Consider the following 70844-nt stretch of genomic DNA (forward strand, 5'->3'; position numbering starts at 1 on the left):
ACATGGGGGCATGTTTACATGCGGGTTGTTTCTGTAGGGGTTGTTCATGTGGGGCTGGGTGTTTATGGGGGAGGTGTTTATGTCGGGGGTCTTTATGTGGTAGCTGTTTTTGTGGTCGGGTGTTTATGTGGGTGTGTGTTTATGTGGGGGTGTTTATGTGTGCGGTGTCTACGTCTGGGCATGTTTATGTGGGGATTGTTTATGTGGGGGTGGGTGATTATGTGGGGGGTGTTTACATGTGGGGTCTTTATGTGGTTGTTGTTGTTGTGGGCGGATGTTTATGTGGGGGTGTGTTTATGTGTTTGGTGTCTATTTGGGGCATGTTTATGTTTGAGAGTTTATGTGGGTGTTGTTTATGTGATAGGGTTTTTGTGGGGTTGTGTTATTGTGGGGTGCCTGGTTATGTGGGGGGGTGTTTATTTTCGAGGGGGTGTTTATGTAGAGGGTGTTTTTGTCGTGGTTTTAAATTTGCGGAGTGTTTATCTTTGGGGTTGATTTTGTGAGTGTTATTTATGTGGGATTGTTTATGTGCGGATGTGTTTATGTGTGCGGTGTCTACGTGGGGGCATGTTTATGTGCGTGTTGTTTCTGTACGGGTTGTTTATGTGGGGGTGGGTCTTTATGTGGTGGTTGTTGTTGTGGGCGGATGTTAATGTGCGGGTGTGTTTATGTGGGGTTATTAATGTGGGGGATATTTATGAGGGAGAGGGTAGTGTTTATGGTGAATTGTGGTGTTTATGCGGTGGGTGTTTATGTCCTGGGTATTTATGTGTGTGGGTGTTTATGTCGGGGTTGCTTATGTGGTAGTTGTTTATGCGAGGTGGTGTTTGTGTGGAGGGAATTTATTTAGGGGGTTGTTCATGTCTAAGGTGTTTATTATGGGTGGTGTTTTATGTGGGGATTTGTTTATGTGGGGTTATGTTTATGTGGTTGGGGTGTTTATGTGGGGGATTTAATATGGGTATGGCCCAAATGTTGGGGATGGTCTTCATGTTCGGGGTGTTTGTGTTGTGGGGTATTAATATGCAGAAGGAATGTTTCTCTGGGCGTTGGTTATGTGGGGGAGGGTGATTATGTGGTGGGGTTGTTTACGTGGGTTTGTGTTATTATGGGAGGCCTGTTTATATGGGGTGTGTATATTTTAGGGTGTTTTCGTGGGGTGGGATATATGTGTGTGTGGTGTTTATCTGGAGATGTGTGTGTGTGTGTGTGGGGGGGTGCTGTTTATTGAGTGGGGTCTTTATGTGGGGGTTGTTTATTTGGAGGGTGTGTTTATACGAAGTGTGTTTATGTGGGGGAGGGTAGCTTTTATGTTGGAGAGGGTTTTATGTGGAGGCTGTTTATGTTGTGTGTTGTAAATGTGGGAGACGTTTATGTTGGGGGTTGTTTACGCGGTGTGATTATGTGGGGGGATATTTATGTTCACTGGGGTTGTTTATGTGTGTGTGTGTCTGTGTGTTTATGTGGCAATGATTATATGGGGCCATTTATGTAGGGGGTGTTTATGTGGGGTTTTTATGTGGCTGGGTGTTTACATTGGTGGGTATTTATGTGGGTGGCAGTTATGATGAGACTGTTGATGTGGGGAATTGTTTATGTGGGGTGGGATGTTTATGTTGGTTGGTGTTTATATGTGGGATTGTTTATGTGGGGGTTGTTTAAGAATCGTGATGTTAATGTTGATGTTGTTTATGGGGAGTGGTTTTTATCTGCTGGGAATTAATGTGGGAGGAGGTGGTGTGTTTAGGTCGGTGGTGATAATGTTGTGGGTGTTTATGTTGGTGGTTTTTATGTGCGGTGTTGTGTGTTTATGTCGGGGAGTTGTTTCTGTGGTGGCTGTTTATTTTCGAGGGTTTTATGTGGGGTGTGTTTATGTTGGGATGCTTCTGCGAGGGGAGTTTATGTGGGTTTTTTTATGTGAGGTGTGTTTATGTGGGGGTGTGTTTATGTGAGGGGTGTTTATGTGGGGGATATTTATGTTGGGTGGTGTTTATGAGTGGTGTGTTTTTGTGTGTGGGGTGTTTATGTGGGGGTGATTATATGGGGGTGTTTATATATGGTGTGTTATTGTGGGGGTCCTGTTTATGTGCAGGGTTTTTATTTTAGGGTTACTTGTGTATGGAGGGTGTTTATTTGGGGTGTTACTTTACATCACCTTTGTTGACCTCACCAAAGCCTTCGACACCGTGAGCAGGAAAGGGCTTTGGCAAATACTAGAGTGCATCGGATGTCCCCCAAAGTTCCTCAACATGATTATCCAACTGCACGAAAACCAACAAGGTCGGGTCAGATACAGCAATGAGCTCTCTGAACCCTTCTCCATTAACAATGGCGTGAAGCAAGGCTGTGTTCTCGCACCAACCCTCTTTTCAATCTTCTTCAGCATGATGCTGAACCAAGCCATGAAAGACCCCAACAATGAAGACGCTGGTTACATCCGGTACCGCACGGATGGCAGTCTCTTCAATCTGAGGCGCCTGCAAGCTCACACCAAGACACAAGAGAAACTTGTCCGAGAATTACTCTTTGCAGACCATGCTGCTTTAGTTGCCCATTCAGAGCCAGCTCTTCAGCGCTTGACGTCCTGCTTTGCGGAAACTGCCAAAATGTTTGGCCTGGAAGTCAGCCTGAAGAAAACTGAGGTCCTCCATCAGCCAGCTCCCCACCATGACTACCAGCCCCCTCACATCTCCATCGGGCACACAAAACTCAAAACGGTCAACCAGTTTACCTATCTCGGCTGCACCATTTCATCAGATGCAAGGATCGACAATGAGATAGACAACAGACTCGCCAAGGCAAATAGTGCCTTTGGAAGACTACACAAAAGAGTCTGGAAAAACAACCAACTGAAAAACCTCACAAAGATAAGCGTATACAGAGCCGTTGTCATACCCACACTCCTGTTCGGCTCCGAATCATGGGTCCTCTACCGGCACCACCTACGGCTCCTAGAACGCTTCCACCAGCGTTGTCTCCGCTCCATCCTCAACATCCATTGGAGCGCTTACATCCCTAACGTCGAAGTACTCGAGATGGCAGAGGTCGACAGCATCGAGTCCACGCTGCTGAAGATCCAGCTGCGCTGGATGGGTCACGTCTCCAGAATGGAGGACCATCGCCTTCCCAAGATCGTGTTATATGGCGAGCTCTCCACTGGCCACCGTGACAGAGGTGCACCAAAGAAAAGGTACAAGGACTGCCTAAAGAAATCTCTTGGTGCCTGCCACATTGACCACCGCCAGTGGGCTGATAACGCCTCAAACCGTGCATCTTGGCGCCTCACAGTTTGGCGGGCAGCAACCTCCTTTGAAGAAGACTGCAGAGCCCACCTCACTGACAAAAGGCAAAGGAGGAAAAACCCAACACCCAACCCCAACCAACCAATTTTCCCCGCAACCGCTGCAATCGTGTCTGCCTGTCCCGCATCGGACTTGTCAGCCACAAACGAGCCTGCAGCTGACGTGGACTTTTTACCCCCTCCATAAATATTCGTCCGCGAAGCCAAGCCAAAGAAAGAAGATTTATGTGGGTTTTGTTTATGTGGGGGGTGTTTATAAGATGTGTGCTTATGTGAGGGAGGTTCTTTACGTGGGGAGTTTAGTGTTTCTGTTGGAGGGCGTGTTTATGTGGAGGGTGTTTACATCATATGTTGTAAATGTAGGGGGCATTTATCTGTGGGGTTGATTTTGTGAGTGGTGTATATGTGGGGGGTGTTTATGGTGGGATTCTATTTATGTGCAGTGTTGTTTATGTGGAGGGTGCTTATTGGAGTGGTTGTTTATATATGGGGGTGTTTATGTGGGGAGCCTGTTTATGTGAGGAGTGTTTATTTGGGGGTGTTTATGTGGGGTGTTGTTTATGTGTGGTTGGTGCTTATGTGGTGTGGTATTATGTGGTGTGGTTTTATGTGGGGGAAGTATTTATGTGGGGGGTGTTTATATGAGGGGTTTTTAAATGGGGGTGTTTATGTTGGGTGGAATTTATGTTGGGGATATTTACATGGGGGTGATTATTTGCGGGCAGTTTATGTGGGGGAGTTTATGTGGACGGTTGTTTATGTGTGGTGGGCGTGTTTAGGATGTTGGTTGTTTATGTGGGGTGGAGTTTATGTGAGCGGTGTTTATGTGGGGGAGTGTCTTATATTGAGGGGTATTTATTTGGATGGGGTTTATTTATGTGGCGGGTGAATGTTTATGTAGTTCTTTTTTGTGGAATGTGTGTTTATGTTGCTGGGGTTGTTTATGTGGGCAGTCTTTATGTGGGATTTTTGTGGGGTGTTTTTATGTGGGGGTGCATTTATGCAAGGGGTGTTTATATGGGGGATATTTATGTTGGGTGGTGTTTATGTGGGGTGTGGTTTTGTGTGTGGGGTGTTTATGTGGGGGTGATTATATGGGGGTGTTTATGTAGGGTGTATTATTGTGGGGGGGGGCTTGTTAACGTGCGGGGTTTTTATCTTGGGTTTACTTGTGTGTGGAGGGTGTTTATTTGGAGTGTTTGTTTATGTGGGGGAGTATTTATGTGGGTATTGATTATGTGGATGGTGTTTATAAGATGTGTGTTTATGTGAGGGAGGTTCTTTACGTGGGGGAATTCTGAGTTTATGTTCGCCGGACTGTTTATGTGGAGGGTGTTTACATCGTATGTTGTAATGTGGGGGGCATTTATCTGTGAGGTTGATTTTGTGAGTCGTATTTCTGTTGGGGGTGTTTATATGGGGAGTGTTTATGTGCGGTGTCATTTATGTGGAGGGTGTTTTTTGGAGGGGTTGTTTATATGTGGGAGTGTTAATGTGGGGACCTGTTTATATTTGAATTGTTTATTTTGGGGGTGTTTATGTGGGGTGTTGTTTATGTGTGCGTGGTGCTTAGGTGGTGGGTTATTATTTGGTTATTTGGTGTGGTTTTATGTGGGGATGTGTTTATGTGGGGGCAGTATTTATGTGGGGCTGTTTATGTGAGGTGGTGTATAAATGGGGGGTGTTAATGTTGGGGTGTTTATGTGGGGTGGAATTTATGTTGGGTATATTTATGTGCAGATGATTATTTGTGGGCTGTTTATGTGGACGATTGTTTATGTGGGGTGGGCATGTTTATGTGGTTGGGTGTTTATGTACGGTGGAGTTTATGTGAGGGGCATTTATGTGGGGGAGTGTCTTATATTGAGGGGTATTTATTTGGGCGGGGTTTATTATGTGGTGTGTGGGTGTATATGTAGTTGTTGTTTTTGTGGAATGGGAATTTATGTTGGAGAGGTGTTTATGTGGGGGCTGTTTATGTGGGTTTTTTTTATGTGGCGTGTGCTTATGTGGGGGTTGTGTTTATGCAAGGCGTTTTTATGTTGGGGATATTTATGTTGGGTGGTGTTTATGTGGAGTGTGTTTTTGTGTGTGGGATGTTTATGTGGGGCTGATTATATGGGGGTGTTTATGTAGGGTGTGTTATTGTGGGGGGCCTGTTAATGTGGGGGGGGTTATTTTGGGGGTACTTGTGTGTGGGGGGTCTTTGTTTGGTGTGTTTGTTTATGTGGGGGAGTATTATGTGGGTGTTGTTTATGGTGGGTGTTTATAAGATTTGTGTTTATGTGAGGGAGTTTCTTTATGTGAAGGAGTTTAGTGTTTATGTTGGAGGGGGTGTTTATGTGGAGGGTGTTTACGTCATGTGCTGTAAATTTTGGGGGCATTTATCTGGTTGTTTTTGTGAGTGGTTTATCTGGGGGATGTGCGGTGTTGGTTATGTGGAGGGTGTTTATTGGAGAGCTTGTTTATATGTGGGGTTGTTAATGTGGGGGACTTGTTTATGTGAAGTGTTTATTTTGGTAGTGTTTACGTGGTGCATTGTTTATGCGTGAGTGGTGGTTATGTGGTAGGGTATTATGTGGTGTGGTTTTATGTGGGGGGTGTTTATGTGGGGGCAGTATTTATGTGGAGGGTGTTTATGTGATGGGGTGTTTAAATGGGGATGTTTATGTTGGGGGTGTTTAAGTGGGGTGGAATTTATGTTGGGGATGTTTATGTCAGGGTGTTTACTTGCAGTCTGTTTATGTGGAGGTGTTTATGTTGGCAGATGTTTATGTTGGAGGGGGTGTTTATGAGGGGCTGTTTATGTGGGGTTTTTATGTGGGAGGGTTTCTGTGGGGGTGTGTTTATGCAAGGTGTGTTTATGTGGGGGATATTTATGTTGGGTGGTGTTTATGTGGGGTGTGCTTTTGTGTGTGGGGTGTTTATGTGTGGGTGATTATATGGGTGTGTTTATGTATGGTGTGTTATTGTGGGGTGCCTGTTTATGTAGGGGGTGTTCATGTGGGGGCAGTATTGATGTGGGGGGATGTTTTTGTGATGAGGTGCTTTAACTGGGGTGTTTATGTTGGAGGATTTATGTGGGGTGGAATTTATGTTGGGGATGTTTATATGGGGGTGTTTACTTGTGGGCTGTTTATCTGGGGGTGTTTATGTGGGCGTTTATTTATGTGGGATGGGCGTGTTTATGTGGTTGAGTTTTTATGTGGGGTGTATCCTGGGTAAACTTGTACCTCTCACTTTGTTCATTTTAGATTGGTCACAGTGTTTGAGCTACCGAAAGAAAATGAACACACGCCGAGAGCACTTCAGTTTATACAAATCTTTATTTTAAATTCTAAAGCTGATTTCAAACTACAATATGCAAGCCCTTCCCAATTATACTTATCAACCCTTGGACTTGTCCCAACTGCCGAAGCGAGGCAACGACCGCACACTTGTAGTAGGTTGTCGGGGTGCTGGTATCAGCTTCTCCACCTCCCCCGACTGGGACATTAGCTGGACTCTAGAAGTTCTTCTTCTTGCTGAGAGATGTTGCCACCTCTTGGAGAGTCTCAAACTTCAGCAGCGGGACCGTGGCTTATATTACCCAAAAACTGCTTATCCAAGCACCTATTACCACCACAGAAAGAAAGATAAGCAAGCAAGCTAGCATACTAGGTTTCTAATTAGTAACATAATTTTCAGCTTATCACTTTGAATACAATGGTTTATTATGCATCAAGGCTAGGCCTCTGACAGTCTGTGACCAAAACAAGCAGGAAGATTAAATGTTCTTGGTACACAGATATCCTTTTGTCAGATAATTGCATCTCTGGGCCCCTCGGTGGAACTTAGCTTATGTCTGCTTATCCTTAAACACAAGCAGGTTCTCAGCCTTGCAGAAGCAAAGGCTGCAAAAGTAAAAAAAAGAAACATAATTTAAAGCTGAAGCAAAAAGCATGATTTAAATCCTCCAATACATTCCACCCCTTTACAGTCACAGGCTGTCAGACATGAGACCTAACAAGCATAAGAGTATAGAAGTAGCGTAAAAGAGAAATCAAAACTACAATAAACATAAAAATAAGCAATAATGCGAGCAACCAACGGAGAATATTGTGGCCCAATCCCCCAAATGTACCAGTTAACCATGAAAAAGGATTCCAACCAAGGCTCAAACTATCCCTGTGGGTCACAATATCCAGACGCTGGAGCTCACAAACAGATTTTGAAACATGCTAAACAATGACAGAAATATTAGTAGATACATCAGGAACATACAAGTAACATTCAGAATCGACAATGCACATGTGCCACATTGTTTTGCTGACAGAAAATCCAGGACCATACAATTCTGTAAAGCCACTGGCCTGATTGACTGCAGAGTGTTCGTGATTAAGGTAATCAAGGACCTGACTGATAGACATAAGGGCAATGGATGTCTCATTGGCAATAGAGCTGATCAAATCATATAATTTGTATTAATATAAGCTGCACTTGAGGCAGGTGACCAAGGACTTCCTTGATGTAATGCATCAGACCGTGTCTCCCATGGGCAACTCCCTCAGAACGTCCTCAACATTACAAATCGAATTGCTGGCACCAAAGCAGCTGTTAAGCCAGATCACCAGGAACGTAAGATGGAGGACCTGGAACAAAGAAACCTGACACATGTCACTCATGATGCCATAAGAGTTCAGTGTTTAAACAAATTAAATCATCCTGTCCCTCAATAGCTACCCACCGATTGTTACCCTGGGCAGGTGTCACTATTTCCCCTTTTACAGGAGGGCCACTACCTGGTGATGTCACCCATACCTTTTTGTCTGGCATTCACTAGCTTAGGAATGGGGGGTAATGACTGTTTTTCCTCTGGAATAGGCTGTAGTTCAGAAGCGTGAAGAAGTCGGTGGAAAGGTGTACCTCCCTTTAAAGGACGATGATTCAAATTGTCGACTGCCTGCTGCAGCACATGGCATCACCTCTTCAGGGTCCCCAGTGGTGTTAATAAACAAATTTGTTCCTTCAATAAGCTGTTCATTCGTACAACTAACCCAGCAGCATGGGGGTACTAAGGAATATGGTGAATCCATAAGATACCGTAGTCAGTTGCCCAATTACAGATTGCCTTCCCAGAGAAGTGTGAGCCATTATCAGACTGAATCTCCTCTGGAACATCATAATGAGAAATTAAATGGTTTATTCCTTGGATAGTGCTAGCTTGATCAGCCGTCTTGGTGGGAAAAGCAAAAACCAGACCCAAAAAGGTGTCAACCATTACTAGGATGTAACATTTACCCATACAGTCTGGCATGGGGCCTATGTAATCAATTTACCAGACCGCAGCTGAGTGAGCACCCTGTCTTATTCAGCCATGCGGACCAGGAAGAATGGTGCGGGACTTCACAAGCTGACATGCTGGGCAGGTACGCACAACCATGCAGATATCATCCTGATGGACGGGTAAGGCATGTGTACGGGCCCACATATTTGAACCCTCTTCCCCCAAATGGCCACTCTGTTCATATGCCCATCGAGCCAGGGGTACAGTATCAGCACAGCTGATAGAGGCAAGCTGATCTGCTACTGCATTACGTTGTGCCATGTTAGTTGTCACATTGGTGTGGGCGTCAACGTGATATATGGTTATCTCACGATGGTGGGAAGCATCCCACAACAGCTGCCACAACTGTTTGCCCCATACTGGGCGGTCATGTATCAGCCAGTCATTCTTTTGCCAATTAGGCTTCCTTACCACGTCCATTAGGCACAGCCCAGGAATCAGTAAACAGACGAAAAGGGTGATCATGGGAGTCTAATGGTAAAGTGACCGCCTTTTGCCTAAATCGATCTCCAATGGCAGCCAGCTCTTTTATAGAGAAGTCACGTATCATTGACTGCTCTTGACCTCTGCCCCCACTTTGGCCCACAGGGTCCTTTGCCCAGTGGATGGGATGAGACCTAGGCCTTCCTGTAGATGGGGTGGGCCATTGAGCAGAAGCAGAGGTTTGGGTACCTTCCCCTGGGTCCTCTATTGAGATCAGTGGATCATCGTCCTCTTCAATCTCATCAGTTACATTCCACCCCTCTGCCTCTCCGGTTGGGTGGAGAGGGTAGTATGTTAGGCACATGCTGAGGAGTATCTGCATTATTACCATTGTCATCATTTCAGATATTCCCGTCCCAATCATCAATTACATCAGGATCATTGCCATTCCTTATCATGGCACGAATACGATGTGGATCGGGTTCTACTCCATGCCTTTCCTTATCTGCACAGAGCTGCTGCCGGAGTTTAATATTACAACAGATCGTTTGGACATGCTTATCCTCCCATTCTTTGGCTCAGTCCTGACTGGTGCGAACAATCTCGCTCATCATGGAACAGCGTTGTGGCATGGCTTTCTGCTCCTCCTCTAGTTGCTCTCTCTTGTGCTGAGATTCTACTTCTCTTTGAACAGATTTTGCATCATGCTGAATGGAGCAGCGTAAGGCTGTGGCCAGCAGCCAAAAACCGTCCGTCAGCGTCCCCTTTTTTATCAAGAAATTTACTTTCTCAAAGGAGAGTGGCAACCCGCTCTCCTAGAGGCACACTTTATGAATCTAACTTCTCATCCCAACTAATGGTTGGTCCCAACAAAGATAGGGTATTGGCCAACATGCCAAAACCATCATCCTTGGAAGTCCATCCCGGAATCAAGAACTGCTCAGGGCTCTCTTCTTTCTTTCGGCGAAACATCTCGAGACCAATCTTGCTGACTACACCAATTGTCCTGGGTAAACTTGTATTTCTCACTTTGTTCGTTTTAGTTGGTCACAGTGTTTGAACTACCGAAAGAAAATAGACACACGCCTTGAGCACTTCAGTTTATACAAATCTTTATTACAAATTCTAAAGCTGATATCAAACTACAATATGCAAGCCCTTCTGAATTATACTTATCAACGCCTGGACTGGTCCCAACTGCCGAAGCGAGGCAATGATCGCACACTTGTAGTAGGTTGTCAGGGCACTGGTAGTAGCTTCTCCACCTCCCCTGACCGGGATGTTGGCTGGACTCGAGAAGTTCTTCTTCATGCTGAGAGATGTTGCCACCTCTCGGAGAGTCTCAAACTTCAGCAGGGGGACCGTGGCTTATATTACCCAAAATCTGTTTACTCAAGCACCTATTCCCACCACAGAAAGAAAGATAAGCAAGCAAGCCAGCATGCCTAGGCTTCTAGCGAATGACACAATTTTCAGCTTATCACTTTGAATACAATGGTTTATTTTGCATTAAGACTAGGCCTCTGACAGTCTGTGACCAAAACATTGTGTCAAGGCAAGGCCTCTAACAGTCTGTGACCAAGAGAGGCAGGAAGATTAAATGTTCTTGGTAAACAGATGTCCTTTTGTCAGATAACTGCATCTCTGGGAACCATGGTTGAATTTAGCTTATGTCTGCTGATTCTTAAAAACAAGCAGGTTCTCAGCTTTGCTGCAAACGTTAAAAAAAAACATTGTTTAAAGCTGATGCAAAAAGCATGGTTTAAATCCTCCAATGGTGGAGTGTTTATGTTGGGGGAGTTAATGTGGGGTGGAATTGATGTTGGGAATGTTTGTCATGGTGTTTATTTGCGGGCTGTTTATGTGGGGTTGTTTACATGGGTGGTTGATTATGTAGAGTGGGCGTATTTATGTCGTTGTGTGTTTAAGTGGGGTGAAGTTTATGTGAGGGGTCTTTATGTGGGGGAATGTCTTTTATTGAGGGGTGTTTATTTGGATAGGGTTTATTTACGTGGCGGGTGGTGTTTATGTAGCAGTTGTTTTTGTGGAATGGGTGTTTATGTTGGAGGGCGTGTTTATATGGGGGGTGTTTATGTGATGTGTGTTTATGTGGTGTGTGTTTATGTGGGTGGGGTTAGGTGAGGAGTGTTTATGTGGGGGAGTGTCTTATATTGAGGGGTATTTATTTGGGCAGGGATTATTTATGCAGTGGTTGGATGTTTATGTAATAGTTGTTTTTGTGGAATGGGTGTTTTATGTTGGAGGGGGTATTTATTTAGCGGGTGTTTATGTGGTGTGTGTTTATGTGGGGGATATTTATGTTGGGTAGTGTTTATGTGGGGTGTGTTTTTGTTTGTGATGTGTTTAAGTGGGGGTGATTATATAGGGGTGTTTATGTAGGGTGTCTTATTGTGGAGGGGTTTGTTTATGTGGGGATGTTTATTTTGTGGATACATGTGTGGGGTTTGTTTTTTTGGGGTGTTTGTTTATGTAGGGGATGTTCTTTACCTGGGGGAGATTAGTGTTTATGTTGGAGGGGATGTTTATGTGGAGTGTGTTTACGTCATGTGTTGGTCTGTGTTTATGTGGGTGGTAGTTATGTTGAGGGTGTTTATGTGGGAAATTGTTTAAGTGGGGCATCGTGTTTATTTGGGTGTGTGTTTATATGTGGGATGTTTATGTGGGGGTTCTTTATGAGGCAGGGTGTTAATGTTGAGGTTGTTTATGGGGTAGTGGTGTTTATTGTTTGGGTGTGTAAGTGGTGGCTGTTTATGTTGGTTGATTATGTGAGTGGGTGTTGATCTGAGGGGGGTGCTTATGTGAGGTGGTGTTAATGTTGTGACTGTTTACGTGGGGGTATTTATGTTGGGTGTGTTTATGGGCGGGATTGTGTTTATGTCTGTCTTGGGTAAACTTATACCTCTCATTTTGTTCATTTTAGATTGGTCACAGTGTTTGAGCTATCGAAAGAAAATAGACACACACCGAGAGCAGTTCAGTTTATACAAATGTATATTACAACTTCAAAAGCTGATTTCACACTACAATAAGCAAGCCCTTCCCAACTATACTTATCAACACTTGGACTGGTCCCAACTGCCGAAGCGAGGCAATGACTGCACACTTGTAGTAGGTTGTCAGGGCACTGGTAGCAGCTTCTCCACCTCCCCTGACTGGGACATTAGCTGGACTCCAGAAGTTCTTCTTCTTGCTGAGAGATGTTGCCACCTCTCGGAGAGTCTCTCACTTCAGCAGTGGGACCATGACTTATATTACCCAAAAACCCAAGCACCTATTCCCAGCACAGCAAGAAAGATAAGCAAGCAAGCTAGCATGCTAGGTTTCTAACGAATAACATAATTTTCAGCTAATCACTTTGAATACAATGGTTTATTTTGCATCAAGGCTAGGCCTCTGACAGTCTGTGACCAAAACAAGCAGGAAGATTAAATGTTCTCGGTACACAGATGGCCTTTCTTCAGATAACAGCATCTCTGGCCCTCAGTGGATTTTTGCTTATGTCTGCTGATCTTAAAAACAATTAGGTTCTTAGCCCTGCAGAACCAAGAAAAAAACAGGTTAAAAAATGTCTTAGAATCTTCCATTACAATGTCGGGGGGTTGTTTATATGTGGGGTGTTTATGTGGAGCGGCGTGCTTATGTTGTGGAGTATTTACGTAGCGAGAGTGGAGTTTATGTGGGGTGTGTTTATATGGGAAGGGTGTTTATGTGGTTGTTGTATTCATTTGGGGGTGTTTATGTGGAAGTGGAGTTTATCTTCTGGGTGTTCTTGTGGGCATTTATGCGGGTGTTTGTTTATTAAGGTTTTGTTTATGTGAGGAGGTATTTAACAGGGAGGGGTTAATGTTTGGGGAGTTTATATGGGTTGGAATTTATGTGGGAATGTTTATATCAGGTTGTTGATTTGTGGGCTCTTTTTGTGGTGGGGTGTTAATGTCTCGGTGTTTTTATATGGGGTTGGTGGTGTTTATTTGGGTATCTGTTTATGTGGGGGGTGTTTATGTGGGTGTTGTTTATGTGGGGGGTGTTTATAATATGTGTGTTTATGTGGGGGTGGTTCTTTACGTGGGGGAGGTTAGTGTTTATGTTGGACGGGATGTTTATGTGGAGCGTGTTTAGGTCGTGTGTTGTAAATGTGGGGGTCATTTATATGTGGGGATGATTTTGTGAGTGGTGGTTATGTGGGGAGTCTTGTTTATATGTGGTGTTGTTTATGTGGAGGGTGCTTATTGGAGGGGTTGTTTATATCTGGGGGTATTAATGTGGGAGGCCTGTTTATGTGGTGAGGGTTTATTTTGGGGGTGTTTATGTTGGGTGTTGTTTATGTGTGGGTGGTGCTTATGTGGTGGGGTATTATGTAGTGAGGTTTTATGAGGGGGCATGTTTATGTTGGGGCTGTATTTATGTTAGGGGTGTTTATGTGAGGGGGTGTTTAAATGGGTGTGTTTATGTTGGGAATTTTTATGTGGAGGTGTTTATTTGTGAGCTGTTTACGTGGGGTTGTTTATGTGTGGGGTTGTTTATGTGTGGTAGGCGTGTTAATGTGAGTGGGTGTTTATGTGTGGTTGAGTTTATGCGCCGGGTGTTTATGTGGGGTAGTGTCTTATATTGAGGGGTGTTTATTTGGGTGTGGTTTATTTAGGTGGCGAGTGGGTGTTTATGTAGTTGTTGTTTTTGTTGAATGGGTGTTTATGTTGGAGAGGCTGTTTATATGGGGGTATATCTTTAAGTGGTGTTTATGTGGCATGTGTTTACATGGGGGGTGTTTATGCAATGGGTGTTTAGTGGGGGAATATTTATGTTGGGTGGTGTTTATGTGGGGTGTGTTTTTGTGTGTGGGGTTTTTATGTAGGGGTGATTATATGGTGGTGTTTATGTAGTGTCTGTTTATGTGGGGTTATTATTGTGGCCGCGTGTTTACGTTTGTGGGTGTTTATGTGGGTTGTAGGTATGTTGGGCAAGTTTATGTTTTTAAATTGTTTACGTCTGGCGTGGTGTTTATTTGGTTGGGTTTGTATATGGGGTGGTTTATGAGGGTTTATTTATGAGGCGGGGTGATAATTTTGTGCGTATTTATGGGGGATTGGTGTTCATCTCCTGCGTGTTTATGTAGGTTTTTTTTATATTGGTTGATTATGTGGGTAGGTGTTGATGTGGGGGGAGGGTATTTAGGTGGGGTGTTGTTAATGTTCTGGGTGTTTACGTGGGGTTTTTATGTTGGGTGTGTTTATGTGTGGGATTGTGTTTATGTCTGGGTGTTGTTTATATGTGGGATGTTTATGTGGTGTGGCGGGTTTATGTTATGGTGTATTTTTGTGGCGAGATGGGTGTTTATGTGAGGTGTGTTTATATGGGAGGGGTGTTTCTGTTGTTGGTGTTTATTTCGGAGGTGAGTGATTATATTGGGGTGTTTATGTGGGGGTTTGTTAATGTTGGGGATGTTTACATGGGAGTGATGTTTATCTGCTGGGTGTTTTTGTGTGGATGTTTATGAGGGTATTTGTTTATTTAGATGGTGTTTAAGTGAGGGGGTATTTAAACATGAGGTATTAATATTTGGGGAGATTAGGTGGGTTGGAAATTATGTGGGGGATGTTTATATGTGTGTGTTTATTTGAGGGCTGTTTATGTCGGGGGTGTTTATGTCTTGGTGTTTGTATGTGGGCCTGGTGGTGTTTATTTGGCGATCTGTTGATGTGTGGGTGTTTATGTGTGTGGTGTCTATGTAGGGGCATTATTACGGGGGGGGGGTGTTTATTTGGTGGTTGTTTATGTGGTGGGGTGTTTATATGTGGGTTTGTGTTATTTTGGGGTCTTGTTTATGTAGGTGGTGTTTATTTTGGGGGTACTTTTGTGTGTGGGGGGTGTTTACTTGAGGTGTTTGTTTATGTGTGGGAGTATTTATTTGTGTGTTGTTTATGTGGGGGGGTGTTTATAATATGTGTATTTATGTGGGGTGGTTCTTTATGTGGGTCAGGTTAGTGTTTATGTTGGAGGGGGTGTTTATTTTGAGGCTGTTACGTTGTGTGTTATAAATGTGGGGGGTGTTTATCTGTGCAGATGTTTTTGTAAGTGGTGTTTATGTGGGGAGTCTGTTTATGTGTGGTGTTGTTTATGTGGAGGGTGCTTATGAAGGGGTTGTTTATATGTGGGGGTGTTAATGTGGGGGGCCAGTTGATGTGGTGAGTGTTTATTTTTGGAGTGTTTATGTGGGTTGTTGTGTATATGTGGGTGGTGCTTATGTGGTGGGATATTATGTAGTGCGGTTTTATGTGGGGTGTGTTTATGTTGGGGCAGTATTCATGTGGTGGTGTTCATGTGAGTGGGTGTTTAAATGGGCAGTGTTTATATTGGGGGTGTTTATATTGGGTGGGGTTTATGTTGGGGATACTTATGTGGGGGTGTTTATGTGTGGGGTTGTTTATGTGTGGTGGGTGCATTTATGTGAGTGGATGTTCATGTGGGGTTGAGTATATGTGGGGGGTGTTTATGTGGGGGGTGTCTTATATTGAGAGGTATTTATTTGGGTGGGGTTTATTTAGGTAGTGGGTGGGTGTTTATGGAGTTGTTGTTTTTGTGGAATGGAGTTTATGTTGGAGGGGGTGTTCATGTGGAGGGTGTTTATGTAAGGGGTGTTTATGTGGGTGTGTTTATGTGGGGGATCTTTATGCGAAGTGTGTTTATGTGGGGGTATATTTATGTTGGGTGGTGTTTATGTGGGGTATGTTTTTGTGTGCGTATTTTATGTGGGGGTGATTATATGGGGGTGTTTATGTAGGGTGTGTGTATGTGGGGTTATTATTGTGACTGGGTGTTCACGTTTGTGGTTGTTTATGTGGGTTGTAGTAATGTTGAGGGGCTTTATGTTTTTAAATTGTTTATGTGTGGCGTGGTGTTCATTTGGGTGGGTTTTTATATAGGGTTGTGCATGTGGGGTTATTTATGAGGTAGGTTATTTAATATTGGGCGTGTTTATGGGAGAGTGGTGTTTATCTCCTGCGTGTTTATGTGGGGGGTGTTTATGTTGGTTGATTATGTGGGTAGGTGTTGATGTGGGGGTGGTGTTTAGGTGAGGTGTTGTTAATGTTGTGGGTGTTTATGTGTTTTTTTTTATCTTGGGTATGCTTATTTGCGGGATTGTCCTTATGTCGGGGGGTTGTTTATGTGTGGGATGTTTATGTGGTGTGGCGTGTTTATGTTGTGGTGTATTTATTTGGGAGGTGTTTAAATTGGGGGTGTTTACGTGCTGGGTTGTGCTTATGTCGCCGTTGGGTGATTATATTGGAGGTGTTTATGTGGGGGTTTGCTAATGTTGGGGATGTTTATGTGGGAGTGGTGTTTATCTGCTGGGTGTTTTTGTGTTGGGTTTATGCGGGTGTTTGTTTATTTAGGTGGTGTTTATGTGAGGGGGTATTTAAGCGCAAGACATTAATGTTTGGGGAGATTATGTGGGTTGGAAATTATGTGTTGGATGTTTATATGGGGTGTATATTTGAGGGCTGTTTATGTGGTGGGTGTTTATGTGTGGGGTGTTTATGTCTCAGTGTTTGTATATGGGCCTGGTGGTGTTTATTTGGCAATCTGTTTTTTGTGGGGAAGTGTTTATGTATGTAGTGTCTATGTGGGGGCATGTTTACGGGGAGGGGGTTTATGTGCTGGTTGTTTATGTGGTGGGGTGTTTATGTGGGGGTAGTTGTTCATTTGTTTTTTGTTTATTTGGGGGTTGTTTATGTGTTTTTTTATATGAGGGGTGTTTATTTGTGGGAGATGTGTTTATGTGTTGGGTGTTTATGTCGTGGGTTGTTTATGTGGGGGTGTTTTTATGTGGTGTTTCATTATGTGGGGTGTGTTAATGAGAAATGTGTTTATGTGGGGTAGGGTTTTAATGTGGGGGACGTTAGTGTTTATTTTGGAGGGGGTGTTTGTGTTAAGGGTTTTTATGTCACGTGTTGTAAATGTGGGAGGGGCATTTATCTTTGGGTTTGTTTATGTGAATGGTGTTTATGTGGGGATTTGTTATGTGGTAGTTGTTTATGTCGTGAGTGTTTTATGTGGTGGGTGAGTTTATGTGAGAGGTGTTTATGTGGGGGATGTATATGTGGGTGGTGTTTATGTGGGGGGTGTTTATTTGAGGGTTGTTTATGTGTGGGGGTGTTTATGTTGGGGCCTATTTTTGTGGGGAGTGTTTATTTTGGGGCTGTTTATGTTGGGCGATGTTTATCTGGCTGAGGTGCTTAATGGGGGTCCTTCTGTGCGGGAGTGTTTATTTGGGTGTGTTGCTTAAATGTCAGGGTTCTTTTGTGGTGAGGTATTATGTGGGTGCTTTTTATATGGGGGTGTTTATGTATGGGGGTTCATTATTTGGAGGTTGTGATTATGTGTGGTGGATTATGTGGTCGGTTGATTATGTGGGGTTGTGATTATATGGGGGTGTGTTTTTATGTGGGGTGCTTATGCGGGTGTGTGTTTATTGGGGGAAGTTTATGTGAGGGGATGTTTAAATGGGGGGTGTTTATGTTGGGGTAGATTATGTGGTGTGGTGTTTTTGTGGAGTGTGTTTTTGTGGGTGGTGTTTATTTTGTGGGTGTTTATGTGGGTGATGTATATGTGTGTGTGGTGCTTATGTTTGGTTACTTATGTGTTGGGAGGTGTTTATTTGGGGGGTATTATTGTGGGGAGTATTTATGTGGGAATTTTTACGTGGGGTTTTTATAAGAGGTGTGTTTATGTGGGGGAGTGGCTTTATGTGGGGGTGTATAGTGTATATGTGTGGGGTGTTTATGTGCTGTGGTGTGTTTATGTTGTGAGGTATTTATGTGGATAGTTGGAGGTTTATGTGGGGTGTGTTTATGTGGGGGTGTGCCTATGTGGTGGGTATGTTTATTTGGTGATTGAACGTTGGGCAGTGTCTATGTTGGGGTGGTTATGTTGGGGGTGTTTATAGGGGGTTGTTAGGTGGGGGCGTGTTTATGCGGTATTTATGTGGGGTAGGTTGTTGTTTATGTTGGATTGTGTTTATGTAATGCCTTGTTTATGTGGAGCCAGGGCATTTTAAGTGGGGGATGTTTATCTGGGGGAGTGTTTATAGTGCTTATGTAGGGGGGTGTTTATGTGTGGATTTTTATGTGGGGGTGTTTATTTTGGAATATTTATGTGGGGGATTTTTATGCTGTGTGTGTTTATGTGGGGAAGGGTCATGTTTATTTTGGAGTGAGCTGTTTATGTGGAAGGTTTTTAATGTCATGGGTTGTTTATATGGGGGTTTTATGTGGGGGTTCTTTTTCTGTTGGTTGTTTATGTGGGTGGGTTTTTTATGTGTGAGGGGTGTTTATGTGGGAGTGTTTATGTTCTGGGTGTTTATCTTGGGGAGGGTGGTGTTTATGTTGGAGGGGGTGATTATGTGTTTTTTTTTGTCTGGGTTGTTTACGTGTGTGATGTTTATGTGGGCGATGTTTATGTGTGGGTGTGTTTATGTGGGGGTGTTCACATGGGGGCTGTTTATGTTTGGGGTGTTTCTGTGTGGGGATTTTATGTGCGGGTGTTTTTATGTGGTGTTGGACGTGTTTATTTGGTGTTCTGTTTATGTGGGGTGGGTTTATGTGTGTTGTCTACGTGGTGGTGTGATTACGTGGGAGTATGATTACGTGTGGGTTGTTTATTTGGGGGATGTTTATGTTGGGGAGGGTTGTATCTATGTTGGAGTGGGGTGTTTATGTGGTGGGTGTTTATGTCCTGTGTGTTTATGTGTGGGGTTGATTACATTGGGGTTGTTTATGTGGGGCTCTGTTTAAGTAGATTGTTTTTTATTGGGGGTTGTTAATACCTGTGGTTGTTTATTTGGGGTGGTGTTTTATGTAGGAGTGGTGTTTATGTGGGGGGGGGGGTGCTTGTGTTGTGGTATATTAATTTGCCGAGGGCTGTGTTAATGTGTGGGTTGTTTTTTTTTATGTGGTTATGTATTTTGTGTGGTGTAGTTTATGTGGATGTGTTTATGTGGGGCAGCGTGTTTTTGTTGGGGGTTTATTTATTTTGGCATGGGTTATTTATGTATGTAGGGTATTAGCTGGAATGGGTTATTATGTGTGGTGTGTTTATGTGGGAGGTGGTCATATGGGGGGATGTTGTTTATATGGTGGGATTTATGTCAGGGTGTTTATGTGGGGTGCTTCAGATGAGAGGTGTTATGTGGTGGGTGTTTATGTGAGTTTGGTTGTTCATGTGGTTGTTTGTTTATCTGGAGGTTGTTTATCTGGGTTTTTTACATGGGGGTGTTTATATGTGGGAGATGTGTTTATGTGTTTATGTCGTGGGTTGTTTATTTGGGGGAGTTTTCAAGTGGTGTTTCATTATGTGGGGTGTGTTTATAAGAGGCGTGTTTATTTTGGGGAGGCTAGTGTTTATTTTGGAGGGGGTGTTTATGTGAATGTTGTTTATGTCGTGTGTTGTATATGTGGAAGGCACATGTATCTGCGGGTTTTTTTTTACATGAGTGGTGTTTATGTGAGGGTTTCTTATGTTTTAGTTGTTTATGTCGTGACTTTTTTATGTGGTGGGGGTGCCTACGTGGGAGGTGTTTATGTTGGAGATGTTTATGTAGGTTTTGTTTATGTGGAGGGTGTTTATTGGAGGGTTGTTTATGTGTGGGAGAGTTTATGTTGGCGGCCAATTTTTATGGGATGTGTTTATTTTGGGGGTGTTTATGTTGGGCGATGTTTATGTGGAGGAGGTGCTTAATGGGGGTCCTTCTGTGTGGGAGTGTTTATTTGGGTGGGTTGTTTTAATGTCGTGGTTCTTTATGTGGTGAGGTTTTATGTGGGGTGCTTTTTATATGGGTTGTTTATGTATGGGGTTGATTATTTGGAGGGGGTGATTATGTGGGGTGGATTATGTGGTCGGTAGATTAAGTGGGGTGGTGATTATATGGGATGTGTGTTTTTATTTCGGGTGTTTATGCGGGTGTGTTTATTTGGGGATGTTTATGTGAGGGGGTGTTTAAACGGGGGAGTTTATGTTGGGGTAGCTTATGTGGTGTGGTGTTTATGTGGAGTGTGTTTATGTGGGTGTGTTTATTTGTGGGCTGTTAATGTGGGGTATATTTATGTGTGGGGTGTTTATGTACGGTTGTTTTTATGTGGGAATGGACGTGTTTATTGTGTGGTCTGTTTATGTGGGTGTTTGTTTATGTGTGTGTTGTCTACGTGGTGGTGTGATAACATGGGGGTTGTTTATGTGTGGGATGTTTATGTGGGGGAGGGTGGTGTTTATGTTGGAGTGGGGTGTTTATGCAGTGGGTGTTTATGTCCTGTATGTGTATATGGTGGTTGTTTATGTGGGGCTGTGTTTATGTAGATTTTATGGATTTGTGGGGTTGTTAATGTCTGGGAGTGTTTATTTGCGGTGGTGTCTTATGTGGGGGTTTGTTTATGTGGGGGTTATTTTTATGTGGTGGGGGTTTTTACATGGGGGTGTTAATGTGGGGTGTTGTGCTTATGTCGGGGGTGGTATCTGTGTTTCGGTGTGGGAGGTGTGTTCATACGGTGGGGGTGTTTATTTGGGGGATGTTTATGAGGGAGTGTTTATTTGGGGAGGGTGTTGTTTATGTTGGAGTGTATTCATGTCATGAGGGGGTGCGTATGTGGGGTACATTTATCTGGGGGTGTGTATATCTGGGGGGTTGTTTATGTATGGGTTTTTATGTGGTGGGTGTTGTGGTGTGGGTGTTTATGTGTGGATGCTTATGTGGGGTTGAGTTTATATGGGGGTGTTTTCGTGGCTGGTGTTTATTTCAGGTGCGTTGTTTATATGGTGGGTTTTATGTAGAGTCGTGTGTATATAGGGGGTGTGTTTATGTCGGGGGGTTGTTTATGTGTGGGATGTTTATGTGGTGTGGCGTGTTTATGTTGTAGTGTATTTATGTGGTTAGAGGGGTGATTATGTGGGGTGTGTTTATATGGGAGGGGTGTTTCTGTTGTTGGTGTATTTATTTGGGAGGTGTTTAAGTTGGGGCAGGTTACGTGCTGGGTTGTGTTTATGTCAGGGGTGGGTGATTATATTGGGGGTGTTTATGTGTGGGTTTGTTAATGTTGGGGATATTTGTGAGGGAGTGATGTTTATCTGCTGTGTGTTTATGCAGGTGTTTGTTTATTTAGGTGGTGTTTATGTGAGGGGTTATTTAAATGCGAGGTATTAATGTTTGGAGAGGTTATGTGCGTTGGAGATTATATGGTGAATGTTTATATTGAGGTGATTATTTAAGGGCTGCTTATGTGGTGGGTGTTTTTGTGTGGGTTGTTTATGTCTCAGTGTTTGTATATGGACCTGGTAGTGTTTATTAGGCGATCTGTTTATGTGGGGGAGTGTTTATGTGTGTGGTTTCTATGTGGGAGCATGTTTGGGGGGGGGGTGTTTATGTGGTGCTTGTTTATGTGGTGGGGTGTTTATGTTGGTTTGTGTTATTGTGAGGAGCCTGTATGTGGGGGTTGTTTATTTTGGGGGTGTACATAGGGTCGTGTATGTGAATGTGTAGTGCTTCTGTGGGGTACATGTGTGTGTGGGGTGTATTTACTTGGGGTCTTTATGTGGGAGAGTGTTTATTTGGTGGTTGTTTATGTGGGGGTGTTTATACGAGGTATGTTTATCTGGGGTAGGGTCATTGTGTGGTGGAGGAGAGAGTTTATTTTGGAGGGGGTGTTTATGTGTAGGGTGTTTATGTCATGTGTTGTAAATCTGGAGGGTGTTTATTTGTGTGTTTGTTTTGTGAATGGTGTTTATGTGGGGAGTGTTTTATGTGCAGGGGTGTTTATGTGGTGGTTGTTTATGTTGTGCGGGTGCTTACGTGGGGATGTTTATGTGGGGTGGAGATTATGTGAGGGGTGATTTAGTGGGTGGTGTTTATTTGGGTGGTGTTTATGTTGGGGGCATTGTTTATTTGGTGGGTTTTATGTAGAGTCGTGTTTATATGGGGGTGTGCTTAAGCGAGGGGTAGTTATCTGGTCGGTGTTTATGTGGACATGGTGTTTATGTTGGGGGTGTTTGTGTTGTGGGGTATTAATGTGCAAAAGTCTGTTTTTATGTGTGGGGGTGTTTATGTGGGGGTTGTTTTTGGGGGGGAGCTTGTTTATGTGATTAGATATTTTGTGTGTTGGAGTTTATGTGGGGGTTTTTATGTGGGGAAGCGTGTTTTGTTGGGGTGTATTTATTTTGGTGGGGTTGTTTATGTGCGTGGTTGTGTTTAGGTGGAATGGGTTATTATGTGGGATGTGTTTATGTGGGTGGTGTTTATATGAGACGTGTTTATGTGGTGGGTGATTATGTGGGGGTGGTTTTTCATGTGTTTTTTTATTTGGGGGTTGTTTATCTGGGATTTTTATATGAGGGTATTTATTTGTGGGAGATGTGTTTATGTGTTGGGTGTTTATGTCGTGGGTTGTTTATTTGGCGGTGTGTTTATGTGGTGTTTTATTATGTAGAATGTGTTTATAAGAGATGTGTTTATGTGGGGAAGGGTTTTTATGTTGAGTAGGGTAATGTTTATTTTGGATGGGGTGTTTGTGTGAATGGTGTTTATGGATGAGTGTTGTAAATGTGGGAGGGGCATTTATCTGTGGGTTTGTTTATGTGAGTGGTGTTTATGTGGGTTTTTGTTATGTGGTGGTTGTTTATGTCGTGAATTTTTTATTTGGTGGGTTTGTTTATGTGGGAGGTTTTATATGGGGGATGTATATGTTGGTTTTGTTATGTGGAGGGTGTTTATTGGAGGGTTTATTATGTGTGGGGGTGTTTATGTTGGCTGCCTATCTTTGTGGGGAGTGTTTATTTTGGGATTGTTTATGTTGGGTGATGTTTATGTGGGGGAGGTGCTTAATGGGTGTCTTTCTGTGCAGGAGTGTTTATTTGGGGGTGTTGTTTAAATGTCTTGGTAATTTTGGGGTGCTTTATATATGGGGGTATTTATGTGGGGTTATGTACGAGGCAGGGTGTTAATGTTGGGCGTGTTTATGGGGTAGTGGTGTTTATCTCCTGCATGTTTAAGTGGGGGTGTTTGTTTCGGTTGATTATGTAGGTAGGTGTTGATGTGGGAGTGGCATTTAGGTGGGGTGTTGTTAATGTTATGGGTGTTTATGTGGGTTTTCTTATGTTGGGTGTGTTTATGTGTGGGATTGTGTTTATGTGCGGGGGTTGTTTATGTGTGGGATGTTTATGTGGTGTGGCGTGTTTATGTTGTGGTTTATATATGTGGTGAGAGGGGTGTTTATGTGGGGTGTGTGTATATGGGAGGGGTGTTTCTGTTGTTGGTGTATTTGTTTGGTTGGTGTTTAAGTTGGAGCTGTATATGTCCTGGGTTGTGTTTATGTTGGGGTGGATGATTATATTGGGGGTTTTTATGTGTAGGTTTGTTAAATGTTGGGGATATTTGTGTGGGAGTGATGTTTATCTGCTGGGTGTTTTTGTGTGGGTGTTTATGTGGGTGTTTGTTTATTTAGGTGGTGTTTATGTGAGGGGTTATTTATGTGGGGGTTGTTATTTTTGGGGGTGCTTGTTTATGTGGTTAGATACTATTGTGTGGTGGAGTTTATGTGGGGGTGTTTCTGTGAGGGAGCGTGTTTTGTTGGGGTGTATTTATTTTGGCGGGGATTGTTTATGTGGGTGGGGGTGTTTAGGTGGAATGGGTTATTATGAGGGAGGTGTTTATGTGGTGGTGTTTATATGTGGGTCATTGTTTATATGCTGGGTTTTACGTAGCGGTATTTATGTGGGTGGGTGTTTATATGAGAGTGTTTATGTTGTGGGTGCTTATGTTGGGGGTGGTTGTTCATGTGGTTGTTTGTTTATTTGGGAGTTGTTTATCTGGGTTTTTATATGGGGGTGTTTATTTGTGGGAGATGTGTTTATGTGTTGGGTGTTTATGTCGTGGGCTGTTTATGCTGGGGTGTGGTTATGTGGTGTTTTATTATATGGTGTGTGATTATAAGAAGTGTGTTTATGTGGGGAGGGTTTTTATATGGGGGAGGGTAGTGCTTATTGTGGAAGGGGTGTTTGTGTGAATGGTGTTTATTGATCTGTGTTGTAAATGTCAGAGCGGCGTTTATCTGTGGGTTTGTTTATGTGAGTGGTGTTTATGTGGGGATATTTATGTGGTAGTTGCTTATGTCATTTTTTATGTGGTGTGCAAGTTTACATGGGAGGAATTTATGTGGGGAAATATATGTGGGTGTTGTTTATCTGGAGGGTGTTTATTGGAGGGTTGTTTATGTGTTGGTGTGTTTATGTTGGGTGCCTATTTTTGTGGGAAGGTTATGTTTATTTTGGGGGTGTTTATGTTGGGTGATGTTTATGTGGTGGAGGTGCTTAATGTTTATGTTGGGGTGTATTTATTCTGGTGGAGGTAATTTATGTGGTTGGTGGTTTGTTAATGTGGAAGGAGTGTTTACATGGGGGTTGTTTATCTGGGATGGAGTTTAAGTGGGGTTGTTTATGTTCGGGAGCCTGTTTATTTTGGGGTATATTTATTTCGGCGGCGGTAATTTATGTGGTTGGGGGTATGTTAATATGGAAGGACTGTTTATGTGGGTGTTGCTTATGTTGGTGGTGTTTACATGGGTGTTCTTTATGTGGGGTGCATTGTTTAAATAGTGGGTTTTATGTTGTAGTGTGTTTATGTGGGGGGTGTCTATGCGAGTGGTGTTTATGTGGTGGGTGTATATGTGTGTGGTAGTTCATGTGGTGGTTTGTTTATTTGGGGGTTGCTTATCTGGGTTTTTTATGTGAAGGACATTAATGTTGGAGAACAAATTGGGTCTAGTGATCATAACTCTGTTAGTTTTCGGGTAGTTTTAGAGAAGAGCAAGGAGGGGCATAGAGTTGAAGTTCTGGATTGGAGAAGAGCAAATTTTGAAGGAATAAGAAGGGATTTGGGGAGCATTGAGTGGGATAGGATATTTTCAGGTAAGGATGTAAATGAAAAATGGAGGATATTCAAAAAAGAAATTTTGAGGGTACAGAGTAGATATGTCCCAGTGAGGATCAAAGGAAAGGCTGGAAGTCATAGGGAGGCTTGGTTTTCGAGAAATATTGGAAATTTGGTTAGGAGAAAAAGGGGTATAAAGAGGTATAAAGAGCAGGGAGCTGAAAGTTTGAAGGAGGACTACAAGGAGTGTAGAAGGAATCTTAAGAAAGAAATTAGAAACGCCAAAAAACGGCACGAAGAGGCTTTGGCAGACAGATTAAAAATATATCAAAAGGGTTTCTATAGGTACATTAAAAGTAAAAGATTAGTGAGGGATAAAATTGGACCCCTTTTAGATAGCGAAGGTAGGCTGAGTGAGAAGTCAGAGGAAATTTTGAATGATTTATTTGCCTCGGTATTCACGAGGAAAAAAATATTGAACCAGTTGAAGGAAAGAAAAATAGTGGGGAGGTCATGAAGCATATAAGGATAACTGAGGAGGTAGTGATGACTGTGTTGAAAAAGATAAAGGTGGATAAATCTCTGGGACCGGACAAAATATTCCCAAGGACACTCAGGGAGGCTTGTGGACAGATAGTGGGGTATATTTAGGATAGAGATATTTAGGATGTCACTGGCCACGGGAGTAGTGCCAAAGGATTGGAGGGTGGCACATGTGGTTCTGCTGTTTAAGAAAGGGTCCAAATGTAAACCTGGGAATTATAGGCCCGTGAGTCTGACGTCTGTGGTGGATAAGTTGATGTAAAGTGTTCTGAGGGATGGTATTTACAAATATTTGGAGGTACAGGGATTGATAGGGAGTAATCAGCATGGTTTTGTCAGGGGTAGATCATGCTTGACAAACCTGATTGAGTTTTTCGAGGGGGTTACAAAAAAGTTGATGAAGGGAAAGCTGTGGATGTTGTCTAATTAGACTTTAGTAAAGCTTTTGACAAAGTTCCCCACAGGAGGTTAGGAAAAAAGGTGGAGGCATTAGGTATAAATAAGGAGGTAGTGAAATGGATTCAGCAATGGTTGGATGGGAGGTGTCAGAGAGAAGTGGTAGAAAATTGTTTGTCCAATTGGAGGCCGGTGACTAGTGGAGTTCCTCAGGCATCGGTCCTAGGTCCACTATTATTTGTTATATATATTAACGATCTGGAAATGGGGGTGGAGAATTGGATAAGCAAGTTTGCGGATGATATAAAGATTGGTGGTGTTGTGGACAGTGAGGAAGATTACTGTAGATTAAAAGGTGATTTAGGAAGGCTGGAGGTGTGGGCTGAGAAATGGCTGATGGAATTTAATACAGATAAGTGTGAGGTGTTACATTTTGGAAAGGCAAATCTAAATAGGTCATATGCATTAAATGGTAGGCTATTGAGATGTGCAGAGCAACAAAGGGATTTAGGAGTTATGGTAAATAGTACCCTCAAGGCTGATACTCAGATAGATGGTGTGGTGAAGAAGGCATTTGGATTGTTGGCCTTCATAAATCGGAGTATTGAATTCAAGAGTAGGGAGATTATGATGAAATTGTATAAGGCATTGGTGAGGCCGAATTTGGAGTACTGTGTACCATTTTGGTCACCAAATTATACGAAAGATATAAACAAAATAGAGAGAGTACAGAGAAGATTCACGAGAATGTTGACAGGATTTCAAGGTTTGAGTTACAGGGAAAGGTTGTGCAGACTAGGGCTTTTTTCTCTGGAGCGTAAAAGATTGAGGGGGGACTTGATAGAGGAGTTTAAGATTTTACAAAGGGTGGTAGGGATGTGGAATGAGCTTCCGGCAGACGTGGTTGAGGTGGGATCATTGGTTACATTTAAGGATAGACTGGATAGTTACATGGAGAGGAGAGGACTGGAGGGGTACGGACCGGGTGCTGGTCAGTGGGACTAGGAGGGTGGGGATTTGTTACAGCATGGACTAGTAGGGCCGAACTGGCCTGTTCTGTGCTGTAAGTGGTTATATGGTTATATGGTTAAGGTTGTTTATGTGCAGGAGGTGTGTTTATGTGGTGCGTGTTTATGTCATGGGTTGTTTATGACGGGGATCTTTTACGTGGGGTTTGTTTATGTGCGGGGTGTTTATAAGAGGTGTGTTTATGTGGGGGTGGGTATTGTTTATACTGGAGGGGGTGTGAATGTGGAGGCTGTTTATATCATGTGTTGTAAATGTGTGGGGGGGCATTTATCTGTGGGGTTGTTTATGTTAGTGGTGATTATGTAGGGGTGTGTTTATTTGATGGTTGCTTATGTCGTGGGTTTTTTATGTGGTGCGGGTGTTTACATGGGACGTGTTTATGTGGGGGATGTCTATGTGGCTGGTGTTTATGGTGAGGGTATTTATTGGGGAGTTTTTTAATGTGTTGGTGTCTTTATATGGGGGACTATATATGTGGGGGACTATATATGTGGGGACTGATTATTTTTAGGGGCTTTATGTTGGGTTGTGTCTATGTGGTGGTGGTGCTTATGTGGGTGTACTTATGTGGGGGTGTTTATGTGATTGTGATATTTATTTGGCAGGGTTCTTTATGTGGTGTGGTCTTATGTGGGGTGGTTTTTATGTGGGTGGTGTTTTTGTTGGGGGATTGATTATCTGGAAGGGTTGATTATGTGGGTGGGTAATGTAGTCGGTTGATTATCTGGGGTGATGATTATATGGGCGTGTGAGTTCCTGTGTGGGGTGTGTATGCGTGTGTATGTTTATATGGGGGTGTTTATGTGATGGGTGTTTAAACAGGGGGTGTTTATGTTGGGGTGTTTATGTGGGGTGGAGGTTATGTGGGCATGGTTATGCTGGGGTGTTTATCAGTGGGGTATTTATGTGTGTGTGTTTTTATGTGGGGATGGTGGTGTTTATTTTGGGATCTATTTATGTGGAGGTATGTTTATGTGTTTGAAGAAGACCGCAAAGCCCACCTCACTGTCAGAAGACAAAGGAGGAAAAACCGAACACCCAACCCCAACCAACCAATTTTCCCTTGCAATCACTGCAACCGTGTCTGCCTGTCCCGCATCGGACTTGTCAGCCACAAACGAGCCTGCAGCTGATGTGGACATTACCCCTCGATAAATCTTCGTCCACGAAGCCAAGCCAAAGAAACATGTTTATGTGTGTGGTGTTTATGTGGGGGTTGTTTTTGTGGGTGTGGGTGATTATATTGGGGGTGTTTATGTGTGAGTTTGTTAATGTTGGGGATATTTGTGTGGGAGTGATGTTTATCTGCTGAGTATATTTGTGTGTGTGTTTATGTGGGTGTTTGTTTATTTAGTTGGTGTTTCAGTGAGGGTTTATTTAAATGCAAGGTATTAACGTTTGGGGAGATTATGTGGGTTGGAAATTATATGGGGTTTGTTTATATTGGGGTGTTTATTTAAGGGCAGTTTATGTGGTGGGTGTTTATGTGTGGGGTGTTTATGTCTCGGTGTTTGTATATGGGCCTGGTGGTGTTCAATTGGCGATCTGTTTATGTGGGGAGTGTTTATGTTTGTGGTGTCTATGTGGGGGCATGTATACGGGGGGTGTTTATGTGGTGGTTGTTTATGTGGTGGGGTGTTTATGTGGGTTTGTGTTATTGTGAGGAGCCTGTTTAAGTGGGGGTTGTTTATTTTGGGGGTGTATATAGGGTCATGTACGTGAATGTGTTGTGCTTGTGTGGGTTACATGTGTGTGTGGGGTGTATTTATTTGATTATTTTTTATGTGAGGAAGTGTTTATTTGGGGGTTGTTTATGTGTGGGTTTTTATATGGGGAGGGTCATTGTGTGGCTTAGTAGGGTGTTTATTTTGGAGGGAGTGTTTATGTGGAGGGTGCTTATGTCGTGTGTTTTAAATCTGAGGGGAATTTATCTGTGAATGTTGTTTTTGTGAATGGTGTTTATATGGGGAGTGTTTTTTATGTGTGGGGGCATTTATGTGATGGTTCTTTATGTGGTGTGGGTGTTTATGTGGGGTGGAGTTTACGTGGGTGGTGATTTAGTGGGTGGTGTTTATGATGGGGGCATTGTTTATATGGTGGGTTTTATGTAGAGTCATATTTATATGGGTGGTGTGTTTATGCGAGGGATGTTTATCTAGTCGGTGTTTATGTGGGTGTGGTGTTTATGTGGCAGAGGTCCTTAATGTTTATGTTGGGGTGTATTTATTTTGGCAGGGGTAAATTTACGTGGTTGGGGGGTTCTTAATGTGGAAAGAGTGTTTATGTGGGGGTTGTTTATCTGGGATGGAATTTAAGTGGCGTTGTTTATGTTCGGGAGTTTGTTTGTTTGGGGTATATTTATTTTGGCGGGGGTAATTTATGTAGTGGGTGTGTTAATGTGGAAGGAGTGTTTATGTGGGGGTTGTTTATGTGGGTGGTGTTTACTTGGGTGTTGTTTATGTGGGGTGCATTGTTTAAATAGTGAAATAGTGAGTTTTATGTTGTAGTGTGTTTCCGTGGGGGGTGTCTATACGAGCGGTGTTTATGTGATGGGTGTATATGTGTGTGACGGGGATCTTTTATGTGGGGTTTGTTTATGTGCGGGTGTTTATAAGAGGATTGTTTATGTGGGGGTGGGTATTTATTTTGGGGTGGTTAAAGTTTATATTGGAGGGGGTGTGAATGTGGAGGCTGTTTATATCATGTGCTGTAAATGTGTGGGGGGGGCATTTATCTGCAGGGTTTTTATGTGAGTGGTGATTATGTAGGAGTGTGTTTATGAGATGGTTGTTTATGTCGTGGGTTTTTTATGTGGTGCGGGTGTTTATGTTAGAGATATTTATGTGGGGGATGTCTATGTGGGTGATGTTTATGGTGAGGGTATTTATTGGGGAGTTGTTTATGTGTTGGTGTGTTTATATGGGGGACTATATATGTGGGGAGTGTTTATTTTTAGGGGCTTTATGTTGGGTTGTGTCTATGTGTGGGTGGTGCTTATGTGGGGTACTTATGTGGGGGTGTTTATGTGGGTGTGATATTTATTTGTCTGGGTTTATGTGTTGTGGTCTTATCTGGGGTGGTTTTTATGTGGGTGGTGTTTTTGTTGGGGAATTGATTATCTGGAGGGGTTGATTATGTGGGTTGGGTTGTGTAGTTGCTTGATTATCTGGGGTGATGATTATCTGGGGGTGTGAGTTCCTGTGTATGCGTGTGTTTGTTCATATGGGGGTGTTTATGTGATGGGTGTTTAAATGGGGGGTGTTTATGTTGGGGGAGTTTATGTGGGGTGGAGGTTATGTGGGGGTGTTTATGTTGGGATGTTTATCTGTGGGGTATTTATGTCCGTGTGTTTTTATGTGGGGATGATGGTGCTTATTTTGGGATCTATTTATGTGGAGGTATGTTTATGTGTGTGGTGTTTTTGTGGGGGTTGTTTTTGTGGGTGTGGGTGATTATGTGGTGGGAGTGTTTATGTGGGGTGTGTTTTTGTTGGGGATTTTTATGCGAGGGGTATTTATGTGGGGGATGATTATGTGGGGTGTTTATGTGGGAGTGATTATATGTGAGCATTTATATAGGGGGTGTTTAAGTGGGTTTTTATATGGCTGGCTGTTTACGTTAGTGGTTGTTTATGTGGAGTGTAGTTATGTTGGAGGTGTTTATGTGGGGAACTCTTTATATGGGGCTGGGTGTTTATGTGGGTGGGTGTTTATAAGGTGTGATGTTTATGTGTGGGTTTAGGTGGTGGGATGTTAATGTTGGGTGTGTTTATGGGGGAGTAGTTTTTATCTGCTGGGTATTAATGTGAGTGTTGTTTATGTGGGCTGATTATGTGGGTTGATATTCATGTGGGGTGGTGTTTAGGAGGGGAGGTGTTATTATTGTGGTTGTTTATGTTGGGGTGTTTATCTGTGTTGTGTTTATGTCGTGGGGTGTTTTTCTGTTGTAGGGTATTAATGTGATGAGGTGGGTGTTAATATGGGGTGTGTTTATTTGAGTGGGTGTTTATGTTTTTGGTATGTTTATTTGGGAGGTGTTTATTTTAGGGGTATTTATGTGGTGAGAGGGTTGTTTATTTGGGGTGTCTTATATGGGTGGTGTTGATATTGTGGGAGTGTTTATTTGTGGTGTGTTTATGTTGGTGTTGGTTATGTGTGGGTTGTTTTTATGTAGTGGGTCTTTATAATGGGTCTATTTATGTGCGTGTGTTTTTGGAGGGTGTCGTTATGTAGCGGGTGTTTATGTTGGAGGTGTTATAGGTGGTGGGTTGTTTATGTGTGACTTTTTTAATGTTGGGGGTGTTTATGTGGGAGTGTCTGCTGGGTGTTTTTGTGTGGGGTGTTTATATGGGTATGCGATTATTTGTAGGGTGTTTATGTGAGGGGGTGTTTAAATGAGAGGTGTTCATGTTTGAGGAGTTTATGTGGGGTAGAATTTATGTGGAGGATGTTTATGTGGGGGTGTTTATTTGTGGGCTATTTATGTGGCAGATGTTTATGTGTGGAGTATTTATGTCTAGGTGCATTTATATGGGGTTGGTGATGTTTATTTTGGGATCTGTTTACGTGGAGATGTATTTATGTCGTGGTTGTATTTGTGGGTGTGTGCTTATGTGGGTGTGTGCTTATGTGGGTGTGTGCTTATGTGGGTGTGTGCTTATGTGGGTGTGTGCTTATGTGGGTGTGTGCTTATGTGGGTGTGTGCTTATGTGGGTGTGTGCTTATGTGGGTGTGTGCTTATGTGGGTGTGTGCTTATGTGGGTGTGTGTTTATGTGGGTGTGTGTTTATGTGGGTGTGTGTTTATGTGTGTGGTTTCTACTTGGGGTCATGTATACATCGGTGTTTTTATGTGGGGCTTGTTTAAGTGGGGGGTTGTTTATGTGAGGGGTGTTTATGTTTGGGGGTTGATTATTTGGAGGGTGTGATTAGGTGGGGTGGATTATGTGGTCGGTTGATTATGTGGGGTGGTGATTATATGGGGGTGTCTGTTTTTGTGTGGTGTGTGTATTCATGTGTGTGTTTATATGGGGGTGTTTATGTGAATGGGTGTTTAAACGGGTATGTTTATGTTGGGGGAGTTTATTTGGGGATTTGTTAATTTGGAGGTATGTTTATGTGTGTGGTTTCTATGTGGGGGCATGCTTATGTGGGGGGTGTTTATGTGTGGGTTGTTTATGTGGTGGGGGTGTTTACAAGGGGTGTGTTTATGTGGGGGTTGGTATTGATGTGGGGTGGGTTGTGATTGCTGGAGGGGATGTTTAAGGAAAATGTTCATGTCGCATGTTTTAAATGTGGGGGTGCTTAACTGTGGGGTTGTTTTAGTGAGTGGTGTTTATGTGGGGGTGTTTATATGGGGATGTGTTAATGTGTGCGGTGTCTACATGGGGACGTGTTTATTTTTGGGTTGTTTATGTGGGGAATGTTTATGTGGCAGTGGGTGATTTACTTGGGGTATCTTTATGTGGTGGTTGTTTTTGTGGGAGGGGTGTTTATATTGGTGTGTGTTTATGTCTGGTTGATTTAATATGGGGTTGGTGGTGTTTATTTGGGTATCTGTTTATGTGGAGGTATTTTTAAGTGTGTGGTGTCTATGTGGGGGCATGTTTACGTGGGGTGTGATTAATTGAGGGTTGTTTATTTGGGGGGATTGTTTATGTGGTGGGTGTTTATCTGGGGTGTAGTTTAAGAGGGGGGTGTTTATATTGGGGAGCCTGTTTATGTTGGGGTGTATTTATTAGGGCGGGAGTAAAATATGTGTTTGGGTTTTTTTTAAGTGGAAGGTGTATTTATGTGCGGGTTGTTTATGTGGGTGGTGTTTATGTGAGTGTTGTTTATGGGGGGCGTTGTTGCAATGGTAGGTTTTATGTAGTGGTGTGTTTATGTGGGGGGTGTTTATGCGAGTGGTGTTGATGTGCAGGTGTATATGTGTGTGTGGTTTTTGATGTGGTGGTTTGTTTATTTGGGGTTGTTTATCTGGTTTTTTTATTTGAGGGGTGTTTATAAAAGTTGTGTTTATGTGGGTGAATGTCTTTATGTCGTGGAGGATAGTGTTTATATTGGAGGGGGAGTGAAGGTGGAAGCTGATTATATCATGTGTTGTAAATGTGGGGCAGTATTTATCTGCGGGGTTGTTTATGTGAGTGGTGTTTAGGTTGGGGTGTTTTTAATGCTGGGTGTTTATGTTGTGGTTTTTTTATGTGGTGTGGGTGTTCACATAGGATGTGTTTATGGCGGAATGTTAATGTTGGGTGTGTTTATAGGGGAGTGGTTTTTACCTGCTGGGTGTTAAAGTGGGGGGTGTTTATGTTGGTTGATTATGTGAGTGGGTGTTCATGTGGGAATGTGTTTAGTTGGGTGGTGTTAATGCTGTGGGTCTTTATGTTTTGGGTATTTAACTTGGCGGGGTGAGGTGTATTTACGTTGGGAAGCCTGTTTATGTTGGGGTGTATTTATTTGGGTGGGGGTAATTTATGTGGTTATGGTTTTTTTTAATGTGGAAGGAGTATTTATGTGCAGGTTGTTTATGTGAGTGGTGTTTATGTGGGTGTTGTTTATGTGGCGGGGTTTCAAAGTGGGGTGTTTATGTTGGTTAATTATGTGGGTGGGTGATCATGTGGGGATATGTTTAGGTGGGGTGGTGTTAATGCTGTGGGTGTTTATGTTGGACGTGTTTGTCTGTTGGGTGTTTATGTGGTGGGACGTGTTTATGTTGCGGGGTATTAATGTGGACGAGCGATGTTAATATGGGGTGTGTTTATTTGGGTGGCTGTTTATATTGTTGGAGTTTATTTGGGGGTTGTTTATGTTGGCGGTGTTCATGAACATTCCCCACATAAACATTCCCCCACATAAACAACAAGCATATAAACATGTCCCCCCCCCCACATAGATACCGCACACATAAACACAACCCACATAATCACCTGCCCACAAAAACAACCACCACATAAAGAACCCAAATGGAAACACCCCCCTCATAATCACCCGCCCCTCATAAACATCCCCCACATAAACAACCTGCATGTAAATCCACCTGCGAAAACACCGCAAACATAAACACATCCCCATATAAACACAACCCACATAAACACCACTAACTAAAACAATCCTACAGATAAATGCACCCCACATTTATAACCCACGACATAAACAATCTCCACATCAAAAACCCCTCCAACAATAACACTACCCACCCCCACATAAAGAGCCTACCCCACATAAAGACGCCTCTTGTAAACACCCCCCACATAAAAAAACACACACATAAACACCCCCTATGTAAATGTTCCCTACATAGACACCACACACATAAACACATCTCCACATAAACATATCCCGAAATAGACACTACCAACCCCACATAAAAACACCCAGACATAAACACCCCAAACATAAACACCCACCACATAAACAACCCACCAATAACCATTCCAACATAAGCATTCCCCATATAAATTCCACCGCAATAAACTCCTCAAACTTAACCCACATAAATACCCACCCACAACTTTATGTGGGTTTTTTTACGTGGGGGTGTTTACAAGAGGAGTATCTATGAGGGGGAGGGTCTTTATGTTGGGGTTGGTAGTGTTTCTGTTGGAGGTGATGTTTACTTGGAGATTGTTTATGTCGTGTATTTTAAATATGGGGTGTGTTTACATCTGGGGTTGTTTTAGTGAGTGTTTGTTTATGTGCGGGTTTATATGGTGATGTGTTTATGTGTGTGGCATCTACGTGCGGTCATGTTTACGTGTGGGTTGTTTATGTGAGGGATGTTTATTTGGCTTGTTTATGTGGCTGGTGTTTATCTGAGGTGGAGTTTAAGTGGGGGCCATTTATGTTGGGGAGCCTGTTTATGTTGGGGTCTATTTATTTTTGGGGATTAATTGATGTGGTTGGGTTTTTTTATGTGGAAGGAGTATTTATGTGCAGTTTGTTTATGTGGGTGGTGTTTATGTGGGTGTTGATTATGTGGGGGGTGTTGTTGCTATGGTGGGTTTTATGTAGTGGTGTGTTTATGTCAGGGGTGTTTATATGAGTGGTGTTTATGTGTTGGGTTTATACGTGTGTGTGGTTGTTCACGTGGTGGTTGTTTTATTTGGGGGTTGTTTATCTGGATTTTTTAGGTGAGGGGGGTTTATATGAGGGAGGTGTGGTTATGTTGTGGTTGTTTATGACATGGGTAGTTTATGTGGGGAGTTTCTATGTAGGGGTTTGTTTATGTGTGGGGTGTTTATAAGAGTTGTGTTTATGTGGGGAGTGTCTCTATGTGGTGGAGGGTATATTGTTTATATTGGAGGGTGTGTGAATGTGGAGGCTGTTTATATCGTGTGTTGTAAATGTGGGGACATTTAACTGCGGGGTTGTTTATGTGAGTGGTGTTTATGTGGGGGAATTTTTATGTGCTGGTTGTTTATGTCGTAGGTTTTTCATGTGGTGCGGGTATTTACATAGGAAGTGTTTATGTAGGGGTTGTTTACGTGGCAGGGTGTTAATATTGGGAGTGTTTAAGGGAGAGTGTTTTTATCTGCTGGGTTTTAAAGTGGGGGGTGTTTATGTTGGTTGATAATGTGGGTGGGTGTTCATGTGGAGATGTGTTTACGTGGGGTGGTGTTAATGCTGTGTGTTTATGTTGAGCGTGTTTATCTGTGGGGTCTTTATGTGGTGGGACGTGTTTATATTGTGGGGTATTAATGTATAAGAGCGATGTTAAAATGGGGTGTATTTATTTGGGTAGGTGTTTATGTTGTCGGTGTGTTTATTTGGGGATTGTTTATGTGCAGTGCAGTGTTGTGTTTATGTAGTGGTTCTTTATATTGGAGGTGTCTATGTAGGTGTGTATTTGTTGGATGTGTTACGTAGGGGTTGTTTATGTTGGAGGGTTTATATGTGGAGGGGATGTTTATGTGGTGTTTTGTTAATGTTGTGGCTGTTAATGGGGGAGTGGTGTTTATCTGCTGTGTTTTTGTGTGGGATGTTTATGTGGGTATGTATTTATTTGGAGGGTGTTTATGTGAGGGGGAATTTAAATGTGGAGTGTTTATGTTTGGGGAGTTTATTGCAGTGGAATTTATGTGGGGAATGTTTATGTGGGGGTGTTTATTTGTGGGCTGTATATGTGATGGGTGTTTATGTCTGGAATTTTGTATGTGGGGTCGGTGGTATTTATTTGGGGGTATGTTTATGTGGAGGTGTGTTTATGTGTGTGGTATCTATGTTGGGTAAGTTTATGTGAAGTGTGTTTATGTGGGTAGTATTTATTATGTAGGGGCTATTTACAAGAGGTGTCTTCATGTTGGGTAGGGTCTTTATGTTGGGGTGGGTAGTGTTTTTGTTGGAGGGGTTGTTTATGTGGAGATTAGTTACGTCATGGGTTTTAAATGTGTGGTGCATTTATCTGTGGGACTATTTTAGAGAGTGGTGTTTATGTGGGGGGTATTTTTGTATGGGAATGTGCTTATGTGTGCAGTGTTTTTGTGGGGGCGTGTTTACATGCGGGTTGTTTATGTGGAGGATGGTTATGTAGGGGTGGGTGATTATGTGGGGGTGTTTACGTGGGGGTTCTTTATGTGGTGGTTGTTTTTGTGGGTGGGTGTTTATGTGGGTGTCTGTTTATGTGGGGGTGTGTTTATGTGGGGTATGTTTACCTTGGGGGTGTTTATGTTGGGTATGTTTATTTGGGTGGAGTGGGGGTGTTTATGTGGGTTTTTGTTATGTGGCTGGGTGTTTACTTTTGTGGGTATTATTGTGGGGGATAGTTATATCTGGGGTGTTAACGTGGAAATTTGTTTATGTGAATGCATGTTTATATGGGGAAGTTTGTGTGGGTGTTGTTAATGGTGCATTGTGTTAATGTTGGGGCTGTTTATGGGGGCATGGTTTTTATCTGCTGGGTTTTAAAGTGTGGCTGTTTATGTTGGTTGATTCTGTGGCTGGGTGTTGATATGGTGGTGTGTTTAGCTGGGGTGGTGTTAATGTTGTTGGTGTTTCTGTTGAGGTGTTTTTGTGCGGGGTTCTGTCTATGTCAGGTTGCTCTTTATATATGGGGCGTTTATGTGGTGGGGTGTGTTTATATTGTGGGGTATTTATCTGGCGAGTGTGTTGTTTAGATGCTTTCTGTTAATATGGGTGGTTGTTTATCTTATGGTTTATGTCGTGTGTAATTCATGTGGGGGCGTTTATCTGTGGTGTGGTTTGGTGAGTGGTGTTAATATGGGGGTTGTTTATGTAGGGATGTGTTTATGTGTGCAGTGTCCCCGTGAGGGCATGCTTCATGCGCTGTTTATATGGGGGTTGTTTAGGTGGGGTTGGGTGATTATGTGGGGTGTGATTTCATGGGGGTCTTTATGTGGAGGTTGTTCTTGTGGGCGTGTATTTATGGGTGTGTGTGTTTATTTGGAGGGTGTTGTTGTGAGGGTGAGTTTAAATGGGAAGTGTTTATGTTTGGGGAGTTTAGTGGGATGGAATTTATGTGGGGAATGTTTATGTGTGGGGTGTTTATTTGTGGGCTGTTTATATGGAGTGTGTTTATGTGTGGGGTCTATGTCTGGGTGTTTTTATGTGGGGTTGGTGGTGTTTATTTGGGGACATATTTATGTGGAGGTGTGTTTATGTGTGTGGTGTCTATGTGGGGCACATTTACGTGGGTGTGTTTATGTGGGTGTTTTTTTAATGTGGGGGTGTTTACAAGAAGTGTCTTTATGTGGGGTAGGGTCTTTATGTGAGGGTGGTAGTGTTTTTGTTGGAGTGGTTGTTTATGTAGAGATTGTTAATGTCGTGAGTTTTTAATGTGGGGTGCGTTTTTCTGTGGGATTGTTGTAGTGAATGGTGTTTTTGTGGGTGGTGTTTATATGGGGATGTGTTTATGTGTGCAGTGTTTTCGTGGGGGCGTGTTTACATGCGGGTTGTATATGTGGAGGATGTTTATGTGGGGTTGGTTGATTATGTGGTGGTTTTTACGTTGTGGTTCTTTATGTGGTGGTTGCTTTTGTTAGCAGGTGTTTATGTGGTTGTGTGTTGATGTGCGTATGTGTTTGTGTGCGGTGTCTACGAGGGGGTGTGTTTACATGCTTGTTGTTTATGTAGGTGATGTTTATTTAGGGTATGTTTACCTTGGGGGTGTTTATGTTGGGTATTTTTATTTGGGTGGTGTGTTTATATGGGGGTGATTATCTGGGGATTTTTATGTGGCTGGGTTTTTACGTTTGTGTGTATTAATATGGGGGAGGGTTATTTTTGGGATGTTTACCTGAAGATTTGTTTATGTGGGGTGGGGTGTTTATGTGGATGCGTGTTTATATGTGGGGATGTTAATGTGGGTGTTAATGTTGCATGGTGTTAATGTTGGGGTTGTTTATGGAGGAGTGCTTTTTATCTGCTGGGTTTTAATGTAGTGGGTGTTTATGTTGGTTAATTATGTGGGTGGGTGTTGATATGGTGGTGTGTTTAGGTGGGGTGGTGTTAATATTTTTGGTGTTTATGTTGGGGATATTTTTGTGCGGGGTTCTGTTTATGTCGGGTGCTTTTAATATATGGTGTGTTTATGTGGAGGTGCGTGTTTATGTTGTGGGGTATTTATCTGGTGAGGGTGTTGTTTACATGGTTTCTGTTAATATGGGTGGTTGTTTATCTCATGGTTGTGTTTTTATTTGGGGTGTTTATGTTGGGGCTGTTTATGTGGGGGTCAGTTGACATGGGGGTGGGTGATTATATGGTGGGGTGTTTATGTGGGTTTGTGTTATTGTGGGGGGCCTGTTTATGTGGGGAATGTTTATGTCATGTGTAATTCATGTGGGGGCATTTATCTGTGGCGTGGTTTGGTGAGTGGTGTTTATATGGGGGTTGTTTATGTGGGGATGTGTTTATGTGTGCAGTGTCCCCGTGGGGCATGCTTTGTGTGCTTTGTTTATATGGGGGTTGTTTAGGTGGGGTTGGGCGATTATGTGGGCTGTGATTTCATGGAGGTCTTTATGTGGAAGTTGTTTTTGTGGGCATATATTTATGTGGGTGTGTGTTTATTTGGAGGGTGTTTATGTGAGTGGGATTTTAAATGGAAAGTGTTTTAGGTTTCAGGAGTTTAGTGAGGTGGAATTTATTTTGGGAATGTTTATATAGGGTTGTTTATTATGGGCTGTTTATGTGGTGGGTGTTTATGTCTGGGTGTTTTTATGTGGGGTCGGTGGTTTTTATTTGAGGATATGTTTATGTGGAGGTGATTTATGTGTGTGGTGTCTATGTGGGGGAAATTTTACGTGAGGTGTGTTTATGTGGGGATGTTTATTTGGGTGGCTTTTTTATGTGGCTGGTGTTTATCTGGGGTGGAGTTTAAATGGGGGGTGTTAGTGCCGGGGAGCCTGTTTATATTGGGATGTATTTATTTTGGTGGGGGTCATTTATATGGTTGGGATTTTTTATGTGGAAGCAGTATTTATGTGCGGGTTGTTTATGTGGATGGTGTTTATGTTGGTGTTGTTTATGTGGGGTGGCATTGTTGCAATGGTGGGTTTTATGCAGTGGTGTGTTTATGTGGGGGGCTTTATGCATGTGGTGTTTATGTGCTATGTGTATATGTGTGTGTGGTTGTTCATGCGGTTGTTTGTTTATTGGGTGTTGCATATTTGGATTTTGTTATGTGAGGGATGTTTATGTGTGGGAGGTGTGTTTATGTGGTGTTTTTGTATGTTGTGGGTAGTTTATGTGGGGGAGTTCCTGTGGTGATTTGTTTATGTGCGGGGTGTTTATAAGAGTTGTGTTTATGTAGGGGCTGTCTTTATGTGGTGGAGGGTAGTGTTTATATTGGAGTGGGTGTGATTGTGGAGGTTGTTTATATTGTGTGTTGTAAATGTGGGGTGGCATTTATCTGCGGGGTTGTTTATGTGAGTGGTGTTTAGGTTGGGGTGTTTTTATGTGCTGGGTGTTTATGTTGTGTTTTTTTTATGTGGTGTGTGTGTTCACATAGGATGTGTTTATGGCGGGGTGTTAATGTTGGGTGTGTTTATAGGGGAGTGGTTTTTACCTGCTGGGTGTTAAAGTGGGGGGTGTTTATGTTGGTTGATTATGTGAGTGGGTGTTCATGTGGGAATGTGTTTAGTTGGGTGGTGTTAATGCTGTGGGTCTTTATGTTTTGGGTATTTAACTTGGCGGGCCAATGTTAATATGTGGTGTGTTTATGTTGTTGGTGTGTTTATTTGGGGGTTGTTTATGTTGGTGGTGTTCATGTGTGGGGTTGTATTTAAGTAGTGGTTGTTTATATTGAGGGTGTTCATGTGGGTGTGTGTTTGTAGGTTGTGTTTATGTAGGAGTATTTATGTTGAAGGGTATATATGTGGTAGGGTTGTTTATGTGGGTGTTTGTTAATGTTGGAGATGTTTATGGGGTAGTGGTGTTTACCTGCTTGGATTTTTTGTGGGGGTATTTATGCGGGTATATGTTTATTATGGTATGTGTTTATGTGAGTGGGAGTTTAAATGGGAAGTGTTTATGTTTGGAGAGTTTAGTGGGGTGGAATTTATGTGGGGAATGTTTATGTGGGGGTGTTCATTTGTGGGTGTTTATGTGGTAGATGTTTATGCATGCGGTGTTTATGTCTCGGTGTTTTTATGTGGGGTCGGTGGTGTTTATATGGGGATATGATTATGTGGAGGTGTGTTTATGTGTGTGGTGTCAATGGGGGGCATGTTTACCTGGGGAGTGTTTATGTGGTGTTTTGCTATGTGGGGGGTGTTTACAAGAGGTGTCTTTATGTGGGGGAGGGTCTTTATTTTGCGGTGGGTAGTGTTTTTGTTGGATGGGCTGTTTATGTGGAGATTAATTATGTGTGTTTCACATGTGGGGAACATTTATATCTGGGGTTGTTTTAGTGAGTGGTGTTTATGTGGGTGGTGATTATTTGAGAGTGTATTTATGTGTGGTGTGTCTACGTGGGGGCATGTTTACGTGCAGGTTGTTTATGTGGGGATGTTTATTTGGGGGGCTTGTTTATGTGGCTGGTGTTTATCTGGGGTGTAGTTTAAGTGGGGGAGGGGTGTTAGGGTTGGGAGCCTGTTTATATTGGGGTGTATTTATTTTGGTGGGTGTAAATTATGTGGTGGGTGTTTATGTGTGGGGTGTTTATGTGCGAGTGTTTTTATGTGGGGATGATGGTGTTTATTTGGGTATCTGTTTATGTGGGGGTGTGTTTATGTGTGTGGTATTGATGTGGGGATTGTGTATGTGGGGGTGGGTGATTATGTGGTAGGGGTGTTTGTGTTTGGTCTGTTTATGTGGGTGGTGTTTATGCGAGGAGTCTTTATGTGGGGGATGTTTATGTTGGTGCTGTTTATGTGCGGTGTATTTATGTGGGTGGGGTATTTATGTGGATGGGGTATTTATGTGGGGATGATTATATGGAGGTTTTTATGTAGGGGTTGTTTATGTGGGTATTATTATGTGGCTGGGTGTTTACATTGGTGGATGTTTATGGGGTGGGTAGTTATGTTGGGTGTGTTTATGTCAAGAAATTGTTTATGTGGGGCATTGTTAGGTTGGTGTTTATATGTGGTGATGATTATATGGGGGTTGTTTATTTTGCGGGTTGTTAATTTTGAATGTGTTTATGGGGGAGTGGTTTTTAATTGCTGGTTGTTAATGTGGGGGATGTTTATGTTGGTTGATTATATGGGTGTGTGTTCATGTGAGGATGTGTTTATGTGAGGTGGTGTTAATGTTGTGGGTGTTTATGTTGGCGGTGTTTATCTCTGGGGTGTTTATGTGGTGGTGCGTATTTATGTTGTGCATTATTAATGTGCCGAGGGGGGTGTTAATATGGGGTGTGTTTATTTGGGTGGGTGTTTATGTTGTTGATGTGTTTATTTGGGTTTTTTAATGTTGGGAGTTATTTATGTGGCGAGAGGGTTATTTATGTGGGGTGTGTTTATATGGGATGGTCTTGATATTATGGGTGTGTTTATTTGGGTGGTTTTTATATTGATGGTGTTTATGTGCCGGGTTGTGTTTTATGTTGTGGGTATTTATATTGGGGGTGTTTATATGGGTGTGCTTTTGTAGGGTGTTTCTATGTCGGGGGTGTTTATTATGGAGGGTTTATATGTAGTGGTGTTGTTTACGTGGGGGTTTGTTAATGTTGGGGGTGTTTATGGGGGAGTGGTGTTTATCTGCTGGGTATTTTGTGTGGGGCCTTTATGCAGGTATGTGTTTATATGGGGGATGTTTATGTGGGGGTGGGTGATTATGTGGGGTTGTTTACGTGGGGGTTGTTTATGTGTTGGTTGTTTTTGTGGGTGGGTATTTATGTGGGTGGGTGTTTATTTGGGTGTGTTTATGTGTGCGGTGTCTATGTGGGGGGGATGTTTACATGCTTCTTTTTACGTGGGGGCTGTTTATGTAGGGATGGGTCATTATTAGGGTTGTGTTTATGTGGGTGTCTTTATGTGGTGGTTTTTTTGTGGGCGGGTGTTTATATGTGCATTGTCTAGGTGGGGGGGGGCCGCCGGTGGGGGGGGGGCGCCGGTGGGGGGGGGGCGCCGGTGGGGGGGGCCGCCGGTGGGGGGGGTGCCGGTGGGGGGGGGGGCCGCCGGTGGGGGGGGCGCCGGTGGGGGGGGGGGCGCCGGTGGGGGGGGGCGCCGGTGGTGGGGGGGGCGCCGGTGGGGGGGGGGGCGCCGGTGGGGGGGGCCGCCGGTGGGGGGGGCCGCCGGTGGGGGGGGCCGCCGGTGGGGGGGGGGCGCCGGTGGGGGGGGGGCGCCGGTGGGGGGGGGCTGCCGGTGGGGGGGGGGCGCCGGTGGGGGGGGCGCTGGTGGGGGGGGCCGTCGTGGGGGGGGGGGCGCCGGTGGGGGGGGGCGCCGGTGGGGGGGGGCGCCGGTGGGGGGGGGGCGCCGGTGGGGGGGGGGCGCCGGTGGGGGGGGCCGCCGGTGGGGGGGGGGGCGCCGGTGGGGGGGTGGCCGCCGGTGGGGGGGGCGCCGGTGGGGGGGGGCCGCCGGTGGGGGGGGCCGCCGGTGGGGGGGGGTGCCGCCGGTGGGGGGGGCCGCCGGTGGGGGGGGGGCGCCGGTGGGGGGGGGCCGCCGGTGGGGGGGGGGGTGCCGGCGGGGGGGTGCCGGCGGGGGGGGTGCCGGCAGGGGGGGTGCCGGCGGGGGGGTGCCGGCGGGGGGGGTGCCGTCGGGGGGGTGCCGGCGGGGGGGGCCGCCGGTGGGGGGGGGGGGCGCCGGTGGGGGGGTGGCCGCCGGTGGGGGGGGGCGCCGGTGGGGGGGGGGCCGCCGGTGGGGGGGGCCGCCGGTGGGGGGGGGGTGCCGCCGGTGGGGGGGGGCCGCCGGTGGGGGGGGGGCGCCGGTGGGGGGGGGGCCGCCGGTGGGGGGGGGGGTGCCGGCGGGGGGGTGCCGGCGGGGGGGGGTGCCGGCAGGGGGGGGTGCCGGCGGGGGGGGTGCCGGCGGGGGGGGGTGCCGGCGGGGGGGGTGCCGGCGGGGGGGGTGCCGGCGGGGGGGGTGCCGGCGGGGGGGGTGCCGGCGTGGGGGGTGCCGGCGGGGGGGGTGCCGGCGGGGGGGGGTGCCGGCGTGGGGGGTGCCGGCGTGGGGGGTGCCGGCATGGGGGGTGCCGGCGTGGGGGGTGCCGGCGTGGGGGGTGCCGGCGTGGGGGGTGCCGGCGTGGGGGGTTCCGGCGTGGGGAGTGCCGGCGTGGGGGGTGCCGGCGTGGGGGGGTGCCGGCGTGGGGGGGTGCCGGCGTGGGGGGGTGCCGGCGTGGGGGGTGCCGGCGTGGGGGGTGCCGGCGTGGGGGGTGCCGGCGTGGGGGGTGCCGGCGTGGGGGGTGCCGGCGTGGGGGGTGCCGGCGTGGGGGTGCGGGCGTGGGGGGTGCCGGCGTGGGGGGTGCCGGCGTGGGGGGTGCCGGCGTGGGGGGTGCCGGCGTGGGGGGGTGCCGGCGTGGGGGGTGCCGGCGTGGGGGGGTGCCGGCGTGGGGGGTGCCGGCGTGGGGGGTGCCGGCGTGGGGGGTGCCGGCGTGGGGGGTGCCGGCGTGGGGGGTGCCGGCGTGGGGGGTGCCGGCGTGGGGGGTGCCGGCGTGGGGGGTGCCGGCGTGGGGGGTGCCGGCGTGGGGGGTGCCGGCGTGGGGGGTGCCGGCGTGGGGGGGTGCCGGCGTGGGGGGTGCCGGCGTGGGGGGTGCCGGCGTGGGGGGTGCCGGCGTGGGGGGTGCCGGCGTGGGGGGTGCCGGCGTGGGGGGTGCCGGCGTGGGGGGTGCCGGCGTGGGGGGTGCCGGCGTGTGGGGTGCCGGCGTGGGGGGTGCCGGCGTGGGGGGTGCCGGCGTGGGGGGTGCCGGCGTGGGGGGTGCCGGCGTGGGGGGTGCCGGCGTGGGGGGTGCCGGCGTGGGGGGTGCCGGCGTGGGGGGTGCCGGCGTGGGGGGTGCCGGCGTGGGGGGTGCCGGCGTGGGGGGTGCCGGCGTGGGTGGTGCCGGCGTGGGGGGTGCCGGTGTGGTGTTAATGTCTAGGGGTGTTTATTAGGTGTGGTGTTTTATTACGTGAGTTGTTTATCTTGGGGTTATGTTTATGTGTTGGGGGTGTGTGTTAATGTAGACTATGATACATATGTCGGGTGTGGTGTTCATGTGGGGGGTTTGTGTTGTGGGGTATTAATGTGCCGAGGGGGTGTTTACGTGGGGAGTGTTTATGTGGTTTTTTTGGGTGTTTATGTGCATGGGGTTTATCTAGTTTGGATTTTAAGTGAGGGGTGTTTATGTTGGGGAGCTTGTGTATGTTGAGGTCTATTTATTTAACATAACATAACAATTACAGCATGGAAACAGGCCATTTGCCCTTCTAGTCCACACCGAACCAAACACTCCTCTCTAGTCCCACCTACCTGCACAATGACCATAACCCTCCACCTTCTTCTCATCCATATACCTGTCCAGCTTTTTCTTAAATAATAAAATTGACTCTGCTGCCACTATTTCTCCCGGAAGCTCATTCCACACCACTACCACTCTCTGAGTAAAGAAGTTCCCCCTCATGTTACCTCTAAACCTCTGCCCCTTAACTCATGCCCTCTTGTTTCAATCTCTCCTACTCTTAATGGAAATAGTCTATCCACATCCACTCTGTTTATCCCTTTCATAATCTTAAATACCTCTATCAAATCCCCTCTCAACCTTCTACGCTCCAAAGAATAAAGACCTAATCTGCCCAATCTCTCCCTGTACTCTAGATGCTTAAACCCAGGTAACATTCTGGTAAATCTTCTCTGCACTCTCTCCACTGTTTATGTCCTTCCTATAATTAGGCGACCAGAACTGCACACAGAACTCTAAATTAGGCCGCACCAACGCCTTATACAATCTCAACATCACTTCCCAACTCCTATATTCCATGAAATGATTGATAAAGGCCAGCATACTAAAAGCCTTCTTCACCACCCTATTCACATGAGTTTCTACCTTCAGGGAACGATGTACCGTTACTCCTGAATCCTTCTGCTCTTCTGTATTCATCAATGCTCTCCCATTTACTACGTATGTCCTGTTCTGATTCTTCTTACCAAAATGAAGCACCTCACACTTATCAGCATTAAATTGCATCTGCCATTTTTCAGCCCACTTTTCTAAGCAGCCCAAATCCCTCTGCAATCCTTGAAAACCTTCTTCATTATCCACTATTCCACCTATCTTAGTATCGTCTGCATATTTACTAATCCAATTCACCACCCCATCATCTAGATCATTAATGTATATAATGAACAACAATGGGCCCAATACAGATCCCTGAGGCACACCATTAGTCACCGGCCTCCAACCTGACAGACAATTTTCCACTACCACTCTCTGGCCTCTCTCTTTCAGCCAATGTTCAATCCATTTGACTATCTCAAAATTTATACCTAAAGACTGCACCTTCCTAACTAACCTTCCATGTGGTATCTTATCGAAGGCCTTACTGAAGTCCATATAGACAACATCCACCGCGCTACCCTCATCCACATTCCTAGTCACCTCTTCAAAAAATTCAATCAGATTGGTCAAACAGGACCTTCCGCTCACAAATCCGTGTTGAGTGCTCCTGATCAGACCCTGTCTATCCAGATATTTATAAGTACTATCTCTAAGAACTTTCTCCATTAATTTACCTACCACAGACGTCAAACTTACAGGCTGATAATTGCCAGGCTTCCTCCTTGAACCCTTTTTAAATAACGGAACCACATGCGCAATACGCCAATCCTCCGGCACTATCCCCATCTCTAATGACATTTGGAAAATTACCATCAGAGCCTCTGCTATTTCCTCCTTTACTTCTCTCAATGTCCTGGGGAAGATCCCGTCTGGTCCCGGAGACTTATCCACCTTTATATTCCTCAAAAGCCCTAACACTACATCTTTCGTAATCACTATATTCTCCATATTTACCCAATTTGCTTTTTTTATCTCACATATCCCAATATCCTTCTCCTTGGTGAATACCGAAGAAAAGAAACTGTTCAATATCTCCCCCATTTCTCTAGGCTCCACACACAGTTTTCCACTCTGATTCTCTGAGGGACCAATTTTGTCTCTCACTTTCCTTTTACCATTAACATATTTGTAGAACCCTCTTGGATTAATTTTCACCCTGCTTGCTATAGTCTCCTCGTACCTTCTTTTAGCTTTTCTAATTCCTCTCTTAAGATTCCTCTTACATTCAATGTATTTTTCAAACATCTCCTTAATTCCATGCTTCTTATACTTAATGTACGCCTCCCTTTTTCTTCAAACCAACTTTCCAATATTCCTTGAAAACCACGGCTCTCTCAAACCTTTTGCCCCTCCTTTTAACCTAACAGGAACATAAAGCTTTTGCACTCTCAAAATCTGATCTTTAAAAGACTTCCATCTCTCTACTACATCCTGCCTATAAAACAAATTGTCCCAATGCACACCCTGTAAGTCCTTTCGCATCTCCTCAAATCTAGCTTTTCCCCAATCAAAAACCTCAACCCTTGGCCCTGACTTATCTCTTTCCATAATGACATTGAAGTTGATGGCATTATGATCACTGGACCTGAAGTGCTCGCCAACACTAACCTCTGTCATTTGACCCATCCCATTTGCCAACAGTAGATTTAACACTGCTCCTTCTCTGGTCGGCACCTCTACATATTGTTGTAAAAAACTATCTTGCACACATTTCACAAACTCTAACCCATCCAGCCCTTTCACAGAATGTGTTTCCCAATCTATATGTGGAAAATTAAAATCTCCCATAATTACAACCCTGTGCTTATCACAAATATCCACTATCTCCCTACAGATTTGCTCCTCTAGGTCTCGGTCTCCTCCGGGTGGTCTATAATACACCCCTACAAGTGTAACCTTTTCTTTCCCACTCCTCAGTTCCACCCAAATAGCCTCTGTGAACGAGCCCTCTAATCTATCCTGCCTAAGCACCGCTGTAATATTCTCCCTGACAAGCAATGCAACACCACCTCCTCTTGCCCCTCCGACTCTATCACACCTAAAGCAATGAAACCTAGGGATATTCAGCTGCCAATCACATCCCTCCTGCAACCATGTCTCACTAATCACTATCACATCATACTTCCAAGTATCAATCCACACCTTCAGCTCATCCACCTTTTTTTTCAATACTCCTAGCATTAAAATATATGAATTTCAGAGATTTCCCAGTTCGTAATCCCTGTTTTCCCCCATCTTTAATAACAACATTATTTCCTTTTCCTGCCAATTGCCCTTCATCTTCTTCCAGAGCATTTCCTTTCTCTATCACCTACCCATCCATATTCAAATACTTACTACAAACTTTCTTTGTTTGCATTCTAACCTTCTCCTTACTCCTCTGTACTATTTTGCTCCCTCCCCCCAACCATTCTAGTTTAAAGGATCCTAAGTAGCCCTAGCAAATACCCCTGCCAGGATTCTGGTCCCCCTGGGATTTAAGTGTAACCCGTCCTTACTATACAGGTCACATCTTCCCCAAAAAAGGTCCCAGTGATCCAGAAACTTGAAACCCTGCCCCTTACTCCACCCCTTCAGCCACGTGTTAATCCTCCACCTCATTCTATTTCTATTCCCACTGTCACATGGCACAGGGAGTAATCCAGAGATTACCCCCTTTGCGGTCCTTCTTTTTAACTCCCTACCTAACTGCCTGTACTCACTTTTTAGGACCTCTTCTCTATTCCTCCCTATGTCATTGGCACCTACATGTACCATGACCTCTGGCTCCTGTCCCTCCCACTTTAGGATATCCAGGACATGAGCAGCAACATCCCGGACCCTGGCACCAGGGAGGCAGACCACCATCCAGTTCTCCTTGCTGCGTCCACAGAATCCCCTATCTGTCCTCTTAACTATGGAGTCCCCTACCACTATTGCCCTCCTCTTCCTTTCCCTACCTTTCTGAGCTACAGGGGCTGACCCCGTGCCAGAGGCACAGCCACTGTCACTCCCCCAACCTTGATGTCCTCCTCAACAGTACTCAAAGAGGCGTACTTATAGCTGAGGGATACAGTCATAGGGCTCCTCTCTGGCACCTTAAGTTATTCTGTCCCTCTCCTAACTGTTACCCACCTTTCCTCCTCCCGTGGCCCTGGCGTGACCACCTGGCTGTAACTCCTGTCTATGACTTCCTCTGTTTCCCTAACCAGCCTGAGGTCATCGAGCTGCAGCTCTAGTTCCCTAACACGGTCCCTAAGAATCTGCAGCTCGACACACCTAGTGCAGATATGGACATCCGGGAGTCTGGAAGACTCCAGGACCTCCCACATCTGGCACTCCCAACAACACACAGCCCTAACACTCATCCTTTACCCCAATGAAGTAGTAATAAAGACTATCTTACCTTAATGTGCAGTGACTCGTCCTCAACCTGTGCTCCCACTCACTTGCTTGGACCGCTCACTTGCTGCCACTCCCAAAAACCTTTCCTTTACTTTAATACATTACCCAATGTGACCACTAGCACCGTCCAATCCTAACCAGTTTCCTGCACTCCCTATTCAATTACTGTCTCTGCACTGAACAGCAATCCCCACCTAAATTGTTAACTCTTAATTAAGACTAAATGACCACTCTACTCACATCCGTTCAGCACAGCACGCTCCCGCCTCTTCGCTCCTTGCCAACTGGACCTCAACTGAGGTAAGGTTTTCTTTGTTTTTAAAACTCCCTCCCTGCTGACGTCACCACACGCCTGCGCACTAGCCCCCTCCCCCTTTTAAATTTTAACTTAAAATTAAATTAACTACTTTAACTTTAAATTTACACCAACAAACCCTTCCCCTTACAATTTAAATAAATAAATACACACCTGACTCTTTAAATAAATAGATATATTAGGACCACTCTACTCACGTCCGTTCAGCACAGCACGCTCCTGCCTCTTCGCTCCTTGCCAACTGGACCTAGGCAGGGGAAATATGTAGGGAAAGTTTATGTGGGTTTTTTATGTGGCTGTGTGTTTATGTTGGTGGTTGTTTATGTGAAGGGTAGTTATGTTTTGGGTGTTTATGTGGATGGAGTGTTTTTGTGGGGGTTGTTTATGTGGGTGGTGTTTATGTAGGTTGTGTTTATGTGGTGGGGGAGTTGTTTAAATGGTGGGTTTTAAATATTGGTGTGTTTAGGTGGGGGAGTTTATGCACGTGGTGTTTATGTGGTGGGTATATATGTGTGTGTGGTTGTTCATGTGGTGGTTTGTTTATTTGGAGGTTGTTTATCTGGGTTTTTATGTGAGGGTAGTTTATGTGTGGGAGGTATGTTCATGTGGTGGGTGTTTATGTCGTGGGTTTTTTTATGTGGGAGAGTTTTTATGTGGGGTTTGTTTATGTGTGGGGTATTTATAAGAGGTGTGTTTATGTGATGGAGGGTTATTATGTGGTGGAGGGTAGTGTTTTTATTGGAGGGTTGTGAATGTGAGGTTGTTCATATCATCTGTTTTATATATGGGGGCATTTATCTGCGGGGTTGTTTATGTGAGTGTTGATTATGTGGGGGTGTATATATCTGCTGGCTGTTTATGTCGTGGGTTTTTTTATGTGTTGCGGGTGTTTACGTGGGATGTGTTTATGTGGTGATGTGTATGTGGGTGATGTTTATGTCAAGGGTGTTTATAGGGGAGTTGTTTATGTGTGGGTGTGTTTGTGTGGGGTGTCTGTTTATGTGGGGTGTGTTTATTCTAGGGGTGTTTATGTTGGGTGGTGTTTATGTGGTGGTGGTACTTAACTGGGGGTACTTATGTGGTTGGTGTTTATGTGGGTGGGATGTTTATATGGCTGGATTCTTTATGTGGTGAGGAATTATGTGGGGTGGTTTTTATGTGGGGGTATTTATTTTGGGGGTTGATTATTTGGAGGGGTAATTATGTAGGGTGGATTATGTAGTTGGTTGATTATGTGGGGATGTGTTTATATGGGGGTGTGTGTTTTTATGTGGGGTGTGTATGTGTGTGTGTGTTTATGTGCGGGAGTTTATGTGAATGGGTGTTTAAACGGGAGTGTTTATTTTGGGGGTGTTTATGTGGTTGGAGTTTAAGTGGGCGGTGTTTATGTGGTGGTATTTATCTGTGGCCTTTTTGTATGGTGGGTGTTTATGTGTGGGGTGTTTATGTGTGAGTGTTTTTATATGGGGATGATGGTGTTTATTTGGGGATCTGTTTATGTGGGGGTGTGTTTATGTGTGTGGTGTTGATGTGGGGATTGTTTATGTCAGGGTGGGCGATTATGTGGTGGGGGTGTTTGTGTTTGGTGTGTTTAATGTGTGTGGTGTTTATGCGAGGGGTATTTATGTGGGGGATATTTATGTTGGTGTTGTTTATGTGCGGTTTGTTTATGTGTGTGGGGTATTTATGTGGGGATGATTATATGGAGGTGTTTATGTAGGGGTTGTTTATGTGGGTTTTATTATGTGGCTGGGTGTTTACATTGGTGGATGTTTATGGGGTGGGTAGTCATATTGGGTGTGTTTATGTCAAGAAATTGTTTATGTGGGGCATTGTTAGGTTGGTGTTTATATGTGGTGATGTTTATATGGGGGTTGTTTATTTGGCGGGTTGTTAATTTTGAGTGTGTTTATGGGGGAGTGGTTTTTAATCTACTATGTGTTAATGTGGTGGATGTTTATGTTGGTTGATTATGTGGGTGTGTGTTCATGTGAGGATGTGTTTATGTGAGGTGATGTTAATGTTGTGGGTGTTTATGTTGGGGGTGTTTATCTCCGGAGTGTTTATGTGGTGGTGCGTGTTTATGTTGTGCGTTATTAACGTGGCGAGGGGGGTGGTGTTAATATGTGGTGTTTATTTGGGTGGGTGTTTATGTTGTTGGTGTGTTTATTTTTTTTATGTTGGGAGTTATTTATGTGGCGAGAGTGTTATTTATGTGGGGTGTGTTTATATGGGGTGTTCTTGATATTGTGGGTGTGTTTATTTGGGTGGTTTTTATGTTGGTGGTGTTTATCTGCCGGGTTGTGTATATGTTGTGCGTATTTATATTGGGGGTGTTTATGTGGGTGTGCTTTTATAGGATGTTTATTTTGGAGGGTTTATATGTGGTGGGGTTGTTTACATGGGGGTTTATTAATGTTGGGGGTGTTTATGGGGGAGTGGTGTTTATCTGCTGGGTGTTTTTGTGTGGGGCATTTATGCAGGTATGTGTTTATTTGGGGGGTGTTTATGTGAGTGGGAGTTTTAATGGGAGGTGTTTATGTTTGGGGAGTTTATGTGGAGTGGATTTTATGTGGGTGATGTTTATGTGGTGATGTTTATTTGTGTCTGTTTATGTGGTGGTTGTTTATGTGTGGGGCGTTTATGTCAGGGTGTTTTTATGTGGGGTTGGTGGTGTTTATTTGAGGATCTGTTTATGTGGAGGTATATTTATGTCTGTGGTGACTATGTGAGGGCATGTTTACTTGGGAGGTGTTTAAGTGGAAGTTGTTTATGTGGTGGGGTGTTTATGTGAGTTTATGTTATTGTGGGGGGCCTGTTTATGTGGGGGTGTTTATTTTGGGGGGGGTGTATTTGGGGATATATTTACAAGAGGTCTGTTTAAGTGAGGGAGGGTCTTTATGTTGGGTTTGGTAGTGTTTATGTTGGAAGTGGTGTTTATGTTGAGGGTGTTTATGTCTTGTGTTGTAAATATGGGGGGTGTTTATCTGTGGGGTTGTTTTTGTCAGTGGTGTTTATGTGAGGCTGTGTTTATGTGTGGATTGTGTTTATGTATGGGGGTGGTTTATGTGGTGGTTGTTTATGTCATGGTTTGTTCATGTGGTGGGAGTGTTTATGTGGTGGTTGTTTATGTTGTGGGATGTTTATGAGGTGGGGGTTTACGTGGGTGTGGTTATGTGGGGTGGAGTTTATGTGGGGGATGTTTATGTGGGTGGTGTTTATGTGGGGTTCGCTGTTTATATGGTAGGTTTTATGAAAGGGTTTGTTTATGTGTGTGGGTTGTTTATGTCGGGGGTGTTTGTGTTGTGGAGTATAAATGTGCAGAGGGGTGTGTTTATGTGGGGGGTGCTTATGTGAGGGTTGTTTATTTTGGGGGGAATTGTTTATGTGGTTAGGTGTTATATGGGGTGGAGTTTAAGTGGGGCTGTTTATGTGGATGAGTGTTTTTATGTTGGCGTGTATTTATTTTGTGGGTGTTATTTAAGTGGGTGGGGTATGTATGCGGAAGGGGTGATTATGTGGGCTGTGTTAATGTGGATGGTGTTTAGGTGGGTGGTGTTTATCTGGGTGGTGTTTATCTGGGATTGGGTTGTTTATATGGTGGGTTTTATGTAGGGGGTGTATATGTAAGGGCTGAGTTTATGCGAGGGATGTTTATGTCATGGGTGTTTATGTGGGGGTGGTTTGTTTATTTGGGGTTTATTTATATGGATTTTTTATGTGAGGGATGTTTATGTGTGGGAGGTGTGTTCATGTGGTGGGTGTTTAGGTCGTGGGATGTTTATGTGGGGGATTTTTACATGGGGTTTGTTTATGTTGAGGGACATTTGTCAGAGTTGTGTTTATGAGGGGGAAGGGTCTTTATGTGGGGGAGGTTAGTGTATATGTTGGAGGGGTTGTTTATCTGCAAGGTGTTTATGTCGTGAGTTGTAAATGTGGGGGAGAAATTTATCTGGGGGTTTGTTTATGTGAGTGGTGTTTATGTAAGGGCTGTTTATGTAGGGGGTCTTTATGTGGTGTGGTGTATATGTGTGCATGTTGCTTATGTGGGGGTACTTGTGCGTGACGGGTTGTTTATTTGGTTGGTGTTTATGTGCGGGAATGTTTATGTGAGGGTTGTTTATGAGGGGGGAATTTATAAGAGGTGTTTTTATGTGGAGGAGTGTATTTATGTGGGGAAGTGTAATGTTTATGTTGGAGGGCATTTTAATGTGGAGGGTGTTTAGGTCATGTGTTGTAAATGTGGGGAGCAGTATTTTTCTGTGGGATTATTTATGTGAGTGGTGTTTATGTGGAGGGATTTTTGGTGGTGTGGATGTTTACCTAGGTGGTGTTTATGTGAGGGATGTGTTTGTGAGTGCTATTTATGTGGAGGTGGTTTATTGGGGTTTTTTATGTGTGGGGGTCTTTATGTGGGGGGCCTGTTTGTGTGGGGAGATTTTATTTTGGGGGTGTTTATTTTGGGTGATGTTTATGTGTGGTGGTGCTTGTGTGGGGGTACTTATTTTGGGGAGGTGTTTATGTGGGTGGGATGTTTTTATGGCGGGGTAGTTTATGGGGTGAGGTACAATGTGTGGTGGTTTTTATGGTGGGTTCTTTATGTTTAGGCATTGATTATTTAGAGGGATGATTATGTGGGGTGGATTACGTGGTCGGTTAATTATGTGGGGTGGTAATTATATGGGGTTGTCTGTTTTTGTGTGGGATGTTATGTGGGTGTATGTTTATGTGGGGGACTTTATGTCAATGGGTGTTTAAATGGGGGTTGTTTATGTTGGGGGAGCATATGTGGGGTGGAGTACATGTGGGGCTTGTTTATGTGGGGCTGTATAAGTTGGGCTGTTTATGTGTGGGGAGTTTGTGCGTGGGGTGTCTTTATGTGGGTCTTTATATGTGGGGATGGTGGTGTTTATTTGGGGATCTGTTTATGTGGGAGTGTGTTTGTGTGTGCGCTGTCTCTGTGGAGACATATTTACGTGGGGGGTGTTTATGTGGGGGTTGCTTATATGGGGGTGGGTGATTATGTGTTGGGGATGCTTAGGAGGGTTGTGTTTTTGTGGGGGGGCCTGTTTATATGAGGGGGTGTTTATTATTGGGATGTTTATGTGGGGAGTGTTTATGTGGGGATTTTTTTGTGAGGGTTGTTTATAAGAGGTGTGTTTATGTGGGGGAGGGTTTTTATGTGGGGGAGGCTAGTGTTTATGTTGGAGGTTGTGTTTACGCGAAGGGCATTAATGTCGTGTATCTGTGGGGTTGTTTTTGTGAGTGATGTTTATTTGGGGTAGTGTTTATGTGGGGAGTGTGTTCATGCACATAGGAGTGTATATTGGTTGTTTATGTTGTGGGTTGTTCACGTGGTGGGGATGATTATTTGGGGGAGTTTACGTGTGGTGACGTTTATGTGGGGGCTGTGTATGTGGGTCGCGTTTATGTGGGGGGGGCGTTGTTTTTATGGTGGGTTTTATGTAAGGGGCTGTTTATGTGGGGATTGTGTTAATGTGGGGATTGTGTTTATGTGGGCAATGTTTGTGTTGTTGGGTATAAAGGAGCCAAGGTGTCTTTTTATGTGGAGGTGTGTTTATTTGGGGATTGTTTATTTGGGGGGACATGTTTATCTGGTTAGGTGTTTTGTGGGTGGAGTTTATGAGGGTGGCGTGTTTATGTTGGTGTGTATTTATCTTGGCAGAAGTTATTTATGTGGGTGGTGTTTATGTGGGTGGTATTTATGTGGGTGGTGTTTATGTGGGTGGTGTTTATGTGGGTGGTGTTTATGTGGGTGGTGTTTATGTGGGTGGTGTTTATGTGGGTGGTGTTTATGTGGGGGAGCATTGTTAATGTGGTGTGTTTTATGTAGGGTGTGTTTATGTGGAATGTGTCAATGCGAGGGATTTTTATATGGTGGGTGTTTATGTGGGGTGGTTGTTCAAGTGGTCATTTGTTTATTTGGGGGATGTTTATTTAGGTTTATTTATGTGAGGGCTGTTTATGTGTGTGAGGTGTATTTATGTGGTGGGTGTTTATGTGGGGAAGTTTTTATGTGGGGTTTATTTATGTGAGGGGTGTTTATAAGGGGTGAGTTTTTGTGGGGGAGGGGTCTTTATGTGGGGGAGAGTAGTGTATATGTTTGAGGGTGTGTTTATGAGGAGGGTACTTATGTCGTGTGCTGTAAATGTGGGGGGGTGGGAATTTATCTGTTGTGTTGTTTATGTAATTGGTGTTTATGTTGGGGGTGTTTATTTTGTGGGTGTTTATTTGGGGGTGTTTATTTGGAGTTTTTATGTGGGGTTTGTTTTCGTGGGGGATGTTGATAAGAGTTGTGTTTATGAGGTGGAGGGTCTTTATGTGGGGGAGGGTAGTGTTTATGTTGGAGGGAGTCTTAATGTGAAGGGTGCTTATGTCGTGTGTTGTAAATGTGGGGAGGGCAGTTATCTGTGAGGTTGTTGACGCGAGTGGTGTTTATGTGGGGGTGTGTTTATGTGGTGGTTGTTTATGTCGAGTGGTTTTTTTTGTGGTGGGGGTATTTACTTGGGAGATGTTTATGTGGGGGACATGTTTGTTAGTGCTGTATATGTGGAGGTTGTTTATTGGGTTTATGTTTAACTGGTTTAACTTGTATTAGGTTGTTTAACTGTTTTTTTTATGTGTGGGGTGTTTGAAGTGTATGAGGTGTGTTTATGTGGTGGGTGTTTATTTCGTGAGTTGCTTATGTGTGGGGCTGTTTATTTGGGGGGCCTGTTTGTTGGGGGAGTTTTTATTTTGTTGCTGTTTCTTTTGGGTCGTGTTTATGTGGTGGTGGTGCTTATCTGTGGGTACATATTTTTTGTGGGGGGGAGTGTTTATGTGGTTGTGATGTTTATATGGTGGGGTTGCTTCTGTGGTGAGTTGTTATGTGGGGTGGTTTTTATCTTTGGTTCTTTATGTTTGGGGCTTGATTATTTGAAGGGGGTGATTATGTGGGTTGGATTATGTGATTGGATGATTATCTGGGGAGATGATTATATGGGGTTGTGTGTTTTTGTGTGGGGTGTTTATGCGGGTGTAGGTTTATTTGGGGGAGTTTATGCAAATTGGTGTTTAATCAGGGGGTGTTTATGTTGGGGATCTTATGTGGGTTGGAGTACATGTTGGGGTTGTTTATCTGGGGCTGTTTATTTTTGGGCTGATTATGTGCAGTGTGTTTATGTGTGTGGTGTCTTTGTGGGGGCATGTTTACGTGGGGGGTGTTTATGTTGTTTATATGGGTGTGGTTATTATGTGGTGGGGATGTTTATGAGGGAACTGTTCATGTGCGGGGTGTTTATTATGGTTGTGTTTATGTTGGAGAGTGTTTATGTGGGGATTGTTTTATGTGGGTGGTTGTTTATAAGCGGTGTGTTTATGTGGGTGAAGGTCTTTATGTGGGGGAAGCTAGTGTTTATGTGGAAGGTTGTGTTTATGTGGAGGGTGTTTATGTCGTATGTTCTAAATCTGGGGGGGGCGTTTATCTGTGGGTTGTTTATGTGAGTGGTGTTTATGTGGGGAGTGTGTTCATGTGCATAGGAGTTTATGTTGTGGTTGTTTGTGTCATGGGTTGTTCATGTGGTGGGGGTGTTTACGTGGGGGAGTTTATGTGGGGTAAAGTTTTGTGGGGGATGTGTATGTGGTGGTGTTTATGTGCATGGTGTTAATGTGGTGGGGCAGTGTTTTTATAGTGGGTTTTATGTTAGGGGGTATTTATGTGGACAGTGATTATGTGGGCGGTGTTTGTGTTGTGGGGTATAAATGTGCTCAGTGTGGTTATATGTGTAATGGAAGATTCTAACCATGTTTTTTTTTACTTTTGAAGCCTTTCCTTCTGCAAAGCTGAGAACCTGCTTGTTTTTTAGAATCAGCAGACATAAGCTAAATTCCACCGAGGTGCCAGAGATGCTGTTATCTGACGAAAGGAGATCTGTGTACCAAGAACATTTAATCTTCCTGCTTGTTTTGGTCACAGAATGTCAGAGGCCTAGCCTTGATGCAAAATAAATCATTGTATTTAAAGTGATAAGCTGAAAATTATGTTATTCGACAGAAGCCTAGTATGCTAGCTTGCTCACTTATCTTTCTTGCTGTGCTGGGAATAAGTGCTTGGGTAAGCAGTTTTTGGGTAATATAAGCCATGGTCCCGCTGCTGAAGTTTGAGACTCTCTGAGAGGTGGCAACATCTCTCAGCAAGAAGAGCAAACCACCACTTGAAGAACTACCCCCACATAAACACCCACCACATAAAAACACCTTGCATAAACCCCCCCCACACACACATAAACACCCCCTACATAAAACCCACCATATAAACAACACTCCTCCACATAAACACCAGTCGGGGAAGGTGGAGAAGCTGCTACCGGCGCACTGACAACCTACTACAAGCGTATAGTCATTGCCTCGCTTCGGCAGTTGGGACCAGTCCAGGCGTTGATAAGTATCGTTGGGAAGGGCTTGCATATTGTAGTTTGAAATCAGCTTTTGAATTTGTAATAAACATTTGCATAAACTGAACTGCTCTCGGTGTGAGTGCCTATTTTGTTTCTGTAGGTCAAACACTGTGACCAATATAAAATGATCAAAGTGAGAGGTAGAAGTTTACCCAAGACAATATGTGGGGGTGTGTTTATGTGGGGATTGTTTATTTGGGAGGACATGTTTATGTGGTTAGGTGTTTTGTGGGTGGAGTTTATGAGGGTGGCGTGTTTATGTTGGTGTGTATTTATCTTGGTTGGGTTTATTTATGTGGGTGGGGGTGTTTATGTGGAAGGGGTAATTATGTGGGGGTTGTTTATGTGGGTGGTGTTTATTTGTGTGTGGTGTTTATGTGGAGGAGTGTTGTTTATATGGTGGGTTTTATGTAGGGGGTGTTTATGTGGGGGGTGTTTATGGAAGGTGTTTTTATGTGGTGGGTGTTTACATGGGGGTGGTTGTTCAAGTGGTGGTTTGTTTTTTTGGGGTTATTTAACTTTATTATATGTGTGGGGTGTTTAAGTGTGTGAGGTATGTTTATGTGGTGGGTGTTTATTTCGTGGGTTGTTTATGGGAGGGAGTTTTTAGGTGGTGTTTATTAATGTGAGGGGGTTTATAAGAGGTGAATTTATGTGAGGGAGGGTCTTTATGTGTGGGAGTGTAGTGTATATGTTGGAGGGGGTGTTTATGTGGAGGGTATTTATGTCGTGTGCTGTAAATATGGGGAGGTGCGTTTATCTGTGGGGTTGTTTATTTGAGAGGTGTCTATGTTGTGGGATGTTTATTTTGGGGGTGCTTATGTGGGGTTGTATATATGTGTGTTGATTATGTGGGCATACCTGTGCGTGTGGGGTGTGTTTATTTGGGAATTGTTTATTTGGGGAGTGTTTATGTGGGGATTGTGTATGTGGGGGTATGTATAAGAGGTGTGTTTATGTGAGGGAGGGTCTTTATATGTGGAGGGTAGTGTTTATGTTGGAGGGGGTCTTAATGAGGAGGATGTTTATGTCGTGTGTTGAAAATGTGGGGGGTATTTATCTGTGGGTTTGTTTATGTGAGTGGTGTTTATGTGGTGGTGTGTTTATGTGCATATGTGTATGTGGGTGCTGTTTATGTGGAGGGTGTTTATTGGGGGTTGTTTTGATGTGGTGTTGTTTATGTTGGGGGCCTGTTTATGAGGGGTGTGTTTATATTGGTGGTGTTTAGTTTGGGTGGTGATTATGTGGCGGTGGTGCTTATTGGGTGTACTTATGTTAGGGGGTGTTTATGTGGTTGGGATATTTATATGGAGGGTTTTTTATGTGGGTGGTGTTTATGTGCATGGTGTTTATGTGGGGTTGCGTTGTTTATATGGTGGGTTTTATGTAGAGGTGTTTATGTAGGGGCCGAGTTTATTTATATGGAGGGATTTTTATTTGGTTGGCATTTATGTGCGGGAATGTTTGTGTGGGGATTGTTTATGTGGGGGGTGAGTTTATAAGAGGTGTGTTTATGTGGAGGAGGGTATTTATGTGGGGGATGGTAATATTTATGTTGGAGGGCGTTTTAAAGTGGAGGTGGTTTAGGTCGTATGTTGTAAATGTGGGGGGGCTGTATTTTTCTGTGGGATTGTTTATGTGAGTGGTGTTTATGTGGAGATGTGTTTATGTGTTGGTTGTTTATTTTGAGGGTTTTTTTGTGGTGTGGGTCTTTACCTGTGAGGTGTTTATGTGAGGGATGTGTTTGTGAGCGCTATTTATGTGGAGGTTATTTATTGTGTTTTTTTATGTGTGGGGTGTTTATGTGGGGGGTCTGTTTGTGTGGGGAGATTTTAATTTGGGTGTGTTTATGTGGTGGTTGAGTTTATGTGGGGGTACTTATATTGGGGGGCTGTTTATATGGGTGGGATGTAGATATGGTGGGGTTGTTTATGTGGTGAGGTATTATGTGGGGTGGTTTTTTGTGGGGTTCTTTATGTTGTGGTATTGATTATTTGGAGCGGGTGATTATGTGGGGTGGATTATGTGGTCGGTTGATTATTTAGGGTGGTGATTATATAGGGTTGTGTGTTTTTGTGTGGAGTGTTTATGCAGGTGTAAGTTTATGTGGGGGACTTTTTGTGAATGGGTGTTTAAACGGGGGTGTTTATTTTGGAGGAGCATATGTGGGGTGTAGTACATGTGGGGGTTGTTTATGAGGGGCTATATAAGTTTGGGCTGTTTATGTGTGAGGAGTTTATGCGTGGGGTGTCTTTATGTGGGTATTTATATGTGGGGATGATGGAGTTTATATGGGGATCTGTTCATGTGGGGGGGTGTTTATGTGTGTGGTGCTTCTGTGGAGACATGTTTATGTGGGGGGTGTTTATGTGGGAGTTGTTTATATGGGGGTGGATCATTATGAATTGGGGATTTTTATGGGGGTTTGTGTTACTGTGGGGGGCCAGTTAATATGGGGGTGTTTATTATGGGTGTGTTTATGTGGGGGAGTGTTTATGTGGGGATTTTATTATGTGGGAGGTTGTTTATAAGAGGCGTGTTTATGTGGGGGAGGGTCTTTATGTGGGGGAGGCTAGTGTTTATTTTGGAGGTTGTGTTTATGTGAAAGGTGTTTATGTCGTGTGTTGTAAATCTGGGGTGTGTTTATCTTTGGGGTTGTTTTTGTGAGTGGTGTTTATCTGGGGATCTGTTTATGTGGGGAGTGTGGTCATGTGCGTAGGAGTTTATGTGTTGGTAGTTGATGTCGTGGGTTTTTCATGTGGTGGGGGTGTTTATTTGGGGGAGTTTATTTGGGGTATCATTTAAGTGGGGGTTGTGTATGTGGGTGGCATTGTTTATATGGTGGGTTTTATGTAAGGGGCTATTTATGTGGAGATTGTGTTTATGTGGGCGATGTTTGTGTTGTGGGGTATAAATGTGCTGAGGTGTGTTTTTATATGGGGGTGTGTTTATTTGGGGATTGTTTATTTGGGGGAGCATGTTTATGTGGTTAGGTGTTTTGTGGGTGGAGCTTATGTGGGGGGCATGATTATGTTGGTGTGTTTTTGTTGGGGATTATTTATGTTGGTGGGGTGTTTATGTGGAAGGGGCGATTATGTGGGGATTGTTTCTGTGATGATGTGTTATGTGGGGTGGATTTTAGCTTGGGTTCTTCATGTTTGAGGCTTGATTATTTGGAGTGGGTGACTAAGTGTGTTGGATTATGTGGTCGGTTGATTATGTGGGATGATGATTATATGGGGTTGTGTATTTTTGTGTGGGGTGTTTATGCGGGTGTAGATTTATGTGGGGGAGCTTATGGAATGAATATTTAAATGGGGTATTTGTGATGGGGTATCATATGTGGAGAGGAGTACATGTGGGGGTTGTTTTTATATGGGAATGGTGGTGTTTATTTGGGGATCTTTTTATTTGTGCATGTGTTTATGTGTGTGGTGTCTCTGTGTGGGCATGTTTACGTGGGGGTGTTTATATTGGGATTGTTTATCTGGGGTGGGTGATTATGTGGTGGGGCATGCTTATGTACGTTTGTGTTATTGTAGGGGGCCTGTTTATGTGGGGTTGTGTATTTTTAGGGTGTTTATTGGGTGGTTTATATGTGAGTGTGGTGCTATGTGGGGATACCTGAGTGTTTGTGGGGTGTTTATTTGGGGGTGTTTATGTGGGGGAGTGTTTATGTGGGGAATTTTAATGTGAGGATGTTTATAAGTGGTGTGTTTATGTGGCGGTGGATCTTTATGTGGGGTGGATAGTGCTTATGTTGGAGTGTGTCTTAATGTGGATGGTGTTTATGTCGTTTGATGTAAATGTGTTGGGGCATTTATCCGTGGGGTTGTTAAAGTGAGTGGCGATTATATGGGGTGTCTTTAAGTGGGTGGTCTTTATGTGGAGGTTGTTTATGTAGGTGGGTGTTTATTAGGGTTTGTGTTTATGTGGGGTGTATTTATATATGTGGTGGCGCTTTTATGTGCTTGTAGTTTTTGTGGTGGATGTTTATGTGGGGGTGGGTGATTATGTGGGTGTGTTTACGTGGAGGGTTTTTATGTGTGGGTTGTTTATTTGGGGGGTTTCTTTATGTGGCTGGGTATTTATCTGGGGTGGAATTTAAATGGGGGTGCTTGATGTTGGTGGGCCTGTTTATGTTGCGGTGTATTTATTTTGGCGGTGGTAATTTATGTGGTTGGGTGTGTTTATGTGAACGTTGTTTATGTGGGTGGTGTTTTTTGGGTGGTGTTTATGTGGGGGGTGTTGTTTAAATTGTGGGTTTCATATGTGGTGTGTTTATATGGGGGGTGTTTATGTTGGTGTTGGTTATTTTGGGGGGTCTTGTTTATGTGGGGTGTGTTTATGTGGGTGGTGTTTATGTGGGTGGTGTTTATGTGGGTGGTGTTTATGTGGGTGGTGTTTATGTGGGGCTGTGTTGTTTATATAGTGGGTTTTATGTGGGGTGTGTTTATGTAGGGGCTGAGTTTATGCAGGGGTTTGTTTATGTGGTAGGTGTTTATGTGGGTGGTGTTTATGTGGGTTAGCGTTGTTTATGTGGTGGGTGTTTACGTGGGGGTGGTTGTTCATGTGGTGGTTTGTTTATTTGGGGTTTGTTTATATGGATTTTGTATGTGAGGGATGCTTATGTGTGGGAGGTGTGTTTATGTGGTCAGTGTTTAGGTCGTGGGATGTTTATGTGGGGGAGTTATTACGTGGGGTTTGTTTATGTGGAGGGATGTATATAAGAGTTGTGTTTAAGAGGGGAATTGTCGTTATGTGTGGGAGGGTAGTGTATATGTTGGAGGGGTTTTTTAATGTGGAGGGTTTATGTCGTGTGTTGTAAATGTGGGGGGAGAAATTTATCTGTGGGGTTGTTTATGTGAGTGGTGTTTATGTAGGGGCTGTTTATTTTGTGGGTGTTTATGTGGGATAGTGTATATGTGTGCGTGTTGCTTATGTGGGGGTACTTGTGTGTGTGGGTTTGTTTATTTGTTTATTGTTTATGTGGTTTATTTTATGTTGGGGAGTTTATAAGAGGTGTTTTTATGTGGAGGAGGCTAGTTATGTGGGGGAGGGTAATATTTATGTTGGAGGGCATTTTAAATTGGAGTGTTTAGGTCATGTGTTGTAAATGTTGGGGGCGGTATTTTTCTGTAGCATTGTTTCTGTGAGTGGTGTTCATGTGGGGGTGCTTATGCGGTGGTTGTTTATTTATAGGGTTTTTATGTAATGTGGATGTTTACCTGTGAGGTGTTTATGTGGGGGTGCGTTTGTGAGTGCTGTTTATGTGGAGGTTGTTTAATGGGGTGGTTTATGTGTGGGGGTGTTTATATGGGGGGCCTGTTTGTGTTGGGAGATTTTATTTTGGGTGTGTTTATTTTGGGTGGCATTTATATGGTGGTGGTGCTTATGTGGGGGTACTTATTTTGGGGGGTGTTTATGTGGGTGGGATGTTTATATAGTGGGGTTGTTTATGTGGTGAGGTATTATGTGGGGTGACTTTTATGTGGGGTTCTTTATGTTTGGGCGTTGATTATTTGGAGCAGGTGATTATGTGGGGTCGATTATGTGGTTGGTTGATTATGTGAGCTGGTTTTTTTGTGGTGTGTTTTTTTGTGTGGGGTGTTTATATAGGTGTAAGTTTATGTGGGGGACATTATGTGAATGGGTGTTTAAACGGAGGGTGTTTATGTTGGGGGAGTATATGTGGGGTGGAGGACATTTGGGGGTTGTTTATGTGGAGCTGTATAAGTTTGGGCTGTTTTGTGTGGTGAGTTTATGCATGGGGTTTCTTTATGTGGGTCTTTTTATGTGGGGATGGTGGTGTTTATTTGGGGATCTGTTTATGTGGGGTTTTGTTTATGTGTGTCATGTCTCTGTGGAGAAATTTTTACGTGGGGTGTTTCTCTGGGGGTTGTTTATATGGGGGTGGGTGACTATATGTTGGGATATTTATTAGTGTGTTATTTTTGGGTGCCTTTTTATATGGGGGGGTGTTTATTATTGGGGTGTTTCTGTGGGGGAGTGTTAATGTTGGGATTTTTTATGCTGCGTGTTGTTTATAAGAAGTGTGTTTATGTGGTGAAGGGTCTTTATGTGGGGGAGAGTAGTGTTTATGTTGGAGGTTGTGTTTATGTGAAGGGCGTTTATGTCGTGTGTTGTAAATCTGGGCGGCGTTTATCTGTGGGGTTGTTTTTGTGAGTAGGGGGTGTTTATGTGGGGAGTGTGTTCATGTGCCTAGGAGTTTATGTGTTGGTTTTTATATCTTGGGTTGTTCATATGGTGGGGGTGTTTACGTGGGCGAGTTTATGTGGGGTAAAATTTATGTGGGCGATGTATATGTGAGTGGTGTTTATGTGAGTGGCGTTTATGTTGTGGGGCGTTGTTTATATCATGGGTTTTATGTAAGTGGTTGTTTCTGTGGGGTGGGTTGTTTATCTGGGCAGTGTTTGTGTTGTGCTGTATAAATGTGCTGAGGGTTGTTTTTATGTGTGGGTGTGTTTAAGTGTTTTTTTTTATTTGGGGGACATGTTCATGTGATTATGTGTTTTGTTGATGGAGCTTATGTGCGGGATGTGTTAATGTTGGCGTGTATTTATTTTGGCGGTGGTTATTTATGTGGGTGGGGTTGTTTATGTGGAAGGGCTGCTTATTTGGGGGTGTTTATGTGGATTTTTTAATGTGTGTGGTGTTAATTTGGGTGGTGTTTAAGTGGGGGTGCATTGTTTATATGGTGGGTTTTATGTAGGGGGGTGTTTATGTTGGGGGTGTTTATGCGAGGTGTGTTTATGAGATAGGTATTTATGTGCAGGTGGATGCTCAGGTGGTTCTTTATTTGGGAGTTGTTGATCTGGATTTTTTTATCTGAGGGGTTTTTACGTGTGTGCGGTGTATTTATGTCTTGGGTGTTTATGTCGTGGGTTATTTATGTGGGGGAGTTTTATGTGGGGTTTAGTTATGTGAGGGGTGTTTATAAGAGGTGTGTCTACATGGCGGAGGGTCTTTATGTATGGGAGGGTAGTGTATATGTTGGAGGGGGTGTTTATGTGGAGGGTGTTTATGTCGAGTGATGTAAATGTAGGGGGAATTTATCTGTGGGTTTGTTTTTGTGAGTGATGTTTATGTGGGGGTGTTTATTTTGGGGGAGTTTATGTGGGGTGGAGTACATGTGGGTGTGCTGATAATGTGGGGGAACTTGTGCATGTGTGGTGTGTTTATTTGGGCAGTGTTTATGTGGGGGAGTGTTAATGTGTGGGTTGTGTAAGTGGGGGTGGGTGTTTATGAGAGGTGTGTTTATGTGGGGAAGGTCTTTATGTGGGGGACTGTAGTTTTTATGTTGGAGGGGGTCTTAATGTGGAGGGTTTTTATGTCATGTGTTTTTAATTTTTGGCCGCATTTATCTGTCGGGATGTTTATGTGAGTGGTGTTTATGGGGTGGTTGTTTATGTCATGGATTTTTTGTGGTGGGAATATTTATGTGGGAAGTGTTTAAGTGGTGTATGTGTATGTGGGTGGTGTTTATGTGTAGGGTGTTTATTGAGGATTGTTTACGTGTGGGGGAGTTTATGTGGGGGCTGTTTATGTGGGGTGTGTTTCTGTTGGGTGTGTTTATGTGCAGGATTGTGTTTATGTCATGGGATTGTTTATGTGTGGCGTATTTATGTGGTGCAGCTTGTTCATGTTGTGGGGTATTTTTGTGGCGAGAGGGGGTGTTTATTTGTGGTTTGTTTATATGGGAGGGGTGTTTATGTTGTGAGTGTGTTTATATGGGGGGCTTATGTTGGGGGTGTTTATGTGCAGGGTGTGTTCATCTCTGGGAGGTGTTATATTGGGGGTCTTTATGTTGGGTTTCTTAATGTTGTGGTGTTTATGGGGGAGTGGTGTTTATCTGCTAGTGTTTTTGTGTGACGTGTTTATGCAGATATGTGTTTATTTGGGGGATGTTTAAGTGAGGGGATGTTTAAACGGGAGATGTTAATGTTTGGGGAGTTTATGTGGGTGCAGTTTATGTTGGCTGTTTATGTGGGGGCTGTTTACGTGTGGGGTATTTATGTCTGGGTGTTTTTATGTAGGGTTGGTAGTGTTTATTTGGGAATCTTTTTATGCAGGTGTATGTTTATATGTATTGTGTCTATATGGGGTCATGTTTAAGTGGGAGTGTTTATGTGTGGATTGTTTATATGTGGGGAGTGTTTATGTGGGATTGTGTTATTGTGGGGGACATTTTTATGTAAGGGTTGTTTATTTATGGGGTGTTTATGTGGGGTGGTGTATATGTGTGTGGTGCTTATGTGGGTGCACTTGTGTGTGTTGTTCTTATATGGGGAACTTATGTTAGGGGGTGTTTATCATGTCAGGTTTTTTTATGTGGCGAGGTATTATGTGTGGTGGTTTTTATGTGGGGGGGTTTATGTTTGTGGGTTCATTATTTGCAGGGTGTGTTTAAGTGGGGTGGATTATGTGGTCAGTTGATTACGTGGGATGGTGATTATATGGGGTGTGTATTTTGTATGGGGTGTTTATGGGGGTGGCTGTTTATTTTGGGGGAATTTATGTGCAGTGGAGTTTATGTGGGGTTTGTTTATGTGGGGGTGTTCATTTTTGTGCTGTTAATGTTGGGGGTGTTTATGTGTGGGCTGTTCATGTGTGTAGTGTCTATGTGGGACCATGTTTACATGGTGGTTACTTATGTGGGGCATGTTTATGTGGAGGTGGGTGATTATGTGGTGGCGGATGTTTATGTTGGTTTGTGTTATTGTGTGGGTCTGTTTATGTTGGGGGTGTTTATTTTCTGGATGTTTATGTGGGGTGGTGTATATGTGTGTGTGGTGCTATGTGGGGATACTTGAGTGTGTGGGGGGTGTTTATTTGGTGGGTGTTTATGTGGGGGAGTGTTAATGTAGGAAATTGTCATGTGGGGTTTATTTATAAGAGGTGTGTTTATGTGGGGGTGTGTGTTTATGTGGAGGTGAGAAGTGTTTATGTTGGAGGGGGTGTTTATGTTGTGTGTAATAAACGTGGTGGGTGTTTATCTGTGGGGTTGTTTATGTGAGTTGTGTTTAGTGGGTGGGTTTTTATGTGGGGAGTGTTTTTATGTGCGGGGTTGTTTATGTGGTGCTTGTTTGTGTCATGTGTTGTTGATGTGGTGGTGGTGTTTACGTGGGGGTGTTTATGTAGGGGTTGTTTATATGGCGGCTTTTATGTGGAGAATGTTTATTCAGGTGCAGTTTATGTGTGTGGGGTTAATGTGGAGGCCTATTTATGTTGGGAGTGTTTATGTGAGGTGCTGTTTATGTGGTGGTGTGATTATGTGGGGTTACATATATGGGAGGTGTTTATGTCATGTGTAGAAAATGTGGGGGGGGCATTTATCTGTGGGTTTATGTGTGTGGTGTTTATGTGGGGGTGTTTATTTTGCGGGTGTTTATGTGGGGTGGTGTATATGTGTGTGTGGTGCTTAAATGGGGATACTTGTGTGTGTGGGATATGTTTATTTGGGGGGTGTTTATGTGGGGGTTATTTATGAGGTGTGTTTATGTAGGGAGGATCTTTATGTGGGGGTGGGTAGTGTTTATATTGGAGGGGGTTTTAATGTCCAGGGTGTTTATGTCATGAGTTGTAAATGTGTGGCAGGGCATTTATCTGTGGGGTTTTTATGTGAGTGGTGTTTATGTGGGAGGTGTTTATGTGGGGGATGTGTATGAGGGTGTTGTTTATGTGGAGGGTGCTTATTGGGGGTTGTTCATGTTGTGGGCCTGTTAATGTTGGGAGTGTTTATTTTGGTAGTTTATTTTGGGTGGTGTTTATGTGGTGGTGGTGCTTATGAGGGTGTACTTATGTTGGGGGTGTATTTATGTGGGTGGATTGTTTATATGGCGGGGTTGTTTATGTGATGAAGTATTTGGGGTGGTTTTTCTGTGGGGGTATTTATGTTTGGAGTTTGGTTATATGGAGTATGTGATTATATGGGGTGGATTGTATGGGTTGGTGATTATATGGGGTGGATTATATGGGTTGGTGATTATATGGAGGTGTGTTTTTGTGTGAGGTGTTTATGAGTGTGTGTGTTTATTTGGGCAATGTTTATTGGAATGGCTGTTTAAATGGGCAGTGTTTATGTTGGGGGAGTTTATGTGGGGTGGAGTTTATGTGAGGGGTGTTTATGTGGGAGTGTTTATTTTTGGGTTTTTTATATGGGGGTGTTTATGTGTGGGTGTTTTTATGTGGGGATGGTGGTGTTTATTTGGCAATGGGTTTATGTGGGGGTATGTTTATGTGTTGTCTATGTGGGGGAATGTTTACATGGGTGGTGTTTATGTGGGGGTTGTTTATGTGGGGGTTGGTGATTATTTGGTGGGGGTTTGTTTATGTAGGTTTGTGTTCTTGTTGCGGTCCTGTTTATGTGGGGATGTTTATTTTGGGGGTGTTTATGCACGTGTGGTACTTATGTGGGCGTAATTGTGTGTGGGGGTGCTTATTTGGAAGGGAGTTTATGTGGGGGGGGTGTTTATTTGGGGGTTGATTATGTGGGTGGGTGTTTATGAGACGTGCATTTATGTGGGGGAGGTTCTTCGTAAAGGGGAAGGGTTTTTATGTTGGAGGGCGTGTTTATGTTGTGGGTTTTTATGTCATCTGTTGTAAATGTGGAGGCGTTTTTTTGTGTTGTTTTTGTGAGTGGTGTTTATGTGGGATGTGTTTATGTAAGGAGTCTGTTTATGTGCGGGATTGTTTATGTGTTTGTTTTTTATGTGGTGGGTTGTTTCTGTGGTGGGTGTTTATGTGGGGGGTGTTTATATGCAGGATGTTTATTGGGTGGGTTCTTTTTGTGTGGGGTTTTAATTTGGTAGGCCTGTTTATATTGGAGTGTTTATTTAGGTGTTTTTATGTGGGGTGTTGTTTATTTGGGGGTGGTGCTAATGTGATGGGTGTTTTTGTGGTGGGGTAAGATTTTATGTGGGGTGTGTTTATGTGGAGGCAGTATTTATGTGGGCATGTTTATGTGAGAGGGGTGTTTAAACATGGGTTGTTTTTGTTGGGGGAGTTTATGTGGGGTGGAGTTTATGTGCGGGATGTTTATGTTGGGGGAGTTTATGTGGGGTGGAGTTTATGTGCGGGATGTTTATGTTGGGCTGTTTATTTGGAGGCAGTTTATGTGGGGTTGTTGTTAATGTGGGGTGGGCGTGTTTATGTGGTTGCGTGTTTCTGTGGGATGGAGTTCATGTGGGGGTGTTTCTGTGGGGAAGTGTCTTAAATTGAGGAGCATTTATTTGGGCGGAGTTTATTTAAGTGTCGGGTGGATGATTATGTGGTGTTTGTTTCTATGGAATGCGTGTTTATCTTGGGGCTGTTCATGTGTGAGGTATTTATCTGTGGGTGTTTTTATGTGGGGTTGGTTGTGTTTATTTGGTGAAATGTTTATGTGGGGGGTGTTTTTGTGTGTGGTGTGTATGTGGGGGCATGTTTATGCAGGGGATATTAATGTGGGGGGTTTATGTGGGTTTGTTTTATTTTGGGGGCATATTTATGTGGGGGTATGTATGTGAGGCATGTGTATGTGGTGGATGTTTATGTGGGGGTGTTTATGTGGGTTTGTGTTATTGTGGGGGGCATGTTCATGTAGGGATGTTTATTTTGTGGATGTTTATGTGGGCTGTGTATATGTGTGTGTGGTGCTTATGTGGGGGTACTTGTGTGTGTGTGTGGTCTTTTTATTTGTGGGGTGTTTATGTGGGGGAATGATTATCTGGGAGTTTCTATTTGGGAGTGTTTATAGGAGGTGTGTTTATGTGGGAGATGGTCTTCAAGTGGGGGAGGGTAGTGTTTATGTTGGAGGGGTGTTTATGTGGAGGGTTTTTATGTCGTGTTTTAAATGTGGGGGAGCTTATCTGTGGGGTTGTTTCGGTGAGTGGTGTTTATTTGGGGGGTGTTCATTTGTGGAGATTGTTTATGTACTGGAGTGTTTATGTGGTGGTTGTCTATGTCATGGGTTGTTTATGTGGTGGGCGTATTTAAGTGGGTTATTTATGTGGTGGTTGTTTATGTTGTTGGATGTTTATGTGTTGGGGGTGTTTATGTGGGGTTGTTTATGTGGGGATGTTTATGTGGGAGTGGGGGATTATGTGTGGGGGTATTTATGCGAGGGGTGTTTATGTGGGGGGATGTTTATGTTGGGTGTGATTATGTGGTGTTTGTTTATGTGGGTGGGGTGTTTATGTGTGGGTCATTATATGGGGGTGTTTATGTGTTTTTTAATGTGGCTGGATGTTTACATTGCTGGTGTTTTGTGTGGAGGTTAGTTATTTTGGGATGGTTTATGTGGGGCGGAGTGTTTATGTGGGGGGTGTTTATATGGGGTGATGTTTATCTAGGGGTTGTTTAAGTGGTGGGGTGTTAATGTTGGTGATATTTATGTGGGAGTGGATTTTATCTGCTGGGTGTTAATGTGGGGTTTGTTTATGTTGGTTAATTATGTGGGTGGGTGTTCATGTGGGGATATTTTTAGGTGGGGTGGTGTTTATGTGGGGTTATTAATGTGGCGAGGGTTGTTAATATTTGTGTTTATTTGGTTGGGTGTTTATGTTGAGGCGTATTTATGTGGTGAGAGCATTGTTAATGTGAGATGTGTTTATATGGGTGTGTTGATATTGTCTGTGTTTGTTTGGGGTTTGTTTTGATGGTGGTGTTTATGTGCGGTGGTATGTTTATGCAGTTGGTTTTTATATTGGGCTGTTTATATGGGTGTGTTTCTGTAGGGTGAGTTTATGTAGGGGATGTTTATGTTGGATGGTTTAAATGTGGTGCGGTTGTTTATGTGGGGGATGTTTAATATTGGGGGTGCTTATGGGGGAGTGGTGTTTATCTGCTGGTTTTTTTGTTTGGGGTGTTTATGTGGGTATGTGTTGTTTATTTGGAGCGTGTTTATGAGAGGGGCTCTATAAACGGGAGATGTGTATGTTTGGGGAGTTTATGTGGGGTGGAATTTATTTGGGGGATATTTATGTGGGGTGTTTATTTGTGGGCTGTTTATTTTGTGGGTATTTACATGTGGGGCGATTATGTCTATGTGTTTTTATGTGGGGTTGTTGGTATTTATTTGGGGGTCTGTTTATGTGGAGGTGTGTTTATGTATGTGGTGTCTATGTGGGAGCATGTTTACGTGTGGAGTGTTTATGTGGGTGTTGTTTATGTGGGGGTGTTTACAAGAGGTGTGTTTATGAGGGCATGAGTCTTTATGTGGGGGTGGTTAGCATTTTTGTTTGAGGGGTTGTTTATGTGGAGATTGTTTATGTCTTGTGTTTTAAATGTGAGGGGTGCTTATCTGTAGGGTTATTTATGTG

At 44.0% G+C, this 70844-nt stretch overlaps 1 protein-coding gene across 1 annotated transcript; it reads right to left on the bottom strand.

The window, feature by feature from the left end:
* Positions 1-9628: 9628 nt before the first annotated feature.
* Positions 9629-57208, bottom strand: LOC138742055 (basic proline-rich protein-like). Its single transcript, XM_069896247.1, has 4 exons — positions 57145-57208; positions 42313-44405; positions 11505-11558; positions 9629-9814 (listed from the first exon to the last, which is right to left on the bottom strand). The coding sequence occupies exons 1-4, from the start codon at positions 57206-57208 to the stop codon at positions 9629-9631; spliced, it is 2397 nt and encodes a 798-aa protein (XP_069752348.1).
* Between the last annotated feature and the right edge of the window lie 13636 nt (positions 57209-70844).

This window comes from Narcine bancroftii, chromosome 8 (genome assembly GCF_036971445.1).
Source record: "Narcine bancroftii isolate sNarBan1 chromosome 8, sNarBan1.hap1, whole genome shotgun sequence".
Taxonomy (NCBI): domain Eukaryota; kingdom Metazoa; phylum Chordata; class Chondrichthyes; order Torpediniformes; family Narcinidae; genus Narcine; species Narcine bancroftii.

Coding starts and splice junctions, on each gene's coding strand:
- LOC138742055 (XM_069896247.1), bottom strand. CDS start 57,208: ATGGCTTATATTACCCAAAAACTGCTTACCCAAGCACTTATTCCCAGC. Junction 44,406..57,144: donor CAGCACAGCAAGAAAGATAA/GTGAGCAAGCTA, acceptor AAACACCCCTAG/ACATTAACACCACACCGGCA. Junction 11,559..42,312: donor CCTACATAAACAGCCCCCAC/GTAAAAAGAAGC, acceptor AATCTCCCCCAG/GTAAAGAACATCCCCTACAT.